A 72089-nucleotide genomic window follows, 5' to 3' on the forward strand; every position below is an offset into this window, starting at 1 on the left:
TCTTTGCAAATTATGGTGGAAAATAAGTATTTGGTCAATAACAAAAGCCATCGCTGACTGAATTACCCTCCACACTCCAAACATCCATGTTATGTCATATTGTGTCTGTGTGTTTTTAAAATGACAATGAATAATATTTCATGTAACTGGTTGTGTGTCTAGGTAACGGACATTTTTTATTACCTTTATTTACCTAGGCAAGTCAGTTAAGAACAAATCTTATTTTCAATGACGGTCTAGGAACAGTGAGTTAACTGCCTTGTCAGGGGTAGAACATTATATTTTAATCTTGTCAGTTCAGGGATTTGATCTTTCAACCTCTCGGTTACTAGTCCAACGCTCTAACCACTAGGCTACCTGCCACCTATTGCTCCTTCTGAAAGTGTCTGTGTATATTTTGTGCTTTCATGATGATGGTGATGAAGGTGGATTAACCACTATTTCTATGCAAACCAATGTACATTTCATATTTGTAGTTACTGTATGTACTGTACAGTAGAAGAAATGTGATTTTGAAAGCTTTCCATTTTGTCTCCATTGAAGATACTGTTATAACAAGGTGAAAACAATGACGAAGTCTGAAGTTTATTCTTTAAAAAAGTCACACTTCACACACTAGCTTACAAAAAAAAAATTTGATAAAAGCAATAAGAAACCTTGCATCAAGCAGAACTCTTTCCTGGACATAAAAACTAAAAATATACCAAACTTCTACTACGTGTATCATCTAACAGTACAATATGAAGTAATACAATATAATAGAAGCAGATAGAATTACTTTCTTGTTCTTAGCCTTCATACAGCATATAGTCTCACAAGTCTGATGATTGTTTCAGACATATAACATAACAACATATATAGCTGTAAAATATAACTGGACCTTGAGGTTGCCTACTTCAGAAATACAACATTTTGGGAAAAGATATTGTAATCAGAAATGTTTACAATTTTACTTAAAAAAAAAAATGTTAAGGTCCTTCTTATTCATCATAGTTTAAAAGGCATAACTGACCCTAGATCAGCACTCCTACTCTGAGTGTGAATACAGTAGTCCTGTGTGACTCAGTTGGTAGAGCATGGTGCATGGGTTCTATTCCTGCTTGTCTTGCCCTGACCATAGAGAGCCCTTGGTTCTCTATGGTGTTGTAGGTCAGGGCATGACTAGGGGGTGTTCTAGTCTTTTCATTTCTATGTTGGTGCTCTTAGTATGGTTCCAAATTAGAGGCAGCTGATGTTCGTTGTCTCTAATTTGGGATCATACTTAAGGGTTCCCTGTTTCCACCTGCTTTGTGGGATATTGTTTTGTGTGAGTGCATTCAGCACCACGTAGTTCATGTATGTTTATTGTTTTTGGTTTAAGTTTCACTGCAAATAAATATGTGGAACCCAACTCACACTGCGCCTTGGTCAGTCCATTTTAATGAGCGTGACACTGCTGGGATAGGACCCATACGAGAAATGTATTCGAACATGACTGTAATGACTGAGTGAATTTGGATAAAAGTGTCTGTTGGATGGAAAATATTATTATATACAATTATAAACTGGGTGGTTTGGGTCCTGGATGCTGATTGGCTGAAAAAGCATTTCAGAAGTGTATACTGTATATCAGACAATATACCACGGGTATGACGCAAAAATACTTGTTTACAGTTCCATTTATGTTGGTAACCAGTTTCTAATAGCAAAAGCTACCTCAGGGGTTTGCAGTATATGGTCAATATACCACGGCATATTCACTCAAGAACAGCCCTTAGCCGTGGTACAGTATATTGTCCATATACCACAAACCCCTGAAGTTTGTTATTGCTATTATAAACTTAAGAAATAAGGCCTGAGGAGGTGTGGTATATGGCCAATATACCATGGCTAAGGGCTGTTCTTATGCACAATGCAACACTGAGTACTTGGATACAGCCCTTAGCCGTGGTATATTGGCCACATACCACAAACCCCGATGTGCCATATTGCTACTAGAAACTGGTGACCAACATAAATAGACCAGTAAATAGTAATTTTATGTCATACTGATAAACCACACCTTTCAGCAAATCAGCATTCAGGCCTCGAACCTACTGGTTTACATTGGCCAATATTCCACACCCCCTCAGGACTTATGTCACTTAGTTTGAATATACAGGTCCAGATATACAAGGTTTTTGTAAAACTTGTTCTGTTAATGTCTTCTTGTTTCTGAGTTTGTTGTGTTCAGGTCTTCCTGGTTCTGGTTTTGTTGTGTTCAGGTCTTCTTGGTTCTGGGTTTGTTATATTCAAGTCTTCTTGGTTCTGGGTTTGTTGACTGTACTGTAGATCTCAGAGGGATCCACCTCAGCTGCTTGTGCTGCTGCTGGTCTGAGGAGAGAGAAACAGAAATGAAACAAAGATTGAGTCCCAAATGGAACCCTATACCCTTTATAGTGCACTACGTTTGACCAGGGCCTATAGGATTCGGTCAAAAGTAGTGCACTAAATAGGGAATAGAGTGCCATTTGGAACCCATTACTCATTATAGTCATGTCATGGTAATTGTCTTGAGATGTCCATTGTTGGGTTGGTAGATTAAGGAAATGACATCACTAGTAGTCACCAGGGGTCAACTGTTTTGCATATTGATGACATCTCCTACAATAAGCAGCGGCATATGAATGACCTTATTGCAGAATATGGTCACTGGGGGGCAGCAGTGAGGCGGTTACATTTCACAGCAGCTTATTGCACATCCTCGTCCTGTTTCTGATGTTGAGGCATGAATTACCTTAATTCAGAATATGCATTATTGATGACATCATCATTTTCTACTCCTCCAATGAGCACATGGCTCTAACTACATATGAGGACAACGAATGTCTATTTTGAAAATAATAATAATAGCCTAATACAAATACTGTACACAATAAAGAAAATGAATTATGCATCAACATCTAAATATTGCTCCCAGCGTTGTTCAAAGCTTATTTTCTTGATCTGACTAATCGCTCCTGCCTCTTTGCGAACGATTGGAATCATGAACTGTGATTTGTTCGTTATGTTTGCCTGTTTGCCTGCTAATGTTTGCCTGCTTTGAAAATTGCTTTTCAGCAGCACATTCACCATTCTCTCAAACGGCTAATTCCCCTTCTCGCTGAACAGGCTGAGGGCGACGTGAAACGAAATACCCCAACTAGTAGATAGCTCTGCTGACAATCTGTTTGCGAGATGCCGAACAAAAGGCATTTTTAAAATCTATCTCGCATTCCTGCCGCATCTACAGACATCCACCAAACAAAATAAATCACTCTGAGAATGAGTGCACAACTGGTAAGTAGTCGCTCATAGACATGTCAGTCAGGTCGGGGGCATAGCTGCCAGCAGACATTTCTATTGCAGTAACATTGAAGGGGTCTGGTTAATATTACTTCACGGTACCCAAACCGGCTGCGCACGTGCGCCATCGTGCGCTATCGTGCATAAATAGATTTTCTCCCCCTACACCAAACGCGATCACGACACGCAGGTTAAAATAAAATAAAAACTCTGAACCAATGACATTAATTTAGGGACAGGTCGAAAAGCATTAAACATGTATGGCAATTTAGCTAGCTCGCTTGCTGTTGCTAGCTAATTTGTCCTGGGATATAAACATTGAGTTGTTATTTTACCTGAAATGCACAAGGTCCTCTACTCTGACAATTAATCCACACAAAAACGGCCAACCGAATCGTTTCTAGTCATCTCTCCTCCTTCCACGCTTTTTCATCTTTGAACTTATATAGTGATCGCATCTCACGTTCATAGTATTACCACGACGACCGGCTAAACAGTTCGTCTTTCAATCACCCACGTGGGTATAACCAATGAGAATATGGCACGTGTGTACCTGCTTCTATAAACCAATGAGGAGATGGGAGAGGCAGGACTTTCAGCGCGATCTGCGTCAGAAATAGAAAGGAGTTCTATTTTAGCCCTTGGCATGGCAGACGCTCGTTGGCGCACGCGAGCAGTGTGGGTGCAATAATTGAATAACATGGATTTCTACATTTATTTTGCGACGCTCGCGCACACGACGTGTCCGGTCTGTTCAGCATAATAGCCAGCTAGAAGGATGAAGTAAGAAGCTAACGTTAAACGGAGCCTACCTCAGCAGGAGCAACAAATACACTACTAAGTCCTTTACAGAGAGTAGGCTACTGAGACAGACAGTTATGTGGGGCTCAGTGGAGAGGCTGAGGCAGGCTGCAATGCAGGTAGAAGTAGAGGAGACCGAGAGAGAGAGGAAGCAAGCAGAGAGAGAGATTTTTACAGTGGTTCCCAAACTTGGGGTCGGGGCCGCATGTGGGGTCCCCTGAGAAAATCTGTACTAATCTAATCAAACACTTTAGGAACATAAAAAGTAAATCTTTCAATATGAACATCTCCACAGGACCTATCTTCCCCATATACTGTAGCTATATATATATAAAGATATGTTTAAATATGAACACCTCCACAGCACCTATCTTCCCTGTAGTCCTACATTATAATATTATCAACATGCAAACAATAAAGTTCTAAACATGTCACATGTTTTTGTTTCTTCTCTGATTAGTGTGTCAGTGTGAATCATTTCCCATATTTCCTCCCTTTCAGATGTATAACATTACAACTGTACAGCTAATAGGTTATGTGTTTGTAGATGGACTGAGGTGAATTAACCTACAGCAGCCAAGGTGATAATGGACTGAGGTGAATTAACCTACAGCAGCCAAGGTGAAAATGGCCGGGGACATTTTTGCTTGACTTGCTGTTTTCCAAATACTAATTTTAATTGTGTAGAAATACAGTAAATGAGATTCAACTTTCCAACCCCCACCCCACCCCCACATCCAGATTTGGTTGTAAACAAACAAACTTCTCCTTTAATGCTGTGTGTTCACAATGTTCTAGTATTGACTCTATGTTGCTGTATTGAGAGAAAATGCTCACTGGGTGGCAGAACTGGGGAGGTTGAATTTCACAGCAGCGTATTGGACATCTTGGTCATGTTTCTGTGGTTGATTCAGCTGGACGGTGGAGTACAGAGGCACTTCCTGGTTTTTGGAGCGAGAGAAGTAGACGCTGGCGTAGTGAACATCATCCTGGTCGTCTGTGGCTGCTGTCTGTGCTGCAGTAGGGGTCATGGCCATGACTGAGATGTTGTCATACACTGGACTAGAGTCTCCCTGATGGAGAGAGAGGACAGACAACATGAGGAATGGAAATGTTCCACAAAGCAATACACATTAATTACAGTCATCTTCTGATTCCAACAGACTCACCTGTCCATCTTCTGCTGTGTCTCTTGTGTTGGAGGTGGATGTGGAGACCTTCTTCCTGTTTTGTACATTAATGAATGTATGAAGATATCAATCAATTAATAAATTAAGTAACTTTTATTTTTTTAACTTTTATTTAACTAGGCAAGTCAGTTATGAACAAATTCAAAATTACAATGACTAAAGTGAAATTATGTAAAAAATATGCAATCTCACTCACCTGGACCACATGAGTCCAGAGAGACAGAGGATGAGAACCAGAACAACCACTATGATTCCTACAGCTGCAGTCACAACTGATGTTTGTTTCCCTATAATAAAATATGGATGATATGAGTACATGGCATGTTCTTATAATCTAAAATCTAACACATTATAGAATATCAACACAATACATGTTAATAATTTTGGGATCTTATAAGACTTGTGACATCATAAACCAACACATAATTATAAACCAAAGTGTAATCAGTCAAAACACAATGATTAAGATCAGCTTGAAACCTGTCATTTTGTATTGAAGTATTGAAGATGTAACTTTACCTGCTACAATGATCATCAGAGCTGTAGAGTTCATAGATCCTCTTCCATTCTGGGCCTCACAGTAATATTCTCCTCTGTCCTCAGAGATGATGTTAGTGATGCTGTAACTCTGTCCTGATGCTTTTGGTGAGGCTACATTCTTCTTGTACCAGGTGTATTTGTCCACAGGTGGGTTGGCATCACTGCTGCAGGTCAGAGTCACTGAACTGCCCTCCACTATTTCACCAGAGGGACTGACTGACACTGAGGTGTTCCTTGGACCATCTGGTGTTGAAGATGACAGAAAAATAACAACTCATATAACATGTAAGACACCAAGAGATGATGTATATTAGTATAGATTAGTATATTACACTGACAAGTAGAACCATTTATTACAGAGATGATGTAAACTAGTATATATTAGTATATTACACTGACATGTAGAACCATGTATTACAGAGATGATGTAAATTAGTATAGATTAGTATATAATACTGACATGTAGAACCATGTATTACAGAGATGATGTAAATTAGTATAGATTAGTATATTACACTGACATGTAGAACCATGTATTACAGAGATGATGTAAATTAGTATAGATTAGTATATTACACTGACATGTAGAACCATGTATTACAGAGATGATGTAAATTAGTATAGATTAGTATATTACACTGACATGTAGAACCATGTATTACAGAGATGATGTAAATTAGTATAGATTAGTATATTACACTGACATGTAGAACCATGTATTACAGAGATGATATCAATGACTTTCACTGTACATATATCAACACCCCATGTACTCACATCTGACAGTGAGAGTCTCTTCTGGAGAGAGGATTCTCTCTAAGCCTTCGACAGCACAGGAGTAGTTCCCTGCATCCTTACTGCTGACTGGGTCTAGGATCAGACTTATAACTGGTGACTAGGTCTAGGATCAGACTGTTATAACTAGTGTTTGGGATGTTCAGATGTTGTCTGTTCTTGTACCAGATGTAGGTGGGGTTGAGACCGACTGTACATTGGGTTCTACATCTCAGTGTGACTCTCTCCCCCTCTGACACAGACGTAGGATCCATCTCCAACAGGATATCTAAGAGGAAACATCAGTCATATTTGACTCCAGACAGGCTTGTCATGTGATTAGACTTGTCCTATTACAGTACTAAGTGTAGGTGGACTATTACCTGTGACAGTCAACATCACACCAGGAAGGCCAGAAAATCTCCCTGTATTTGTTGTTAGTAATCTGAATTTGTATTCAGCCGAGTCCTTCTCTGTCAGGTGTGTTATTGTCATGGTGTGGTGGTTCTCTGTGTTTCTATTGTACTCCACACGATCTGTATACTCTGGATATGAACTGACATCTACAGGGTGTTTCTGTGTAAACCAGAATGAACCTTGTTCTATATAACTAGTGGGATGAGTGTAAGAGCAGGATATGTCCACTGTGGAGCCCTTCAAGACACAGATTCTCCTCTTGGTGTAAGTCACTCTCCAGCAGTTTGAACTATGAGCACCTGAAACATGATGAAGATATCTGTTAGTTTTGAACTATTTCTGTTTACTTCTGTTGTAGTAAACTACTTGACCATTTTCAGTGTTTTGTAAATCAATAACAATTTTAGCTGTTATTTGATATTGTGAAATTATAACTAAATTAATCTACACTCACACACTGCAGGAGAGTGGAGATCCTCATGGCCTTTTACAGCACAGGAGTAGCTGCCTTCATCCTCACTGTAGACATATTTAGAGTACATAGAGGAAGTCCTCTGCTCTATATATTGTCCGTTCTTGTACCAGATGTAGTTGGGGTTGAGACCGACTGTACATTTGGTTCTACATCTCAGTGTGACTCTCTCCCCTTCTGACACAGACGTAGGATCCATCTCCAACAGGATATCTAAGAGGAAACATCAGTCATATTTGACTCCAGACAGGCTTGTCATGTGATTAGACTTGTCCTATTACAGTACTAAGTGTAGGTGGACTATTACCTGTGACAGTCAACATCACACCATGAAGGCCAGAAAATCTCCCTGTAATTGTTGTTAGTAATCTGAATTTGTATTCAGCCGAGTCCTTCTCTGTCAGGTGTGTTATTGTCATGATGTGGTGGTTCTCTGCGTTCCTATTGTATTTCACACGACCTGCATACTCTGGATATGACCTGAGATCTACAGGGTGTTTCTGTGTAAACCAGAAAGAACCTTGTTCTTTATAACTAGTGGGATGAGTGTAAGAGCAGGATATGTTCACTGTGGAGCCCTTCAAGGCACAGATTCTCCTCTCGGTGTAAGTCACACTCCAGCAGTTGTGACCCTGAGCACCTGAAACATAAAGAGGCTCTCAGTTAATAGTTATAACTTTTCATGTCTTGTTTCTTTAGGTGCAAAGTAAAGAAGTAAACTGGTCATTTCAAGTCGTTTCAGTATAAATCATAACCATTTGAGGTGTTGGTTTTGCTAGAGTGAAACACTGTTTGAATCAACACTTTTTTCCCCCACTCACACACTGCAGGAGAGCGGAGAACCTCATGGCCTTTTACAGCACAGGAGTAACTGTCTTCATAGTTACTGGAGACTGGGTCTTTGTACTGGGGGGAGGTGCTCTCATCTAGATGTTGTCCATTCTTGTACCAGATGTATGTGGGGTTACCAGGGTTACACTGACTTGTAGAACCATGTATTAGAGAGATGATATCAATGACTTTCACTGTAGACATATCAACACCCCATGTACTCACATCTGACAGTGAGAGTCTCTTCTGGAGAGAGGATTCTCTCTAAGCCTTTTACAGCACAGGAGTAGTTCCCTGCATCCTCACTGCTGACTGGGTCTAGGATCAGGCTGTTATAACTGATGACTGGGTCTAGGATCAGACTGTTATAACTGGTGACTGGGTCTAGGATCAGGCTGTTATAACTGGTGACTGGGTCTAGGATCAGGCTGTTATAACTGGTGACTGGGTCTAGGATCAGGCTGTTATAACTGGTGACTGGGTCTAGGATCAGGCTGTTATAACTGGTGACTGGGTCTAGGATCAGACTGTTATAACTGGTGATTGGGTTGTTCAGACGTTGTCCGTTCTTGTACCAGATGTAGGTGGGGTTGAGAGCGACTGTACAATGGGTTCTACATCTCAGTGTGACTCTCTCCCCCTCAGACACAGACGTAGGATCCATCTCCAACAGGATATCTAAGAGGAAACATCAGTCATATTTGACTCCAGACAGACTTGTCATGTGATTAGACTTGTCCTATTACAGTACTAACTGTAGGTGGACTATTACCTGTGACAGTCAACATCACACCAGGAAGGCCAGAAAATCTCCCCTCATCTGTTGTTGTTAATCTGAATTTGTATTCAGCAGAGTCCTTCTCTGTCAGGTGTGTTATTGTCATGGTGTGGTGGTTCTCTGTGTTTCTATTGTACTCCACACGACCTGCATACTCTGGATATGAACTGAGATCTACAGGGTGTTTCTGTGTAAACCAGAATGAACCTTGTTCTATGTAACTAGTGGGATGAGTGTAAGAGCAGGATATGTCCACTTTGGAGCCCTTCAAGACACAGATTCTCCTCTTGGTGTAAGTCACTCTCCAGCAGTTGTGACCCTGAGCACCTGAAACATAAAGAGGCTCTCTGTTAATAGTTTTAACTTTTCATGTCTTGTTTCTTTAGGTGCAAAGTAAAGAAGTAAACTGTTCATTTCAAGTCGTTTCAGTAAAAATCATAACCATTTGAGCTGTTGGTTTTGCTAGAGTGAAACACTGAGTTTTAATCAACACTTTTTCTCCCACTTACACACTGCAGGAGAGCGGAGATCCTCATGGCCTTTTACAGCACAGGAGAAGCTGTCTACATAGTTACTGGAGACTGGGTCTTTGTACTGGGGGGAGGTGCTCTCATCTAGATGTTGTCCATTCTTGTACCAGATGTATGTGGGGTTACCAGTCAGAGTACAGGTGGTTTTACATGTCAGTTTGTTGTCATATATCCTCTCCACCTTTAGATCTGAAGGGAGAGGATATGAAACAATAATGGAGGAAGTCTGTCAGTCACCACCATTTCACTGTTCTCATAGAACATGTAATAAATGACTTGTACTCTACTATTTATTCAGTACCTGTGAGACTGAGAGGGAATCCATATGAATATTTCCATTCTGAATACTGGTTTGTTTTATATCTGAAGTAATATGTTGTTATGTCTCTCTGTCTCAGGTCTGTGATTCTCAGGATGCAGTCCTTCTCTGTAGTTCCATGGTACTCCACACGACCTTCATAATTAGGGTCCCTTCTCAGATCATAAGTCTTACCATTCGACCATTCGTTATACCAGACCATCTCTGTGACTTGGGTCAAACTGGGAATAGGACAGCGCAGGTCCACTGATGACCCCTTTAAGGCACAGACACTCATCACAGTATATTGCCTCAGAACACCTGAAACACAGTGTCACAGGACTCAACCATGAGAGAACTTCATTTGTGACGTCAAGACTATAAAGAAACAGACATTACAATATTACATCAAAATGCATGTAAACATGTGTAGCTGTACTATACTATACTGTACTACTATACTGTAGGACCCATCTACTCAAATGTACATTCCCTTATATCATTCTAGTATTCATTTCAATATACATCATGGAAGTAAAAAGCACTGGTGGCCAGGGTAGGGGTCAATCCCATTTAAATTCCAGTCAATTCAGAAAGTAAAACAAATTCCAATTCCACATTTTCTAAATGTTCCTAATTGAAAAGCATTGGATATAATTGGAATTTCAGTCTACTTCCTGAATTGAGTGGAATTGAGATGGAATTGACTCCAACTCTGCTGGTGGTTGACAACATTCTTATTCTGCTACTGCTGCTGATGTGCAGAAGTGTGAATGGAAACCACAGATAAGCATCACTCAGTGAGGTGTGAAGTATGACTATTTAATGGTGGAGACACCTAACAGAACACACAAGCTTAACATTACAATTGTTATGCTTTTAGAAATGTATTTAGATTGATATACAGGTCAACTAAAAGATAAGAATGAGACCATACCTGCTACAGACCAGAGAAATACCACCAACACACTTCCTGCTGTTCTCAAGGTCATTGTTGCATCTCCCACCCTGCAGTCTTAGAAACATAAACAACAACTCACTCTATAGCTGGTGAATAACTCCACCTGATACATTGAAGTATAAACTGTAAATGGGGTACAGGGCCTCATTACTGAAAATGAACCAGGCTCATATTGTGTTGTGTTGTATTGTGCTATATGGTTGTCTATGTGAATGCTGTCTGTCTGTAAGTCTATTGCACTATGTATGTAATGTGTGTTGCATGTCTGTCTACGTCTGTCTATTTATGATGACATGTAGTATGATGCAATAATACATTTCTTATGTATACAATAGTCATCATCAACAACAACCACTTATTGAACAGATCTGTAGTACTGTAAACACATATTTGTATATCGATTGTTCTGAAGCTGTTTTATTCTCAGAACCCCAAATATAGGAGGATAAATGTTCGATCCTCTACGGTCCGTCAAGCTGTACAGCAGCCTAAAGACTGACCACCAGGTTCAATGATAGCTCCTATCCTCAAGCTGTGAGGCTAAACAGCAAGTGAATCACACACACAGACATACGCACTCACGAACACACGCACACACACACACACACACACACACACACACACACACACACACACACACACACACACACACACACACACACACACACACACACACACACACACACACACACACACACACACACACACACACACACACACACACACACACACACACACACACACACACACACACACACACACACACACACACTACAGCGTTACACTGAGCATGTCGTGTTCCACCTGGTTCATCATGTCATCCTGATGTAACTCTATTTCTTGAATTGCATTGTTGGTTAAGGACTTGTAAGTAAGCATTTCACAGTAAGGTCTACACCTGTTGTATTTGGCGCATGTGACAAACACCATTTGATTTGATTTGATTAGAGTACCCAAAAGTTGGACAAGGGGTCGATTTCATTAAGAACTAATGGATCTATCATTTCCTATACAACATGTATTTTTTTGTTATGTTTATGAATAGCTATTTGGTCAGAATATGTGTGTCAGAAAAAGTGTCAGAAAAATATCTGGACGTTGTGGAAAAAGTAGCTAAGTTAGCACACTGTATAACCATTGATTTCAGCTCTAAATATGCACATTTTCGAACAAAACATAAGTGTATGTTATAGGACTGTCATCTGATGAAGAATATCAAGGTTAGTCAAAAATTATATATCTTTTCCTGGTTTGTTGCGATCGCTAACTTTTGCTGCTGGGAAATGGCTTGTGTTTCTGGCTATTGTGGTAAGCTAATATAACGCTATATTGTGTTTTCGCTGTAAAACACTTAATAAATCGGAAATATTGGCTGGAATCACAAGATGTCTGTCTTTCATTTGCTGTACACTGTATTTTTCAGAAATGTTTTATGATGAGTAATTAGGTATTTGACGTTGGTGTCTGTAATTATTCTGGCTGCTTTCGGTGCAATTTCTGATTGTAGCTGCAATGTAAACTATGATTTATACCTGAAATATGCACATTTTTCGAACAAAACATAGATTTATTGTATAACATGTTATAAGACTGTCATCTGATGAAGTTGTTTCTTGGTTAGTTTGGTTGGTTCTTGGTTAGTTAGGTTGGCTTTGTGCATGCTACCTGTGCTGTGAAAAATGTCTGTCCTTTTTTGTATTTGGTGGTGAGCTAACATAAATATACGTGCTGTTTTCGCTGTAAAACATTTTAAAAATCGGACATGTTGGCTGGATTCACAAGATGTGTACCTTTCATTTGCTGTATTGGACTTGTTAATGTGTGAAAGTTAAATCAAGAAATAATCTGAACTTGTTAACTGTGAGATGTAATATTATCAATCATGGAACGTTCCGGTATGTTCCATCTTTCTGTGTTCCAGCCCTCGCTGGTGGAACTACCTTCAACTCTCCAAACATCCATGATGTCATATTGTATCTGCATGATGTGTTTTAAAATGGCAAAAAATAATATTTCATGTAACAGGACATTGCTCCTTCTGAAAGTGTCTGTGTTTATTTTGTACTGGTGATGATGATGATGAAGGTGAATAAACGACTATTGCTATACAACCCACTGTAAATGTATTATTTGTAGTTACTATTAAGTACTGTAAAGAACAAGAGGTGAGATTTTGAAAGCTTTCCATTTTCTCTCCACTGAAGATACTGTTATAACAAGGTGAAAACAATGACAATTAAGTTTATTCTGAAAAGTTGATTACAAAAAATATCACTCTTCACACATGATTTGTTAAAAACGTCTTATGGCTCGGGTCAGTATTAAGTAGCTTGGATGAATAAGGTGCCCAGAGGTGCCCAGAGTATAAAGCCTGCTAGTCAGTCCCAGTTGCTAATATATGCATATTATTAGTATATTTGGATAAAACACACTCTGACGTTTCTAAAACTGTTTGAATGATGTCTGTGACTATAACAGAACTCATATGGCAGGCAAAAACCTGAGAAAAAATCCAACCAGGAAGTGGGACATTTGAGGTTGGTCGTTTTTCAACTCATTCCCTATTGAAGATACAGTGGGATATTGGTCATCTTACACTTCCTAAGGCTTCCACTAGATGTCAACAGTATTTAGAACCTTGTTTGATGCTTCTACTATGAAGGAGGGGGGAATGAGTCAGAGGTCTGGCAGAGAGCCACGAGCTGGCCACGCTCGTTCACGTGAGAGCGAGCTCTGTTCCATTGCAATTCTACAGAAAAAATGAATTCTCCGGTTGGAAAATTATTGAAGATTTATGTTAAAAACAGCATTAAGATTGATTCTGTACTTCATTTTGACATGTTTCTACGGACTGTAACGGAACTTTTTGAGTTTTCGTCTGCTCCTGCTCCTAGCGTTTCGTGAGTTTGGATTTGTTTACCAAACGCGCTAACAAAAGGAGCTATTTGGACATAAATTATGGAGATTTTCGAAAAAAACTAACATTTATTGTGGAACTGGGATTCTGGGAGTGCATTCTGATGAAGATCATCAAAGGTAAGTGAATATTTGTAATGTTATTTCTGACTTCTGTTGACTGCACAATATGGCGGATATCTTTTTGGCTTGTTTGTGTTCTGAGCGCCGTACTCAGATTATTGCATGGTCTGCTTTTTCCGTAAAGCTTTTTTGAAATCTGACACAGCGGTTGCATTAAGGAGAAGTGTATCTAAAGTTCCATGTATAACACTTGTATTTTCATCAACATTTATAATGAGTATTTCTGTAAATTGATGTGGCTCTCTGCAAAATCCCCAGATGTTTTTGGAACTACTGAACATAACGCGCCAATGTATACTGAGATTTTTTTTATATAAATATGAACTTTATCGAACAAAACATACATGTATTGTGTAACATGAAGTCCTAAGAGTGTCATCTGATGAAGATCATCAAAGGTTAGTGATTAATTCTATCTCTATTTCTGATTTTTGTGACTCCTCTCTGGCTGGAAAAATGGCTGTGTTTTTCTGTGACTTGGCTCTGACCTAACATAATCGTTTGTGGTGCTTTCGCCGTAAAGCCTATTTGAAATCGGACACTGTGGTGGGATTAACAAGAAGTGTATCTTTAAAATGGTGTGAAATACTTGTATGTCTGAGAAATTTTAATTATGGGATTTCTGTTGTTTTGAATTTGCCGCCCTGCACTTTCACTGGCTGTTGTCATATCGATCCCGTTAGCGGGATCTCAGCCCAAAGAAGATTTATTAAGTGATAAGAAATGTTGCATCAAGCAGAACTCTTTCCTGGACATTGAGGCAAAATTGTTTCTTAACTTTGTCATAAAAACTATTTAAAAAATCACCCAAACTTATATTATGTGTATCATGTTACAGTACCATATGAAGTAATACATTCATTCATATTTAGTCTCAAAAGTCTGATGATTATTTCAGACAGTTAACATATAACAAAATAATAGTTATGTAAAATATAACTGAACTTCGAGGCTGCCTAATTCAGATATATAACGTTTGGTCAAAAGTTCTTGTAATCAGATTCCGAGTTTGCTGTATCTTTAAAAATATTAGAAAAAAATTGTTACTTAATAAATATTTACATTTCTTATTCATCATAGTTTAAAAGGCAGAACTGACCCTAGATCAGCACTCCTACTCTAAGTGTGAACACAGTAGTCCTGTCTGACTCAGTTGGTACAGCATGACTCACAGGTTCTATTCCTGCTGGGACTTCCCATATGAAGGATTGATGCACCCATGACTGTAATGACTGAGTGAATGACTTTGGATTAAAGTGTCTGCTAGATGCGTATATGAGGTTTATGGAGTCTGTATCAAAGTCTAGAGAGCTGGTTGTTATGGATGTAGAAAGTTAAAACACACCTCCTACACAGTATAGATGTCAACACTTCTCCCTACCCTGGTTAACAGGAAGGTGATGCTGAGTCAGTTCATCTAAACCAACAACACTTACTGGCAGTGCAGAGAAACAGGAAGTATCCTACTGTAAGTGAGAGTTCTGGGGTTGACACATTTTAAAAGTAGCCTAGTCAGGATGTTAATAAGACATTAACGTGCATAAACAACATGTCAGAAAATCGTTGCATTTGTATATTTGAGGAGTAGGCCTACATTTTATAAAGAGGATAAATATGACCCGTTCCCATCACTCCTCATCAGCTGCATCAAAGTGGTACTGAAGGTTCAGTGTTCTAGACTAGAGCTCCACCTACTGGCATCTCAACACTGCAGCCTCTAGTCCTCATTAAGTCCTCATTCCTTTGGCAGTAATAGGAATAAAATTAATGGATAGTGTTCCATTCATTCCAGCCATTACAATGAGTCCATCCTCCTATATCTCCGCCCACCAGCCTCCTCTGCTGTACAGTACTTTTAGTAGCTTTAGCTAGCAGATAATCCAGTGAACATCACCATAGCCTCCTGTATTTACCGTGAAGTCTACTGTAGTAGTCTGCTGTCCATAAATTATGCAGTTTAGTCGACTCAACAATCAAAAATCAATATACAGTCCTGTGTCAATATATTTTACATATGGGTGATCCTGATAACCAAACCCATTACTTTGCAGGTGCCATGTTCTACCAACTGAGTTACAGAGGAACATGTTCTGTATAGTCTAATGTTTCTCACTGTGTCTCTCACTGTGTCTCATGTTAATACTACTCCTAAACACAACCCACCATCACTGTATCTCATGTTAATACTACTCCTATACACAACCCACCATCACTGTCTCATGTTAATACTACTCCTAAACACAACCCACCATCACTGTGTCTCATGTTAATACTACTCCTAAGCTCTTTCGAAGCATCCACTCAATCTCTCTCACTCTTACTTTAGGGCCATTTTCAAAATGTCTCCACAACAATCTATTGCACTCAGAGCTCTTAAAATAGCATGCACAAGTCTTACATGTGAAACCACATGTACAACGTACATCCTGTCTTTTGTAGCACACAATATAGCTCAGTATTTGTCAAGGGTGACAATATTTTGGTCGTGACTGTATATCTAATAATCAGATTAAGATGTAAAAATACATTTACCCTCACACACACACACAAACAGACACATAACACACACACACACACACACACACACAGTTATACTTGACCCTGTTATACTTTGACAGTGAACATGTTCCTATTGAATGGAGATCTGGGTATTACTGGCAAACTCTACTGACCATATTTTAAACATGTAAATGAATAAACTGAACAAAACTAAACACATGAAACCACACTCAAGGGTCAGTATTCACAAAGTGTTTTAGAGTAGGAGAGCTGATCTGGGATCAGTTTAGCCTTTTAGATCATAATTATACGGACCATCTGAGACACTTTATGAAAACAGGCCCTGATGTAACAACCAAAACACATTTCAAAATGAACCAACAAGTACAAAGATACAGTAAGTCATGTGATGTTTGGCTAAAAACTTTAAAACTAAAACTATATTCCAGGATATCGTCCAGTGTACTTACAGAGTGAAGTGAAGGGGAGAGGTCTTGTACAGTGAGTCAACGTACTGTCACTGCGTGGAAACAAGAAGTAGTCTACTTTAAGTATTAGTAGAAGCAGGCAAAGCCTAAGTGTGAGTTCTGTGGTTGACACGTTTTAAAAGTAGCCTAGTCAGGGCATTAACATGCAGCAACAGCATGTCACATAAAGGATGTTACTGTATCTAAATAGAAAATGGTCTAAAGTCAGCATACTGTAGTTACATTTCTTTATTTGAGGAGTGGACCTACATGTTTTACAAGAGGCAAAATGTGACCGATTCCCATCACTCCTCATCAGCTGGTACTGAAGGTTCCAGAACAGATGAAATGGGAGTATCATTGGTACCAGTGTTCTAGACTAGAGCTCTCCCTACTGACATCTCAACATTACTGCAGCTTCCAGGCTTCACATGTCCCTACTAGTCCGATGAAAATATACAAAATTTAAGGAAGAAAATGTAAAAAATGTATATAGAGTAAACCAGGCACGCACGTAAAAATACTGTTATTCAGAATTATGTTGAACTGGCGTTTGAATTGAGCAAATTAGTGATTACATTTACATTTACATTTAAGTCATTTAGCAGACGCTCTTATCCAGAGCGACTTACAAATTGGTGCATTCACCTTATGACATCCAGTGGAACAGCCACTTTACAATAGTGCATCTAGATCTTTTAAGGGGGGGGGGGGGGGGGGGGGCAGAAGGATTGCTTTATCCTAGGTATTCCTTGAAGAGGTGGGGTTTCAGGTGTCTCCGGAAGGTGGTGATTGACTCCGCTGTCCTGGCGTCGTGAGGGAGTTTGTTCCACCATTGGGGTGCCAGAGCAGCGAACAGTTTTGACTGGGCTGAGCGGGAACTGTACTTCCTCAGTGGTAGGGAGGCGAGCAGGCCAGAGGTGGATGAACGCAGTGCCCTTGTTTGGGTGTAGGGCCTGATCAGAGCCTGAAGGTACTGAGGTGCCGTTCCCCTCACAGCTCCGTAGGCAAGCACCATGGTCTTGTAGCGGATGCGAGCTTCAACTGGAAGCCAGTGGAGAGAGCGGAGGAGCGGGGTGACGTGAGAGAACTTGGGAAGGTTGAACACCAGCCGGGCTGCGGCGTTCTGGATGAGTTGTAGGGGTTTAATGGCACAGGCAGGGAGCCCAGCCAACAGCGAGTTGCAGTAATCCAGACGGGAGATGACAAGTGCCTGGATTAGGACCTGCGCCGCTTCCTGTGTGAGGCAGGGTCGTACTCTGCGGATGTTGTAGAGCATGAACCTACAGGAACGGGCCACCGCCTTGATGTTGGTGGAGAACGACAGGGTGTTGTCCAGGATCACGCCAAGGTTCTTAGCGCTCTGGGAGGAGGACACAATGGAGTTGTCAACCGTGATGGCGAGATCATGGAACGGACAGTCCTTCCCCGGGAGGAAGAGCAGCTCCGTCTTGCCGAGGTTCAGCTTGAGGTGGTGATCCGTCATCCACACTGATATGTCTGCCAGACATGCAGAGATGCGATTCGCCACCTGGTCATCAGAAGGGGGAAAGGAGAAGATTAATTGTGTGTCGTCTGCATAGCAATGATAGGAGAGACCATGTGAGGTTATGACAGAGCCAAGTGACTTGGTGTATAGCGAGAATAGGAGAGGGCCTAGAACAGAGCCCTGGGGGACACCAGTGGTGAGAGCGCGTGGTGAGGAGACAGATTCTCGCCACGCCACCTGGTAGGAGCGACCTGTCAGGTAGGACGCAATCCAAGCGTGGGCCGCGCCGGAGATGCCCAACTCGGAGAGGGTGGAGAGGAGGATCTGATGGTTCACAGTATCGAAGGCAGCCGATAGGTCTAGAAGGATGAGAGCAGAGGAGAGAGAGTTAGCTTTAGCAGTGCGGAGCGCCTCCGTGATACAGAGAAGAGCAGTCTCAGTTGAGTGACTAGTCTTGAAACCTGACTGATTTGGATCAAGAAGGTCATTCTGAGAGAGATAGCAGGAGAGCTGGCCAAGGACGGCACGTTCAAGAGTTTTGGAGAGAAAAGAAAGAAGGGATACTGGTCTGTAGTTGTTGACATCGGAGGGATCGAGTGTAGGTTTTTTCAGAAGGGGTGCAACTCTCGCTCTCTTGAAGACGGAAGGGACGTAGCCAGCGGTCAAGGATGAGTTGATGAGCGAGGTGAGGTAAGGTAGAAGGTCTCCGGAAATGGTCTGGAGGAGAGAGGAGGGGATAGGGTCAAGCGGGCAGGTTGTTGGGCGGCCGGCCGTCACAAGACGCGAGATTTCATCTGGAGAGAGAGGGGAGAAAGAGGTCAAAGCACAGGGTTGGGCAGTGTGAGCAGAACCAGCGGTGTCGTTTGACTTAGCAAACGAGGATCGGATGTCGTCGACCTTCTTTTCAAAATGGTTGACGAAGTCGTCTGCAGAGAGGGAGGAGGGGGGGGGAGGGGGAGGAGGATTCAGGAGGGAGGAGAAGGTGGCAAAGAGCTTCCTAGGGTTAGAGGCAGATGCTTGGAATTTAGAGTGGTAGAAAGTGGCTTTAGCAGCAGAGACAGAAGAGGAAAATGTAGAGAGGAGGGAGTGAAAGGATGCCAGGTCCGCAGGGAGGCGAGTTTTCCTCCATTTCCGCTCGGCTGCCCGGAGCCCTGTTCTGTGAGCTCGCAATGAGTCGTCGAGCCACGGAGCGGGAGGGGAGGACCGAGCCGGCCTGGAGGATAGGGGACATAGAGAGTCAAAGGATGCAGAAAGGGAGGAGAGGAGGGTTGAGGAGGCAGAATCAGGAGATAGGTTGGAGAAGGTTTGGGCAGAGGGAAGAGATGATAGGATGGAAGAGGAGAGAGTAGCGGGGGAGAGAGAGCGGAGGTTGGGACGGCGCGATACCATCCGAGTAGGGGCAGTGTGGGAAGTGTTGGATGAGAGCGAGAGGGAAAAGGATACAAGGTAGTGGTCGGAGACTTGGAGGGGAGTTGCAATGAGGTTAGTGGAAGAACAGCATCTAGTAAAGATGAGGTCAAGCGTATTGCCAGCCTTGTGAGTAGGGGGGGAAGGTGAGAGGGTGAGGTCAAAAGAGGAGAGGAGTGGGAAGAAGGAGGCAGAGAGGAATGAGTCAAAGGTAGACATGGGGAGGTTAAAGTCACCCAGAACTGTGAGAGGTGAGCCGTCCTCAGGAAAGGAGCTTATCAAGGCATCAAGCTCATTGATGAACTCTCCAAGGGAACCTGGAGGGCGATAAATGATAAGGATGTTAAGCTTGAAAGGGCTGGTAACTGTGACAGCATGGAATTCAAAGGAGGCGATAGACAGATGGGTAAGGGGAGAAAGAGAGAATGACCACTTGGGAGAGATGAGGATCCCGGTGCCACCACCCCGCTGACCAGAAGGTCTCGGGGTGTGCGAGAACACATGGGCAGACGAAGAGAGAGCAGTAGGAGTAGCAGTGTTATCTGTGGTGAGCCATGTTTCCGTCAGTGCCAGGAAGTCGAGGGACTGGAGGGACGCATAGGCTGAGATGAGCTCTGCCTTGTTGGCCGCAGATCGGCAGTTCCAGAGGCCACCGGAGACCTGGAACTCCACGTGGGTCGTGCGGGCTGGGACCACCAGGTTAGGGTGGGCGCGGCCACGCGGTGTGAAGCGTTTGTATGGTCTGTGCAGAGAGGAGAGAACAGGGATAGACAGACACATGGTTGACAGGCTACAGAAGAGGCTACGCTAATGCAATGGAGATTAGAATGACAAGTGGGCTACACGTCTCGAATGTTCAGAAAGTTAAGCTTACGTTGCAAAAAGATAAAAATAAAATACAAGATCTTATTGACTAAAATGATATAGTACTGCTGGCTGGTGAAGTAGCCTGGCTAGCAGTGGCTACGTTGTTGAAAGTGAAGCTGGCTAGGTAACCTCGACAATTTCACTAAATTTCTCTAAACTACACAATTATCATGGATACAAGGACAGCAAAGACAACTAGCTAACACTACGCTAATCAAGTCGTCCCGTTGTAGTGTAAGTTTCTACAGTGCTGCTATTCGGTAGAAGTTGGCTAGCTAGCAGTGTTGGCTAGGTAGGAGGACGGCAGCGCGGCAGGCGAAAAATAGCTGGCTAGCTAACCGATAATTACTCAAAGCTACACAATTATCTTAGATAAAAAGATAGCAAAGAAAACTATGTAGCTAGCTAACACTACACAAGTCAAGTCGTTCCGTTGTAATGTAATCGTTTCTACCGTGCTGCTAATCGGTGGCTAGCTGGCTAGTTAGCAGGGTTGACTACGTTACGTTACGTTAGGGCGAGAATACCTGGCTAGCGAACCTCAGCGAACCTTGATAACTACACAAGTATCACCGATACAAAGACGGCTATGGAGCCAGCTAAGTAGCTAGCTAAGATCGAACAAATACAAATCAAAGATAGCAAAGACAACTGTGTAGTCAGCCAACACTACACTGATCAAGTCGTTCCGTTGTAATGCACTCGTTTCTACAATGCTGCTATTCGGTGGCAAGCTGGCTAGCTAGCAGTGTTTGCTACGTTGCGTTACGTTAGGGCGAAAATAGCTGGCTGGCGAACCTCAATAACTACACAATTATGTTTGATGCAAAGACGGCTATGTAGCTAGCTAAGATCAAACAAATCAAACCGTTGTACTGTAGTGAAAATGAAAATCAGACCGTTGTACTATAATGAAATGTAATGAAAAGTTTATACTACTATTCGGTGGACGTTTGCTAGCTGCTGGGCAGATAAGTGTGGACTACGATAGACGACGGAATACGATAATTACGCAATTATCTTTTATACACAGACGGCTAAGTAGCTAGCTAAGAAGAAATTGCTAAGGTTAGACAAATTAAACCGTTGTACTATAATGAAATGTAATGAAATGTAATGAAAATGAAATGAAAAGTTATACTACCTGCAGAGCGAATGCAAATGCGACCGCTCGCTCCAAACCGGATGCCGTGAGTGATCTCAGCTAGCGTGTTAGCGTGTTAGCTACATGAAGCTGCTGTTATTCAGCGATAAGCAAGCAATTTTGTGCATCACACAGCTACTCTGAATGGACTGGATTGTGAACAATACGATGCGCTGCCACTGAATTACAGCAAGACCCCATACTTAGCTTGTGAGCTAACTAGTAAGCTAACATTTAGCTATCAACATTAGCTAACTAGAAACAACAGACAACAGTGAGCTGTCATTATGCCAAGGCCAAGGCAAGCTGCTCTGAGTTTCCAGTGTGTGCTTGTGTGAAAGAGATGTCTTCAGCTCACTGATCTTCAGAGCAATGGACCCAAAGTGAACCCTGACATGCATATAACTAAGTCTGTCTGTCTGTCTGGGATTATTGTCCTATTGTGTCTGCATGATGCGTGTTTTTTTAAATGACAATGAATAATCTTTTATGTAATTGGTTATTACTGCTTCGATATTGTTATTTTATTGTGTGATCTTTTTTTTGTAGCAATTTTATAATATTTTTTATTTATTATTTTCTTACATAAAAACAACTGCATTGTTAGTTAAGGGCTTGTCAGTAACTATTTCACAGTAAGGTCTACACCTGTTGTACTTGGAGCATGTGACTAATACAATTGGATGTGATTTGTGTGTTTAGGTGCTGGACATTGCTCCCTCTGACACTGGGTTTCTGAACATCTAAAAGTCTGAGCCGTTTGGGGGGTTCTACTAGCTGACATATGGAATTGTTTTAAGGTGGTCATACCATGGATCATTTAGCTATTTGATTTTGAATTATAGTACCCCTTTAGGTTAAAAAGTGTAATACTTAAAAATTATTTGATAAAATATTGAATTTGTCCTTTACTGCTATAGCCCATATAAACACATTGAATAACACATTCATAAATGGCAAAGAAAGACAGTGAAAAAATTTATATTAAGAACTAAGGTTTTGTAGTGACTGTCCTCTATCTAGGAGATATAACAAAGTTCAGGACAATATATATTCAAAAGTATGTGAACACACCTTCAGATTAGTGGAATAGTCTATAACACACCCGTTGCTGACAGATGTAGAAAATTGAGCAATCTCCATAAACAAACATTGGCAGTAGAATTGCCTTACTGAAGATCTCAGTGACTGTAATGATTTTCTTCGGTGGAAGAAGGAGAGGACCAAAGCGCAGCGTGGTTAGTGTTCATCTTATTTTAATAAATCCAAAACTGAACACTACAAATACAAAAACAACAAACGTGAAAAACAACAAACGTGAAAAACGAAACAGTTCTATCTGGTGCAGACACACAAAGACTGAAGACAACCACCCACAAAACACAATAGAACACAGGCTACCTAAATATGGTTCCCAATCAGAGACAATGACTAACACCTGCCTCTGATTGAGAACCATATCAGGCCAAATGAGAAACCCCACATAGAAACAGAAAACATAGATCATACCCACCCAACTCACGCCCTGACCACACTAAAACAAAGAAAATACAAAATAACTATCTGGTCAGAACGTGTTAGTAACCCCCCCCCCCCCCCCCCCCCCCCCCCAAGGTGCGGACTCCGGCCGCAAAACCTGAACCTATAGGGGAGGGTCTGGGTGGGCACCTGTCCGCGGTGGCGGATGACTGATAAGTCATCTGATAAGTCAGAGGAGTAGTTCTCCAAACACCTGTAGAGCGAGAGAGAGACAGAGAGAGAGAGACAGAGAGAGAGAGCGAAAAGGAAGAGAGAGAGAGAGGGGAGAGATGGAAAGAGAGGGAGCGAGAGAGTGACAGAGAGCGAAAGAGAGAGAGTGTTTGATGGGAGTATAGTGGTAGTTTATGTTGTGTACCTGTTGTGTGTGGGGTCATAGGTTAGAGGTCAAGCTTTAAGGTGTTGTGTATCTGTGGTCTTTGGGGTTACAGTGGATTGTCTCAGAGAACATGTCCACAGCCTGAGAGTACTGGCTGCTTAAACAGCTGAATACCCTTCTCTGGAGGAGAACACACACATACAGTGTTAAACTGGGGTCATTTCAGTGAATAGATATAATCATTCTGAGACAATTGTGTTAAAGTCACCTGTTAGTGAGACTCTCTTCCTCATTACAGGGTCTGAACTCTCCACCTGAAATGAGACAACTCAGTTAACACTGCCTCTGTTAACAACTACACCATTACTCAAATCAAATGTTCTGTCTTTTACGGTGTAAACAAAACACAGGTATTACAATCACTGGCTGCCATGGCAACATGGTGAAGAATGATCAAAGTACTACTCCTTTCTTAGTTACAATCACAACCTTACAATCAGAGGCTGCGTCCCAATTCTCCACCCAATGATGGAAACTCTGGTGCAAGGCAAGTCCGCACTCGGGGATAAAGGTGGAGGATTGTGGACCATAATTCGGCTCTGGCAGGCTCACCTTTTCTATCTTCTCTCATAAACCTGCTTCCTGATTGGCTGTGAGGTGGCTGAGCGGGCGTGTCTTTATGTACAGACCATCGAACAGTCTGCAGACGATATACATCTGAGAGAGGAGGAACATACGGACAGTTAGACACTGTCTGTGTGTGTGTGTGTGTGTGTGTGTGTGTGTGTGTGTGTGTGTGTGTGTGTGTGTGTGTGTGTGTGTGTGTGTGTGTGTGTGTGTGTGTGGGTGTGGGTGGTAATGAACAGTGCTTGGTGTTGATCTATGACAGTTTGTCTCCTGACAGTAATGTAGTAGGTCTGACTAGCCTTTAGCCTAGACACTCATTGGCTACGTATTTCAATGGCGCCATCATGTGTCCAATAGGCAGAAATACAAGAAATAATATCAAATTGGAAATAGCCATGAATCAATGTATTAATAATTCATTAATGTATGTATTGTCCATTTTTTTTATTATTTACAAATGATGCTGATATGATGTTTATCCTGTATTGACACTGAGCCACACTGTAAAAACTGCAAATGTAAAAATCTTTAATGTATCTAAATATGTAATAATGATTTTTTAAATAATCTAACAAGCAATATCATGACACTGAACAATACGGTATTACGTAATATAAAATGTGGAATAATGTCTGACAGCAATACAAAGTAAATCATCATTAAACACATCAGGAGCAACGTGGTCCGGGACTCCTGAGTGGCGCTGTGGTCTAAGGCACTGCATCACAGTTACTAGCTGTGCCACTAGAGATCCTTCGCCTCTCCCGAGTCCGTACGGGAGTTGCAGCGATGAGACAAGATTGTAACTACCAATTGGAAAGCATGAAATTGGGGGGTAAAAGTATTTTTTTTTTTGTCTGTGCATGGATAACAGGCTACATTAGACGATATATGGATAACAGGTTACATTAGACAATATATGTATAACAGGCTACATTAGACTATATATGGATAACAGGCTACATTAGACTATATATAGATAACAGGCTACATTAGACTATATATGGATAACATGCTACATTAGACTATATTTTGACAACAGGATATTTTATTGTGTGTATACATACAGTATATAGTGTATAATATGTACTTTAATATCAGGTTTTAAAAGTGAGATGTTCATTGGACAGTTACTTTAAGGACCTGCTTCTGTTATTCTATTAAACCTTCTCTCCAACTGCTTCTTATCCTTTGTGCTTTTTGTCCCTTCCTGCCTCCCGTCCAGGACTAGAACATCATGTAGTCCATGCATCTGTTCAACAACGTCATTTACTGACACTCCCTGTGGGTGTGGCCTAACAGAAGGGACACACATATTTACCCCCACTGCCCCTACCCCTAGCTCTATCCCAAAACACTGCTGTTGCTGTCAGGGACGTAAAAGGTATCTCTCCATGGGATCTCCACTCTCCCCTCCACCCCTAGGCCCTCTCTGTTCCCAAAGAGAGAGAACCTACCTGGGAAGGTTGGTCAACAGTTAGGGGGTCAAGAGCCATGTTGGAGACCATAGCACTCATTCTATGTGACATCACATTCTCACTTAACAATGATGTAATGTATTCTCTAACTACTATTTGGACAAAATGGTGGACTGTTGTTCTTCTATCAGGCAATAATCTCACTGCCTGGTCTGAACTTGTTAACTGTGAGATGTATTATTATCAATCATCAACATTCCAGAATGTTCCATCTCTCAGTGTTCTGGAATGGAATGCCCTTGCTGACTGAATTACCCTCCACACTCCAAACATCCATGTTATGTCATATTGTGTCTGTGTGTTTTAAAAATGACAATAAGTAATATTTGATGTAACTGGTTGTGTGTCTAGGTGCTGGACATTTCTCCTTCTGAAAGTGTCTGTGTATATTTTGTACAGACATGATGATGATGATGATGATGATAAAGGTGAATAAACCACTATTGCTATACAAACTAATGTAAATGTCTTATTTGTAATTACTGTATGTACTGTAAAGTACAAGAGTTGTGATTTTGAAAGCGTTCCATTTTCTCTCCACTGTTATAACAAGGTAAAAACAATGACAATGAAGTTAATTTTTAAAAGTTTATTTAAAAGAATGTCACAACACAGTTTACAAAAACAAACATTTGATAAAAGCATTAAGAAACGGTGCATCAAGCAGAACTCTTTCCTGGACGTTGAAGCAAAAGTCTCCCAAGTTTGATGATTGTTTCAGAAACACATAAAATATATATAATTATATACAATGCATTGGGAAAGTATTCAGACCCCTTGACTTTAAAAAAAATGTAGTTACGTTACAGCCTTATTTTAAAATAGATTAAATACAAATATACCATTCTATTCCCATAATGACAAAACAAAAACAGGTTTTTAGAAAGGTCTGCAGACATTTTGCTTTGAGACTCGATATTGAAATCAGCTGCATCCTGTTTCAATGAATCATCCTTTAGATGCTTCTACAACTTGATTGGAGTTCACCTGTGGTAAATTCAATTGATTGGACATGATTTGGAAAGGAACACACCCATCTATATAGGGTCCCACAGTTGACAGTGCACGTCAGAGCAAAAATCATGAGGTCGAAGGATTTGTCTCTAGAACTCCGAGACAGGATTGTGATGAGGCACTGATCTGGGGAAGGGTACCAAAACATTTCTGCATTTTTGAAGGTCCAAGAACACAGTGGCCTCCATCAATCTTAAATAGAAGAAGTTTGGAACCACCAAGACTCTTCCTAGAGCTGGCCCCAGAAGAGCCTTGGTCAGCGAGGTGACCAAGAACCCGATGGTCACTCTGACAGAGCTCCAGAGTTCCTCTTTGGAGATGGGAGAGCCTTCGAAAAGGACAGCCATCTCTGCAGCACTCCACCAATCAGGCCTTTATGATAGAGTGGCCAGACGGAAGCCACTCCTCAGTAAATGGCACATGAAAGCCTGCTTGGAGTTTGCCAAAAGGCACCTAAAGACTCTCAGACCATGAGAAACAAGATTATCTGGTCTGATGAAACCAAGATTGAACTCTTTGGCCTGAATGCCAAGCATCACGTCTGGAGGAAACCTGGCACCATCCCAAAGGTGAAGCATGGCAGTGGCAGCATCATGCTGTGGGGATGTTTTTCAGCGGCAGGGACTGGGAGACTAGCCAGGATCGAGGGAAAGATGAACGGAGCAGATGAACCGAGATCATTGATAAAAACCAGCTCCAAAGGGCTCAGGACCTCAGACTGGGGCGAAGGTTCAACCTTCCAATAGGACAAGGACCCTAAGCACACAGCCAAGACAACGCAGGAGTGGCTTCGGGAGAAATCTCGATGTCCTTGAGTGGCCCAGCCAGAGCCCGGACATGAACATGATCGGACATCTCTGGAGAGACCTGAAAATATGTGTGCAGCGACTCTCCCCATCCAACGTGACCAAGCTTGAGAGAATCTGCAGATAAGAATGGGAGAAACTCCCCAAATACTGGTGTGTCAAGCTTGTAGCGTCACACCCAAGAAGACTCGAGGCTGTAATCGCTACCAAAGGTGCTTCGACAAAGTACTGATTAAAGGGTCTGAATATTTATGTAAATTTGATATTGCAGTTTTTTGTTTTTATACATTCGCAAAATTTCTAAAACCCTTTTTTGCTTTATCATTATTGGGTTTTGTGTGGAGATTGATGAGGAAAGAAAACAATTTCATCAAATTTCATCAATCAAGTTTGAAACATCACCAATTGTGGAAAAAGTCAAGAGGTCTGAATACCTTCCGAATGCACTGTAACAACTGCAACTCAAGGTTGCCTAGGTCAGAAATACAATATTTTTCAACTTAAAAATATATTTTCAAAATGTTAAGGTCCTTTTCTTATTCATCATTGTTTCAAAGTCATAACTGACCCTAGATCAGAACTCCTACTCTAAGTGTGAATACAGTAGTCCTGTGGCTCCATTGGTACAGCATGACGCATTGGTTCAATTCCTGCTGGGACTTCACATACAACAAATGTATTCAAACATGACTGTAATGACAGTGAATTTGGATAAAAGTGTCTACTAGATGGCATATATTACTATATACTATTATAAACTGGGTAGTTTGGGTCCTGGATGCTGATTGGCTGAAACAGAATTTCAGAAGTCTATACTGTATATCAGACAATATACCACGGGTATGACGTAAAAATAATTGTTTACTGTTCTATTTATGTTGTTAACCAATTTAAATGCCATGATAAACTCAAGCAATAAGGCCAGAGGAGGTGTGGTATATGGCCAATATACTACCGTTAAGGGATGTTCTTATGCACAACGCGGAGTGCTTTGATGCAGCCGTGGTATATTGGCCACATACCACAAACCCCGAGGTGCATTATTTTAAACTGGTTACCAATGTACTTAGACCAGTAAATACAAATTTAAATACCCATGGTATACGGTCTGGTATACCACGCCTTTCAGCTAATCAGCATTCAAGGCTCAAACCACCCAGTTTATTATGGTCAATATTCCACACCTCCACAGGCCTTCTGTCACTTAGTTTAAATATACAGGTCAAGATATACAAGGTTTTTGTCAAACTTGTTGTGTTCAGGTCTTCTTCTTTCTGGGTTTGTTGTGTTCAGGTCTTCTTCTTTCTGGGGATGTTGTGTTCAGGTCTTCTTGGTTCTGGGTTTGTTGTGTTCAGGTCTTCTTGGTTCTGGGTTTGTTGTGTTCAGGTCTTCTTGGTTCTGGGTTTGTTGACTGTACTGTAGAGAACAGAGGAGTCCTCCTCAGCTGCTTGTGCTGCTGAAGAGAGAGAAACAGAAATGAAACAAAGACAGCATCCCAAATGGTGGGACGCTATAGGGCTCTGTCTAAAGTAGTGCACTAAATAGGGAATAGGGTGCCATTTGGAACATGTGATGATGGTTCCTCAAAACCATCATCACATCACTCCCTCATTATAGACATGTTATAGTAACTGTCCTGAGATGTCCATTGTTGGGTTCATAGTTTGGGTTCATAGTGGTCACTAAGGGTCAACTGGTTTGCTTATTGATGACATCTCCTACAATAAACTGCAGCATATGAATGACCTTAATGCAGAATATTCTCTCCGGGTGGCAGCACTGGGAGGTTGAATTTCAGAGCAGCGTACTGGACATCCTCATCCTCTTTCTGGGGCTGAGGCAGCTGGACGGTGGAGTACAGAGGCACTTCCTGGTTTTTGGAGCGAGAGAAGTGGACGCTGGCGTAGTGAACATCATCCTGGTCGTCTGTGGCCGCTGTCTGTGCTGCAGTAGGGATCATGGCCATGTCTGAGATGTTGTCATTACCTGGACTAGAGTCTCCCTGATGGAGAGAGAGGACAGACAAATGAGGAGTGGAGTGTCCCACTAAGCATAGACAGTCATCACAGTCATCTTCTGATTCCAACAGACTCACCTGTCCATGGTCTGCTATGACTCTTGTGACAGAGGGGGATTTGGAGGCCTTCTTCCTGTTTTATGAATGAATGAATGAATGAGTGAATGGATTAATTAATTCATTCATCTTAAGTGAAATACTAAACAACAGAAAAACTCACCTGAAACACATGAGTCCAGAGAGACAGAGGATGAGAACCAGAACAACCACTGTGATTCGTACAGCTGCAGGAACAGCTGAGGTCTGTTTCCCTAAAATAAAGTATAGAATTTGAGTACACAGCATGTTCTAATGAACTGAATATTATTATAATAATGAAATAGAATATCAGTATAATATTTGTTAATACTTGAGGATTTTATAACCCTACCTGTAGTTATAAACAAAAGTGTAATAATCCAAAGTATAATTATTAAGATATATCTTGAAAAGTAATTTTCTATTGAGGTATTAAAGATGAAACTTTACCTGCTACAATGATCATCAGAGCTGTAGAGTTCATAGATCCTCTTCCATTCTGGGCCTCACAGTAATATTCTCCTCTGTCCTCAGAGATGATGTTAGTGATGCTGTAACTCTGTCCTGATGCTTTTGCTGAGGTTACGTTCTTCTTGTACCAGGTGTATTTGTCCACAGGTGGGTTGGCATCACTGCTGCAGGTCAGAGTCACTGAACTGCCCTCCACTATTTCACCAGAGGGACTGACTGATACTGAGGTGTTCTTTGGACCATCTGGTGGACAATATGTAACAACAGTGTATTAAATAGTGTTTTTCTTGTGATTGAAATATGAATTTAAATGTGATCCTCTGATCAAAAGACAAGTTTAGGTGTATTTACACTGAACGTCCACAGACGCAGAAGAAGAGTTGAGACGTCCATATTTATTCTCTGCCTCACAGTAGTATTCTCCTCTGTCCTCAGAGATGATGTTAGTGATGCTGTAACTCTGTCCTGATGCTTTTGCTGAGGTTACGTTCTTCTTGTACCAGGTGTATTTGTCCACAGGTGGGTTGGCATCACTGCTGCAGGTCAGAGTCACTGAACTGCCCTCCACTATTTCACCAGAGGGACTGACTGACACTGAGGTGTTCCTTGGAGCGTCTGGTAAAGGAGAATTCGTCAGAGGATTATAAAGGTGCAATTACAACCTCACATGACATATATCAAAATATGTGAAGCCAGACTATCAAAAATAAGAATCCACTTACACAAAACATGAACAGGAACACATGTGACACTGAGCTGTACTTTACTCACATTTCACATCAATGTTGATTGACTCAGACCTCTCTGTTTTAATCCCAGTCCAGGCCTCACAGTAGTACTCTCCAGTGTCAGATGACTGGATATGGTTGAAGACAAGATGTGGTCCTGTGTTCACATAGTATAACTGATAGTGACCTCCATTCTTCTTGTACCAGGTGTATTTGTCCACAGGTGGGTTGGCATCACTGCTGCAGGTCAGAGTCACTGAACTGCCCTCCACTATTTCACCAGAGGGACTGACTGACACTGAGGTGTTCCTTGGACCATCTGGTGTTGAAGATGACAGAAAAAATAACAACTCATATAACATGTAAGACACCAAGAGATTATGTAAATTAGTATAGATTAGTATATTATACTGACATGTAGGACCATGTATTACAGAGATGATGTAAATTAGTATAGATTAGTATATTACACTGACATGTAGAACCATGTATTACAGAGATGATGTAAATTAGTATAGATTAGTATATTACACTGACATGTAGAACCATGTATTACAGAGATGATGTAAATTAGTATAGATTACTATATTACACTGACATGTAGAACCATGTAATACAGAGATGATGTAAATTAGTATAGATTAGTATGTTACACTGACATGTAGAACCATGTAATACAGAGATGATGTAAATTAGTATAGATTAGTATATTACACTGACATGTAGAACCATTTATTACAGGGATGATGTAAATTAGTATAGATTAGTGTGTTACACTGACTTGTAGAACCATGTAATACAGAGATGATGTAAATTAGTATAGATTAGTATGTTACACTGACATGTAGAACCATGTATTACAGAGATGATGTAAATTAGTATAGATTAGTATATTACACTGACATGTAGAACCATGTATTACAGAGATGATGTAAATTAGTATAGATTAGTATATTACACTGACATGTAGAACCATGTATTACAGAGATGATGTAAATTAATATAGATTAGTATATTACACTGACTTGTAGAACCATGTATTAGAGAGATGATATCAATGACTTTCACTGTAGACATATCAACACCCCATGTACTCACATCTGACAGTGAGAGTCTCTTCTGGAGAGAGGATTCTCTCTAAGCCTTTTACAGCACAGGAGTAGTTCCCTGCATCCTCACTGCTGACTGGGTCTAGGATCAGGCTGTTATAACTGATGACTGGGTCTAGGATCAGACTGTTATAACTGGTGACTGGGTCTAGGATCAGGCTGTTATAACTGGTGACTGGGTCTAGGATCAGGCTGTTATAACTGGTGACTGGGTCTAGGATCAGGCTGTTATAACTGGTGACTGGGTCTAGGATCAGGCTGTTATAACTGGTGACTGGGTCTAGGATCAGACTGTTATAACTGGTGATTGGGTTGTTTAGACGTTGTCCGTTCTTGTACCAGATGTAGGTGGGGTTGAGAGCGACTGTACAATGGGTTCTACATCTCAGTGTGACTCTCTCCCCCTCAGACACAGACGTAGGATCCATCTCCAACAGGATATCTAAGAGGAAACATCAGTCATATTTGACTCCAGACAGACTTGTCATGTGATTAGACTTGTCCTATTACAGTACTAACTGTAGGTGGACTATTATCTGTGACAGTCAACATCACACCAGGAAGGCCAGAAAATCTCCCCTCATCTGTTGTTGTTAATCTGAATTTGTATTCAGCAGAGTCCTTCTCTGTCAGGTGTGTTATTGTCATGGTGTGGTGGTTCTCTGTGTTTCTATTGTACTCCACACGACCTGCATACTCTGGATATGAACTGAGATCTACAGGGTGTTTCTGTGTAAACCAGAATGAACCTTGTTCTATGTAACTAGTGGGATGAGTGTAAGAGCAGGATATGTCCACTTTGGAGCCCTTCAAGACACAGATTCTCCTCTTGGTGTAAGTCACTCTCCAGCAGTTGTGACCCTGAGCACCTGAAACATAAAGAGGCTCTCTGTTAATAGTTTTAACTTTTCATGTCTTGTTTCTTTAGGTGCAAAGTAAAGAAGTAAACTGTTCATTTCAAGTCGTTTCAGTAAAAATCATAACCATTTGAGCTGTTGGTTTTGCTAGAGTGAAACACTGAGTTTTAATCAACACTTTTTCTCCCACTCACACACTGCAGGAGAGCGGAGATCCTCATGGCCTTTTACAGCACAGGAGAAGCTGTCTACATAGTTACTGGAGACTGGGTCTTTGTATTGGGGGGAGGTGCTCTCATCTAGATGTTGTCCATTCTTGTACCAGATGTATGTGGGGTTACCAGTCAGAGTACAGGTGGTTTTACATGTCAGTTTGTTGTCATATATCCTCTCCACCTTTAGATCTGAAGGGAGAGGATATGAAACAATAATGGAGGAAGTCTGTCAGTCACCACCATTTCACTGTTCTCATAGAACATGTAATAAATGACTTGTACTCTACTATTTATTCAGTACCTGTGAGACTGAGAGGGAATCCATATGAATATGTCCATTCTGAATACTGGTTTGTTTTATATCTGAAGTAATATGTTGTTATGTCTCTCTGTCTCAGGTCTGTGATTTTCTGGATGCAGTCCTTCTCTGTAGTTCCATGGTACTCCACACGACCTTCATAATTAGGGTCCCTTCTCAGATCATAAGGCTTACCATTCAACCGTTTGTTATACCAGACTATCTCTGTGACTTGGGTCACACTGGGAATAGGACAGCGCATGTCCACTGATGACCCCTTTAAGGTACAGACACTCATCACAGTATTTTGTCCCAGAACACCTGAAACACAGTGTCACAGGACTCAACCATGAGAGAACTTCATTTGTGACGTCAAGACTATAAAAAAACAGAAAATACAATATTACATTAAAATGCATGTAAACATGTGTAGCTGTACTATACTATACTGTACTACTATACTGTAGGACCCATCTACTCAAATGTACATTCCCTTATATCATTCTAGTATTCATTTCAATATACATCATGGAAGTAAAAAGCACTGGTTGCCAGGGTTGGGGTCAATCCCATTTAAATTCCAGTCAATTCAGAAAATAAACCAAATTCCAATTCCACATTTTCTAAATGTTCCTAATTGAAAAGCATTGGAAATAATTGGAATTGGAATTTCAGTCTACTTCCTGAATTGAGTGGAATTGAGATGGAATTGACCCCAACTCTGCTGGTGGTTGACAACATTCTTATTCTGCTACTGCTGCTGATGTGCAGAAGTGTGAATGGAAACCAGAGATAAGCATCACTCAGTGAGGTGTGAAGTATGACTATTTAATGGTGGAGACACCTAACAGAACACACAAGCTTAACATTGCAATAGTTATGCTTTTAGAAATGTCTTTAGATTGATATACAGGTCAACTAAAACATTATGAATGAGATCATACCTGCTACAGACCAGAGAAAGACCACCAACACACTTCCTGCTGTTCTCAAGGCCATTGTTGCATCTCCCACCCTGCAGTCTTAGAAACACAAACAACAACTCACTCTATAGCTGGTGAATAACTCCACCTGATACATTGAAATAGAAACTGTAAATGGGGTACAGGGCCTCATTACTGAAAATGAACCAGGCTCATATTGTGTTGTGTTGTATTGTGCTGTATGGTTGTCTATGTGAATACTGTGTGGTGAAATCCTGCACGGAGCCTTCACCGTGCGCTGCCACTTTAAGAGCGCATGAGCAGTAAGGAAGGAGAAAATAAAAGAGAGCTCGTTCAGCTCTTGGGTGGCGCGACAGTTTGATTGTGTGTGCTATGCTGCAGAGGTTTTGTTTGTTTTCAGCGTATGTAGTTTATAACGTATTTAACGCAATCATCGGTGTGATGGCTCTACTGCTTGGTTGTTTTCGTTTGGGACCGCGCTGGTTATGGATCGCATGGATTAGTAGCAACATTGTTGCGAAACTTTAACCTACAAACCAACAAACCATCGGACAGTCAGACAGTAACGCCTGAAGACCACAGCTAAGATCTCTCTTGTTCCCTTTCTCTCTTTCTCTTCCCTCCATCATTCCAGTGCTTTACCCTGAAACAGACTCTATTTTCCTAATGCACTTCCCAGTGAAGTTCATTGGAGCTGGACTATTATTGCCCTGCCAGAAGTATTTGGGTGGACATTTTAGTTAAAAGGTAGATTGCTTTAAAGTGTGTGTAATTATTATTATTTGAACTGTGTTGATGTGGGGTGTACTAAGGATATGTGGCCGAGAAGATTGTGGACATTTTTAAGGCCTTTGTGTATATGAACACCCCACATTCATACCCTCTGCACTCCTCCACTGGAAGAGAATACAAATTACTGCAAATCCTCTGTTGATGACTGGGTTCTTTCTTGTATGAAGGTGCTGTTTATTTGCTCTGCCATTATTTTTATTGTATGAGGTATGCTTGGTGGGGTTACCAAGAATTGTGGAAGGACTGTGCTGTGGGTTTTATAGGGTGTATATTCTCTTTTCTCTCAGAAGAGGCAGTCTCTTCTGCTGATGTGTGTGGGTCTGGTAGTGGTACTCTCTCTGTTCTACTCTTTTCCTTTCGGCATGGTTAATACCTGCCTGGCGCCCGAACAAAATCTTTTTTTACCCCTCTCTAATAAATACCACTACAACTGTCTGTAAGTCTACTGCACTATGTATGTAATGTGTGTGATGTGTTGCATGTCTGTCTACATCTGTCTATTTAAGATGACATGTTGTATGATTCAATAATAAATTCCTAATGGATACAATAAAGTAATCACCATCATCATTATAAACAACAACACTAACTTATTGAACAGATGTGTAGAACTGTAAACACATATTTCTACATTGATTGTTCTGAAGCTGTTTCATTCTCAGAACCCCAAATATAGGAGGATAAATGTTCAATCCTCTACGGTCCGTCAAGCTGTACAGCAGCCTAAAGACTGACCACCAGGTTCAATGATAGCTCCTATCCCAAGCTGTGAGGATAAACAGCAAGTCACACACACACACACCATCTGTAGGGACGGCCCATAAGTCCCATGGAGTCTGTATCAAAGTCTAGAGAGCTGGTTGTTATGGATGTAGAAAAGTTAAAACACACATCCTACACAGTGGACTAGTACATGTCTGTTCAGTGGACTAGTACATGTCTGTTCAGTGGACTAGTACATGTCTGTTCAGTGGACTAGTACATGTCTGTTCAACCCTTCAGTCTGGTCCTGAAGGGCCGTCAGCTAAATCAACTGTTTCACTCACATCAGAAGTGTGTAAAAGTGGTACTGAAGGTTCCAGTGTTCTAGACTAGAGTTCTCCCTACTGGCATCAACATTACTGCAGTGTTCTGGACTAGAGTTCTCCCTACTGGCATCTCAACATTACTGCACCATCCTAATAATAATGTCCTCAATGTTGGACTAATAACATTACAAACTGACAATACATCAGATATAATGGTGAAACACAACACTGTCTACTTGACTAAGTCACATTTAATCACACAAACACTGATGTCTGTAGTATTACAACATGTCACTATCATATTATGTTACACTGTTGACCCTTGTGTACAGTACTGGTAGTAGCATTAGTTAGCAGAGACATCACCATCATCACCACGGCCTGCTGTATTGACTGCTGCTGTCCATATACTGTATAGTCTAATGTAGCCTGTTATTAATATATAGTCTAATGTAGCCTGTTATCCATATATAGTCTAATGTAGCCTGTTATTAATTTATAGTCTAATGTAGCCTGTTATCCATATAGTCTAGTGTAGCCTGTTATCCATATATAGTCTAATGTAGCCTGTTATCCATATAGTCTAGTGTAGCCTGTTATCCATATGTAGTGTAATGTGGCGTGCTATCCATATGTAATGTAGCGTGCTATCCATATGTAGTCTAATGTAGCCTGATATCATATATAGTCTATTGTAGACTTATCCATTTCTAGTCTAATATAGCCTGTTGTCCATATATAGTCTAATGTAGCATGTTATCCATATATAGTCTAATATAGCCTGTTATCCATATATAGTCTAATGTAGCCTGTTATCCATATATAGTCTAATGTAGCCTGTTATCCATATATAGTCTAATGTAGCCTGTTATCCATATATAGTCTAATGTAGCATGTTATCCATATATAGTCTAATGTAGCCTGTTATCCATATATAGTCTAATGTAGCATGTTATCCATATATAGTCTAATGTAGCCTGTTATCCATATATAGTCTAATGTAGCATGTTATCCATATATAGTCTAATGTAGCCTGTTATCCATATATAGTCTAATGTAGCATGTTGTCCATATATAGTCTAATGTAGCATGTTGTTCATATACTATTCTGTGAATATAAAGTGTTAATGAAGTACATACAGTATAATGTTCATATAAAGAACTCTGATATGGTTCAGGCTGTAGAGGTCTATGGATGACAGGAAGGTGATGCTGAGTCAGTTGATCTAAACCAACAACACTTACTGGCAGTGCAGAGAAACAGGAACAGGCCCGACCCCCGTGATCTGCATGAAGAGGAGGCGGAGAAGGAGAGGCCAGCGAGCGGGCTGCCTTCTGAGGATTCGTAGGCAATCGAATAAACCTCCACTTCCCTCAATTCTGCTAGCAAACATGCAATCGTTGGACAATGAAATGGACGAGTTACGGGGAAGATTAAACTACCAACTGGATATTTAAAACTGTAACATCTTATGCTTCACGGAGTCGTGGCTGAATGACGACAATATCAACATACAGCTGGCTGGTTATACGATGTACCGGCAGGATAAAACAGGAGCATCAGTGAAGAAAAGGGGCGGCGGACTATGTATTTTTGTAAATAACAGCTGGTGCACTTTATCTAAGGAATTCTCGGGCTATTCTTCGCCTGAGTTTGAGTATATCATGATAAGATGTAGGCCACACTACCTACCAAGAGAGTTCTCATCTGTATTCTTCATAACTGTTTACATACCACCTCAGACAGAGGTTGGCACTAAGACAGCATTGAATGAGCTGTATTCCACCATAAGCAAACAAGAAAACGCTCCTAGGCGGCACTCCTCGTAGTTGGGGACTTTAACAAAAGGAAACTTAAATCAGTTTTACCAAATTTCTATCAGCATGTTAAATGTGCAACCAGAGGGAAAATAACTCTGGACCACATATACTCCACACACAGAGACGCATACAAAGCTCTCCCTCGCCCTCCATTTGGCAAATCGGACCATAATTCCATCCTCCTGATTCCTGCTTACAAGGAAAAATTAAATCAGGAACGACCAGTGACTAGATCAATAAAAAAGTTGTCAGATGAAGCAGATGCTAAGCTACAGGACTGTTTTGCTAGCACAGACTGGATTATGTTCCGGGATTCCTCCAATGGCATTGAGGAGTACACCACATCTGCCATTGGCTTCATCAATTAGTGTATCGATGACGTCGTCCCCACAGTGACCGTACGTACCCCAACCAGAAGCCATGGATTACAGGCAGCATACACTCTGAGCTAAAGGCTAAAGCTGCCGCTTTTAGGGAATGGGACTCTATCCCGGAAGCTTATAAGAACTCCCGCTATGCCATCCGACGAACCATCAAACAGGCAAAGCTTCAATACAGGACTTAGATCGAGTCGTACTACACCGGCTCCGACACTCGCAGCATGTGGCAGGGCTTGCAAACCATTACAGAATGCAAAGGGAAGCACAGCTGAGAGCTGCTCAGTTACACAAGCCTACCAGAGAGCTAAATAACTTCTATGCTCGCTTCGAGGCAAGTAATACTGAAACATGCATGAAAGCATCAGCTGTTCCGGACGATTGTGTGATCACGCTCTCCGTAGCCGATGTGAGAAAAACCTTTAAACAGGTCAACATTCACAAGGCCCCAGGGCCAGACGGATTACCAGGACGTGTACTCCGAGCATGCGCTGACCAACTGGCAAGTGTCTTCACTGACAATTTCAACCTCTCCCTGTCCGAGTCTAATACCAACATGTTTTAAGCAGACCACCATGTGCCTGTGCCCAAGAACACTAAGGTAACCTGCCTAAATGACTACCGACCCGTAACACTCACGTCTGTAGCCATTAAGTGCTTTGAAAGTCTGGTCATGGCTCACATCAATACCATCATCCCAGGAACACCTATGTGAGAATGCTATTAGTTGACTACAGCTCAGCTTTCAACACCATAGTGCCCTCAAAGATCATCAATAAGCTAAGGACCCTGGGACTTAACACCTCCCTCTGCAACTGGATCCTGGACTTTCTGACGGGCCGCCCCCCAGGTGGTAAGGGTGGGTAACAACACATCCGCCACGCTGATCCTCATCAAAGGGGCCCCTCGGGTGCAATCTGAGCCCCCTCCTGTACTCCCTGTTCACTTATGACTGCACGGCCAGGTACGACTCCAACACCATCATTCAATTTGCCGATGACACAACAATGGTAGGCCTGATTACCGACAACAACGAGACAGCGTATAGGGAGGAGGTCAGATACCTGGCAGTGTGGTGCCAGGACAACAACCCCTCCCTCAACGTGATTAAGACAATTGAGATGATTGTGGACTACAGGAAAAAGAGGACCGAGCACACCCCCATTCTCATCGACAGGGCTCCAGTGGAACAGGTTGAGAGCTGCAAGTTCCTTGGTGTCCACATCATCAACAAACTAACATGGTCCAAACACACCAAGACAGTCGTGAAGCGGGCACGACAAAACCTATTCCCCCTCAGGAGACTGAAAAGATTTGGCATGGGTCCTCAGATTCTCAAAAGGTTCTACAGCTGCATCACAGAGAGCATCCTGACTGGTTGCATCACTGCCTGGTATGGCAACTATTCGGCCTCCGAACGCAAGGCACTACAGATTGTAGTGCGAACAACCCAGTACATCACTGGGACCAAGCTTCCTGCCATCCAGGACCTCTATACCAGGTAGTGGCAGAGGAAGGCCCTAGAAATTGTCAACGACTCCAGCCACCCTAGTCATAGACTGTTCTCTCTGCTACCGCACGGCAAGCGGTACTGGAGCGCCAAGTCTAGGTCCAAGAGGCTTCTTAACAGCTTCTACCCCCAAGCCATAAGACTCCTGAACATCAAGTCAAATGGCTACCCAGACTATTTGCATTACCCCCCCCCCCCTCCCCCTCTCCACACCACTGCCACTCTCTGTTGTCATCTAAGCATAGTCACTTTAATAACTCTACCTACATGTTCATACTAACTCAGCTAACCAGTGCCCCCGCACATTGACTGTGTACCGGCACCCCCCTGTATATATTGTTATTTTTTACTGTTGCTCTTTAATTACTTGTTACTTTTATCTCATTCTTATCTGTACTTTTTTGAAACTGAACTGTTGGTTAGGGGCTTGTAAGTAAGAATTTCACTGTAAGGTCTACTACACCTGTTGTATTCGGCGCATGTGACTAATAACGTTTGATTTGATTTGTAAGTGAGTACTGTGGTTGAAGAATTTAAAAGTAGCCTAGTCAGGATGTTAAGACATTGACATGCATTAACAGTATGTCAGAAAAGGGTTGTATTTCTTATTATTCTAAGGAGTGGGCCCATATTTTTTTAATAATTAAAATCTGACCCGTTACCATCACTCCTCGTCATCTGCATCAAAGTGCTGATGAAGGTTCCAGTGTTCTAGACTAGAACTCTCCAGCTACTGGCATCTCAACATTACTGCAGTGTTCTAGACTAGAGCTCTCCCTACTGGCATCTCAACATTACTGCAGTGTTCTAGACTAGAGTTCTCCCTACTGGCATCTCAACATTACTGCAGTGTTCTAGACTAGAGTTCTCCCTACTGGCATCTCAACATTACTGCAGTGTTCTAGACTAGAGTTCTCCCAACTGGCATCTCAACATTACTGCAGTGTTCTACACTAGAGCTCCAGCTACTGGCATCTCAACATTACTGCAGTGTTCTAGACTAGAGCTCTCTCTACTGGCATCTCAACATTACTGCAGTGTTCTAGACTAGAGTTCTCCCAACTGGCATCTCAACATTACTGCAGTGTTCTAGACTAGAGCTCTCCCTACTGGCATCTCAACATTACTGCAGTGTTCTAGACTAGAGGTCTCCCTACTGGCATCTCAACATTACTGCAGTGTTCTAGACTAGAGTTCTCCCTACTGGCATCTCAACATTACTGCAGTCTTCTAGACTAGAGCTCTCTCTACTGGCATCTCAACATTACTGCAGCCTCCAGTCCTCATATGATGTCCTCATTCATTTGGGCTATAAAATTATTAAAATGAATGGTTAGTGTTCCTTCATTCCAGCCATTGCAATGAGTACATCCTCCTATGTATCCACTCACCAGCCTCCTCTGTTGTACAGTACTGGTAGTAGCTTTATCTAGCAGAGGCATCAATGAACATCACCATAGCCTGCTGTATTGACTGTGTAGTCTATTGTAGCCTGCCGACCATAAATAATGCAATTTATAAGACTCAATTTACAGTTGTGTGCATATATGTTACATACGGGTGGTCCCACGAACAAAACCTATTACGTTGCTGGTGCCATGTTCTACCAACTGAGCTACAGAGGACAATTTTCTGTATACCCAAATGTGTATATACAGATTTCTGATATGATTCAGGAGGCCTGTTAGAGGACAGACAGGAAAGCAGAACAGGATATTGACAGCCAGTGTGTGCATCTAAACCAACAAAACCACAACCCGCCATCACCATGTCTCATGTTAATACTACTCCTAAACACAACCCACCATCACTGTCTCATGTTAATACTACTCCTAAACACAACCCACCATCACTGTGTCTCATGTTAATACTACTCCTAAACACAACCTATCATCACTGTCTCATGTTAATACTACTCCTAAACACAACCTATCATCACTGTCTCATGTTAATACTACTCCTAAACACAACCCATCATCACTGTGTCTCATGTTAATACTACTCCTAAACACAACCCACCATCACTGTGTCTCATGTTAATACTACTCCTAAACACAACCCATCATCACTGTGTCTCATGTTAATACTACTCCTAAACACAACCCACCATCACTGTGTCTCATGTTAATACTACTCCTAAACACAACCCACCATCACTGTGTCTCATGTTAATACTACTCCTAAACACAACCCACCATAACTGTGTCTCATGTTAATACTACTCCTAAACACAACCCACCATCACTGTGTCTCATGTTAATACTACTCCTAAACACAACCCACCATCACTGTGTCTCATGTTAATACTACTCCTAAACACAACCCGCCATCACTGTGTCTCATGTTAATACTACTCCTAAACACATCCCACCATCACTGTGTCTCATGTTAATACTACTCCTAAACACAACCCGCCATCACTGTGTCTCATGTTAATACTACTCCTAAACACAACCCACCATCACTGTGTCTCATGTTAATACTACTCCTAAAGCTCTTATGAAGCATCCATTCAATGACTCTTACTCACTGTCACTCTTACTTTAAGGCCATTTTCAAAATGTCTACTCCTAAACACAACCCACCATCACTGTGTCTAATGTTAATACTACTCCTAGAGCTCTTAGGAAGCATCCACTCAATCACTCTTTCTCCTACTTTCACACTTACTTTAGGCCATTTTCAAGTCTCCCCAACAATCTATTGGTTTCAGAGCCTCAAAATAGCATGTATAGTCTTATACTTGAAACCACGTCATTGAACTCATGTAAGTTTAAGAGGAAACTAGCTACTTTAAAATGGAGACAGCCCTCAATATCGCTGCCCATGCAGTCACAGAAGTCAGCATTTTTCTGCACTTAAGAATAGATTTAAAATATTAACCCAAAGTACATGAAACACCATCCAGATATCTTACAAAGAGATTCACATGCAATGCGTAATTCATTCACACTCTAATTCTGTATGTAGGTCTACATTATGTATGTCTAGGTTAACAGACAAACAAACTCTATGTAGGTCTACATTATGTATGTCTAGGTTAACAGACAAACAAACTCTATGTAGGTCTACATTATATACGTCTAGGCTAACAGACAAACAAAACAGCAATATAAAAACATTGTCATGCCCAACAAAAGTTTGAATTGTCATGCCAGGCAGAAGTTTGAATTGTCATGCCAGGCAGAAGTTTGAATTGTCATGCCAGGCAGAAATTTGAATTGTCATGCCAGGCAGAAGTTTGAATTGTCATGCCAGGCAGAAGTTTGAATTGTCATGCCAGGCAGAAGTTTGAATTGTCATGCCAGGCAGAAGTTTGAATTGTCATGCCAGGCAGAAGTTTGAATTGTCATGCCAGGCAGAGGTTTGAATTGTCAGGCCAGGCAGAGGTTTGAATTGTCATGCCAGACAGAAGTTTTATGACTAGAAACAGATAATAATGAAAAGATAGACATCATCAAGCGTACTTACAGCGTGAGGAAAGCGAGGAGAGAGAGGGGAGGTGAGCTTACTGTCCAAGCAGAGAATGAAACAGAAGGATATGAGTTCTGTGGTTGACAACAACTAGATGTACTGAGGGGCTGAAAGGTGCTGCTGAGCTGGCTTCCTGTCTTCATGATGCCTCTTCCTGGCAACCAGCATGTCGGTGAAGGGCTTTAAGAAAGGTGTGAACATCTTCATGAGGAGAGAGAGGGACTTTACAAGAAATGTCTGTCTTATATGTCATAAACTACTTGTATTTCTTCTTTGGTGGCTACAATATGGAGCGTGGATAGATGGTTCATTCCCCAAAGATGTTGCTAAATCTGTATTTGGTTTGTCTAAGACTGTCATACATAGCCTTTCTGAATAATGACACTACATTTAATAATGATACTCTATCTGTTAAACTGTATTTTATTATGAATTAATACAACTGACTGACATAATAAAACAGTAAGTCATTTGTACACTCAGCTCCCCCACATGCTGAGAGGATACAGACAGATTATCATTTTACATTGATGCTCTCAAACAGTCATTCTGTGCTCCTCATATTGTCACTTTAGTCAACTTCAATTGTATTAGTCCACTGAACATACATGTATTAGTCCACTGAACATACATGTATTAGTCCACTGAACATACATGTATTGGTCCACTGAACATACATGTATTAGTCCACTGAACATACATGTATTAGTCCACTGAACATACATGTATTAGTCCACTGAACATACATGTATTGGTCCACTGAACATACATGTATTGGTCCACTGAACATACATGTATTAGTCCACTGAACATACATGTATTAGTCCACTGAACATACATGTATTAGTCCACTGAACAGACATGTATTAGTCCACTGAACATACATGTATTAGTCCACTGAACAGACATGTATTAGTCCACTGAACAGACATGTACTAGTCCACTGAACAGACATGTATTAGTCCACTGAACAGACATGTACTAGTCCACTGAACAGACATGCATTAGTCCACTGAACAGACATGTATTAGTCCACTGAACATACATGTATTAGTCCACTGAACAGACATGTACTAGTCCACTGAGCAGACATGTATTAGTCCACTGAACAGACATGTATTAGTCCACTGAACAGACATGTATTAGTCCACTGAACAGACATGTATTAGTCCACTGAACAGACATGTATTAGTCCACTGAGCAGACATGTATTAGTCCACTGAACAGACATGTATTAGTCCACTGAGCAGACATGTACTAGTCCACTGAACATACATGTACTAGTCCACTGAACATACATGTATTGGTCCACTGAACATACATGTATTAGTCCACTGAACATACATGTATTAGTCCACTGAGCAGACATGTATTAGTCCACTGAGCAGACATGTACTAGTCCACTGAACAGACATGTACTAGTCCACTGAACATACATGTACTAGTCCACTGAACATACATGTATTAGTCCACTGAACATACATGTACTAGTCCACTGAACATACATGTATTGGTCCACTGAACATACGTGTACATCATACATTCACTGAACTGAATGTATGGGCCTTGTTCCAATATCCACAGCAGCACACTACTTGTTTCTTTTAAGGTGGTCTGGTGTGGACGTTAGAACACCCCATTGACACTGGGGGCGTTCCAGGCTTACTACATTACGGTCAAAATGTGTGCAGCAACCAATGGTTATGTGCCACATCATCGATTGCGCAGTCGGGAATCACAGTTTAACCTATATCTTAAACACAAATACTTTTCCAGGCATTGTGAGATCTAGCAGGTGACTGTAAAATAGTCTGCCTGGAACAGGCCCTGTATTCAAATGCAATTAAATTCTAAAACAGCTCAGGCCGAGGGAGAGGGGGAAGGAAATCAGAGGTGCACTCCTCTTCACTTTGATTGACACTTCACACACTCTTTCTATATGTCCAGTGTTCTGTCTGGGATCTGTGGTCTGTGCCAGAGGACTACAAATGGGGTGACACACCCCCAAGCATCCTGTTCCCTTTTAAAGTAGGGACACAGTCCCTCATCCTCTTCCTTAATCTTCATCATTCTCCTCCCTCTCTACTATCCAGTCACTGCGTGGTGGTCAGGGTTGCCATGGTTTCCTGTCTCTTCCTCTCTGGTCAGGCTTGTGTTTGAAGCGACACTTGTCACCATAGAAACAGGCGGTGGTCCTCCAGAAGAAACACTCGTCACCATTGATGGGAGCCATCCTCCTGGTCCTGGGAGAGAGAGAGACAAACAGTATGAAAACACAAACACCTGCATTCTAATGATGATGTAATTTCCATGTTTCACAGCTCAGGCCGAGGGAGATGGGGAAGGAAATCAGAGGTGCACTCCTCTTCACTTTGATTGACACCTCACACACTCATACTGTGTGTCCAGTATTCTGTCTGTGCTGTGTGTCAGAGGACTACAAAAGTGGTGACACCACCCAACACCCCCATTCCATCCAAGCTTCCTGTTCCCTTTTAACTTCTCTAGGGTAGGGGGCAGCATTTTCACCTTTGGATGAAAAGCATACCCAAATTCAACTGCCAGCTACTCATCCCCAGAAGATAAGATATGCATATTATTAGTAGAGTTGGATAGAAAACACTGAAGTTTCTAAAAATGTTTGAATCATGTCTGTGAGTTTAACAGAACTCATTCAACAGGCGAAACCCCGTGGACAAACCATTCAGATGTATTTTATTTTTGGGGGTCACTCTCTTTTCAATTAGCTTTCATTGGGAAACCAGATTTCTAAGCAAACTGCTTGCAGTTCCTACGGCTTCCACTGGATGTCAACAGTCCTGAGAAATTGGTTGAGTTCATTCCTTTGTGTAATGAAGAAATACGGCCATCTTGAAGTCGAGTCACTCCAGGTGTCCTGGACATGCGCTTCAATCAAACAGAAGGCATGCTACATTTGGTTTTAATCCTGTATTGAACACAGATCATCACCTCTTCAATTTTATCGATTATTAACGTTAAAAAATACCTAATGTTGTGTTACAAAAGTAGTTTGACATTTTTTGGCAAAGTATCTTTCATGTGTGATTAAATGAAAGTTTGATTTTATAGTAATTTTCATAGTAAATCATTTGAATATGGCGCTCTGCATTTTCTCAGGCTTTTTGCCAAGTGAGACAGTAGCGTCTTGCCTAAACTCATATTCTTGGATATAAATATGAACTTGACCTAACAAAACATACATGTATTGTATAACATGAAGTCCTATGAGTGTCATCTGATGAAGATCATCAAAGGTTAGTGATAAATTTTATCTCTATTTCTGCTTTTTGTTACTGCTCTCTTTGGCTGGAAAAATGGATGTCTTTTTCTGTGACTTGGCTCATACCTAACATAATCGTTTGGTGTGCTTTCGTCGTAAAACCTTTTTGAAATCGGACACTTTGCCTGGATTTACAACAAGTGTAGCTTTAAAATGGTGTAAAATACTTGTATGTTTGAGGAATTTAAATTATGGGATTTCTGTTTTGAATTTGGCGCCCTGCAGTTTCACTGGCTGTTGACGAGGTGGGACGCTACCGCCCCACATACCCTAGAGAAGTTAAGGTAGGTTCTGGGTGTTCAGTGTGGTCAGGGTTGCTATGGTTTCCTGTCTCTTCCTCTATGGTCAGGCTTGTGTTTGATGCGACATTTGTCACCATAGAGACAGCCAGTGGTCCTCCAGAAGAAACACTCATCACCATTGATGGGAGCCATCCTCCTGGGTCTGGGAGAGAGACACACACACAAACAGTATGAAAACACAAGCACCTGCACGCAAGTGCTCCCGTCCCCACCTTCTTTCTGTTGTCTGTAATTTTGTAAATTCATGGCCAATAGATTAGTAACAATTTAGAATAAAACATTATAAATGCTTATCCTCTTCGGGCTAGGGGGCAGTATTTTCACGTCCGGATGAAAAGTGTGCCCAAAGTAAACTGCCTGCTACTCAGGCCAAGAAGCTAGGATATGCATATTGGTAGGTTTTGGGATATGCATAATCTTTAGATAGAAAACACTCTAAAGTTTCTAAAACTGTTAAAATAATATCTGTGAGTATAACAGAACTGATATGGCAGGCGAAAACCTGAGAAGAATCCATCCAGGAAAAAAATATTTCAGGTCACTCTCTCTTCAATGGGTTTTCTATGTAGATCTAGATTTCTGTGGCACTTGCTTGTAGTTCCTATCGCTTCCACTTGATGTCAACAGTGTTTAGGAATTGTTTGATGTTTTTCCTTTGTGTAATGAAGAAGTAGGGCTGTTCAGAACGAGGGTCGAGTCTAGTGTACTGTTGTGGTGGGGCGCGCAACCTGAAAGCACGCTCCACTTTGTTTTTGTCCAGTATTGAACACAGTTTATCGCGTCTTAAATTGTATCGATTATTTACGTAAAGAAATCCCTGAAGTGGTATTAGGAAAGTTGTTTGAAATGTTTGGAACAAGTTTACAGGTAACTTACTAGATATTTTGTAGTCATGTTGCGCGAGTTGGAACCGGTGTATTCAGGATCAAACGCGCCAAATAAATGGACATTTTGGAGATATAACGACGGAATTTATCGAACAAAAGGACCGTTTGTGATGTTTATGGGACATTTTGGAGTGCCAACAAAAGAAGATCTTCAAAGGTAAGGCATGAATTATATCGTAATTTCTGAGTTTTGTGTCTCGCCCGGCGGGTTGAAATATGAATGTCATGTATTTGTTTGGTGGGGTGCTATCCTCAGATAATTCGCCGTTAAGCTTTTTTGAAATCTGACACATTGGCTGGATTAACAACAAGTGTAGCTTTAATTTGGTGTATTGCATGTGTGATTTCATGAAAGTTTAATATTTATAGTAATTTTATTTGAATTTGGCACTCTGCCATTTCACCTGATGTTGTCGAGGGGTTCCGCTAGCGGAACGTCTAGCAGTAACTTAAATATGGTTATAAATGATAGTTGACACTTTGACAAACAGATGGATGTCCTTACCCTGTGGCGGCCTACTGGGGGGCTGAAGAGGTGTTGAGGCCTATAGAGTTGGTCCTCTGAGGAGAGGGAGGGGTTCTCTGCATCTAGTGGTCTGGGTACCTGATCACCAGCCTGGTGATCTCCAGCTCCACCCCCTGGACATGAGGACAAACAGCAGCCACAGTCAAAATGCATACAACATCAGCTACAGTCAAAATGCATAAAATGGAACCAATAGCATGGCCCCAAAAGTTCAATGGAACCAATAGCATAGTCCCAAATGTACAATTGAACTAATGGCATAGTTCCAATAGTACAATGGAACCAATAGCATATTCCCAAAAGTACAATATCCTACAGTTAAAGCTAAAAAAATGAAAGCACATCCCAAATAGTTAAATGCATATGACAGCATTATGTTTCATCCCACCACTCACCTGGAGCCTCTCCAAGGCGCGAGCGGCCATGTTGGTATTCTTGATGTTTACAAAGGCACATCATCTCTCATGTAGAACTCTGATACTCTCTATCTCACCACACATATAACCACAACTAGGGAGAGACAGAACATAGAGAGTATTCGAGTTCTACATTCTAATTCTACGTTCCTTGCTGTAGGTGAGGGGATAGAGGGTATCAGAGTTCTACATTCTAATTCTATGTTCTGCGCTGTACTGTGGGTGTGGTGAGAGAAGGTATCAGAGTTCTACATTCTAATTATATGTTCTGCACTGTAGGTGTGGTGAGAGAGTATCAGAGTTCTACATTCTAATTATATGTTCTGCACTGTAGGTGTGGTGAGAGAAGGTATCAGAGTTCTACATTCTAATTATATGTTCTGCACTGTAGGTGTGGTGAGAGAGAGTATCAGAGTTCTACATTCTAATTATATGTTCTGCACTGTAGGTGTGGTGAGAGAGTATCAGAGTTCTACATTCTAATTATATGTTCTGCACTGTAGGTGTGGTGAGAGAAGGTATCAGAGTTCTACATTCTAATTATATGTTCTGTACTGTAGGTGTGGTAAGAGAGTATCAGAGTTCTACATTCTAATTATATGTGCTGTACTGTAGGTGTGGTGAGAGAGTATCAGAGTTCTACATTCTAATTATATGTTCTGCACTGTAGGTGTGGTGAGAGAGTATCAGAGTTCTACATTCTAATTATATGTTCTGCACTGAAGGTGTGGTGAGAGGGTATCAGAGTTCTACATTCTAATTATATGTTCTGCACTGTAGGTGTGGTGAGAGAAGGTATCAGAGTTCTACATTCTAATTATATGTTCTGTACTGTAGGTGTGGTGAGAGAGTATCAGAGTTCTACATTCTAATTATATGTTCTGCACTGTAGGTGTGGTGAGAGAAGGTATCAGAGTTCTACATTCTAATTATATGTGCTGTACTGTAGGTGTGGTGAGAGAGTATCAGAGTTCTACATTCTAATTATATGTTCTGCACTGAAGGTGTGGTGAGAGGGTATCAGAGTTCTACATTCTAATTATATGTTCTGCACTGTAGGTGTGGTGAGAGAGAGAGTATCAGAGTTCTACATTCTAATTATATGTTCTGCACTGTAGGTATGGTGAGAGAGTATCAGAGTTCTACATTCTAATTATATGTTCTGCACTGTAGGTGTGGTGAGAGAAGGTATCAGAGTTCTACATTCTAATTATATGTTCTGTACTGTAGGTGTGGTGAGAGAGAGTATCAGAGTTCTACATTCTAATTATATGTTCTGCACTGTAGGTGTGGTGAGAGAGTATCAGAGTTCTACATTCTAATTATATGTTCTGCACTGTAGGTGTGGTGAGAGGGTATCAGAGTTCTACATTCTAATTCTATGTTCTGCACTTTTGGTGTGGTGAGAGGGTATCAGAGTTCTACATTCTAATTATATGTTCTGCACTGTAGGTGTGGTGAGAGGGTATCAGAGTTCTACATTCTAATTCTACGTTCCTTGCTGTAGGTGAGGGGATAGAGGGTATCAGAGTTCTACATTCTAATTATATCTCACCACACCTACAGTGCAGAACATAGAGGGTATCAGAGTTCTATATTCTAATTCTATGTTCTGCGCTGTACTGTGGGTGTGGTGAGAGAGAGTATCAGAGTTCTACATTCTAATTATATGTTCTGCACTGTAGGTGTGGTGAGAGGGTATCAGAGTTCTACATTCTAATTATATGTTCTGCACTGTAGGTGTGGTGAGAGAAGGTATCAGAGTTCTACATTCTAATTATATGTTCTGTACTGTAGGTGTGGTGAGAGAGTATCAGAGTTCTACATTCTAATTATATGTTCTGTACTGTAGGTGTGGTGAGAGAGTATCAGAGTTCTACATTCTAATTATATGTTCTGCACTGTAGGTGTGGTGAGAGGGTATCAGAGTTCTACATTCTAATTATATGTTCTGCACTGTAGGTGTGGTGAGAGAGTATCAGAGTTCTACATTCTAATTATATGTTCTGCACTGTAGGTGTGGTGAGAGGGTATCAGAGTTCTACATTCTAATTCTACGTTCCTTGCTGTAGGTGAGGGGATAGAGGGTATCAGAGTTCTACATTCTAATTCTATCTCACCACACCTACAGTGCAGAACATAGAGGGTATCAGAGTTCTATATTCTAATTCTATGTTCTGCGCTGTACTGTGGGTGTGGTGAGAGAGAGTATCAGAGTTCTACATTCTAATTCTATCTCCCCACACCTACAGTACAGAACATAGAATTTGAATGTAAAAGAATGATGATTCTCCTTCCAACTCAGCAGACAGAGATACATGTCATAGTATTAGAATGGTGCACCAGCAGCCATTTTGAGTGAAACATTTAAAGTGTTAATGTTATGTTACTTGATGATTATCACACCATGTAAGAAACAAAGAAAGTCACAGCAAGAGAAGCCTAAGCAATGGATATGCAGGTAGTCTAGTGGTTATGAGTGTTGGGCCAGTAACAGAAAGGTTTGCTGGTTCAAATCCCTGAGCCAAATAGGTGAAACATCTGTCAATGCACTTCATCCTAATTGGTCCTGTAAGTCTGTTAAATGACTAACATGCAGATAGAGAACTAAAATAGATAGAAATGGGGCATGGTGGTTGTATGTTTTGAGGAGGTCCCAAATGTGTTTCTCACTGAGGTCACACCCAGAGAGAGGCACAGGGGGACCTGAGGAGGAGAGGAAGGGAGGGGATAAGCAACCTTATAACAACACAAAGTTATGGTTCTAAATGGCCCATAGGGCTCTGGTCAAAAGTAGTGCACTATGTAGGAATAGGGTGCTATTTGGGACAGTCTATAGAACCTATGATTGTAGAGATGTATACACACATTACATGATGTATAATTTAGATGTGGAACAACTAAACAACAGACTGGGTGTGATTACAGTGAACTAAGCTGGTCTGTAATGATGAGATAACCTTGTCTTAGACCTGGAGATTCATGTCAGCTAATTGGAACTTATGTTTAGACTCTAGCTCAGTGGACTAGCATGGTCTAGAGTCACACTAACAGCCCAGGTATGATACCCAGAGTTAAACATACACACCCAGTAGAGTCCAGAGGGGAGGAGAGGTCCACCACTGGAGTGCTGGGGGGAGGAGAGGTCCACCACTGGAGTCCAGAGGGGAGGAGGGTTCCACCACTGGAGTCCAGAGGGGAGGAGGGTTCCACCACTGGAGTCCTGGGGGGAGGAGAGGTCCACCACTGGAGTCCAGAGGGTAGGAGGGTTCCACCACTGGAGTCCAGAGGGGAGGAGAGGACCACCACTGGAGTCCTGAGGGAAGGAGAGGTCCACCACTGGAGTCCAGAGGGGAGGAGAGGTCCACCACTGGAGTCCAGAGGGGAGGAGAGGTCCACCACTGGAGTCCAGAGGGGAGGAGAGGTCCACCACTGGAGTCCTGAGGGGAGGAGAGGTCCACCACTGGAGTCCAGAGGGGAGGAGAGGTCCACCACTGGAGTCCAGAGGGGAGGAGAGGTCCACCACTGGAGTCCTGAGGGGAGGAGAGGTCCACCACTGGAGTCCTGAGGGGAGGAGAGGTCCACCACTGGAGTCCTGAGGGGAGGAGAGGTCCACCACTGGAGTCCTGAGGGGAGGAGAGGTCCACCACTGGAGTCCTGAGGGGAGGAGAGGTCCACCACTGGAGTCCTGAGGGGAGGAGAGGTCCACCACTGGAGTCCTGAGGGGAGGAGAGGTCCACCACTGGAGTCCTGAGGGGAGGAGAGGTCCACCACTGGAGTCCTGAGGGGAGGAGAGGTCCACCACTGGAGTCCTGAGGGGAGGAGAGGTCCACCACTGGAGTCCTGAGAGGGGAGGAGAGGTCCACCACTGGAGTCCTGAGGGGAGGAGAGGTCCACCACTGGAGTCCTGAGGGGAGGAGAGGTCCACCACTGGAGTCCAGAGGGGAGGAGAGGTCCACCACTGGAGTCCTGAGCTGAGGAGAGGTCCACCACTGGAGTACTGAGAGGGAGGAGAGATCCACCACTGGAGTCCTGAGGGGAGGAGAGGTCCACCACTGGAGTCCTGAGGGGAGGAGAGGTCCACCACTGGAGTCCTGAGAGGGGAGGAGAGGTCCACCACTGGAGTCCTGAGGGGAGGAGAGGTCCACCACTGGAGTCCTGAGGGGAGGAGAGGTCCACCACTGGAGTCCAGAGGGGAGGAGAGGTCCACCACTGGAGTCCTGAGCTGAGGAGAGGTCCACCACTGGAGTACTGAGAGGGAGGAGAGATCCACCACTGGAGTCCTGAGAGGAGGAGAGGTCCACCACTGGAGTCCTGAGAGGGGAGGAGAGGTCAACAACTGGAGTCCAGAGGGGAGGAGAGGTCCACCACTGGAATTCCAGAGGGGAGGAGCGGTCCACCACTGGAGTCCTGAGCTGAGGAGAGGTTCACCACTGGAGTCCTGAGGGGAGGAGACGTCCACCACTGGAGTCCTGAGGGGAGGAGAGGTCCATCACTGGAGTCCTGAGGGGAGGAGAGGTCCACCACTGGAGTCCTGAGAGGGGAGCCGAGAGCAGCCTGCACTGTGGTAAACTTCTCCAGCAGCAACAACCTCTGCACCTCCTCAACTCAGATCCTACAGGAAAAAGTGAGAGAGTGAGAGAGTGAGTGAGAGAGTGAGAGAACACAAAACACACACCCAACCTCAGCTTCGGACACATTGAGTTATCCAACTCTACTAGCACCAACTCCATTACGCTGGACCCTGACCCCTGTCTCCCCTCACCATGATCTGCAGGACCTTGCAGTTGGAGACCTCAGTGGAGGACTCATCTCAGTCCTGATCTAGCTTTAACACCTGACCAATGGCCCTTTCTGCCTCACCATACAGTTGGAGAGAGAAGAGGGGGGGATAGGGTGAGAGGAGGTAGGGGGGAGGGAGAGAGAGGATGGGGGAGAGACATGAGATGAAGTGAGAGAGAGCAGGGGGGAAGATAGAGTTGAGATAAGATGAGTGGGGAGGGGGAGAAGAGATTGAGAGTCAGATTTCACTGAGAGACACACACACACTGTCAGTAATGTCCACGTTGACAGTAGAAAGCTCAGACACTGACCTTTAACCCCAACAGTGCACTCCCCTTGAGGAAGTATCCCTTTGGCCAATCAGGGTTGAGCTGGATGGTATTCTGAGTGTCTGATAGGACAGAGGGGTAGAGCTCCAGACACCAGTAGCAGTATGAACCACATTCCCACTTACATTAGATTACTCCTGCAATTGTCTAGGGATCAACATACACCCCCCCCCCCCCCACCACCACCACACACATACAATGTCTGTACTACTGGGAAAGAATCTGGCAAGGTCTAGATATGTGTGTGTATGTGTGTGCCTCGCCACTCATGGTTATGTGGTTCAATGGCACCATCATGTGTCCAATAGGCAGAAATACAAGAAACGAGCAGAATGGAAATAGTTATGAATCAATGTAAATTAACAAAATAATCAATTTATTTGTTGTCTTTTTATTGTCTACCTTTGAGCTTATTTATAACATGATGCTTATACAGTATTCAATGTATCTAAAATATGTAATTATTAATAATTTGATAATAAAACAAGCAATATCATGATGCTGAACAATATGGTACTACATAATATAAAATATAAAATGACCAATAATGACTGACAGCAATACAAAGTAAAACATATTTTAACACATCAGGAGCAACTCGAGAGAAAAAAATATTTAAAAGCTTGTCAATATAATTCCTTTTTGTGTCACTAAGACAAGTGAATAATTTATGTTTTAAAAATCTGGAAATGGAAAAAAACAATAAAAAAAGATAAGCAATAAAAATCTATAGATAGTAAACAGATAAATTGACATTTTGAGCCTGTAATCAAACCCTCAAATGCTGATGCTCCAGATACTCAACTAGTCTAAAGAAGGCCAGTTTCATTGCTTCTTTAATCTGCGAGCACAACAGTTTTCAGCTGTGCTAATATAATTGCAATGTGGTTTTCTAATGATCAATTAGCCTTTAAAAATGATAAACTTGGATTAGCTAACACAACGTGCCATTGGAACAGAGGAGTGATGGTTGCTGATAATTGGCCTCTGTACGCCTTTGTAGATATTCCATAAAAAATCTGCCATTTCCAGGTACAATAGTAATTTACAACATTAACAATGTCTACACTGCATTTCTGATCAACTAGATGCTATTTTAAGGGACAATTTCTTTTTGCTTTTCTTTCAAAAACAAGGACATTTTAAGTGACCCCAAACTTTTGAACGGAAGTGCACAACCGTATTTATCGTTAGGAGAACAATCTAAATTCCAGCATTTACTCAACAGTTAAAGCTCATTGTCTCAAACCTTCTAGATTAGAAAGCATTATGCTAGTAAGAGAATAGCATTGTGAGGCCTAGCTTTGGTTTGATGCTGTAGCTCTTCAGTCCAGGTTCTGTGGTGGTTCTCTTCAGTCCAGGTTCTGTGGTGGTTCTCTTAAATTCTCATAATCTGAGGGCTCAGCATCTATCTGAGGGTCTGTCTGTGTCACTGGGGAAGTCCCTCACATTCTGAAAGGAGACACATTGAATGAGCACTTTACAAACCATTCCCTCTAAGACTTTTATGTACACGGACACACAGACTGCGTTATAAGAGACTTACTGCCAGGGTGTCATACTCTGGTGACCTGGTCTTCATGTTCAGAGCTGTGTAAGTGTCACTGTTAGGATCAGGATGGACACTCTGTAGAGAGAGACACAGAAACACAAACACTAAATACTGCATAAAACACAAATACATGAATCCATTCACTTACTGTCTATGCCTGTGGTATTGGGATTGAAATAACTTTGGTTGTTGACATTATTACCTGTGTGTCTGCTGTGGCATCACTTCCTCCTGTGGATCTCCTGTAATGAGGGAAAGAGTGAGTTCTGCTCTCTACTGACCTCTAGTGGAAGTTGATATGTTACTAATACAGTAGATGTAAATGGCTGTCTCACCTCTTCATATAGCAGTAGATGGCGAGTAGAAGAGCTCCAGCAGTCAGGACAACCGCCACCCCCACCACAGGAACCCAGGGAAACACTGCTGTAGTATCTTGAGATTATAAATGCATGGTGGAGATATGACATAGAGGAAACCAGGGAAACACTGCTCTAGTATCATGAGGTTATAAATGCATGGTGGAGATATGACATAGAGGAAACCAGGGAAACACTGCTCTAGTATCATGAGGTTATAAATGCATGGTGGAGATATGACATAGAGGAAACCAGGGAAACACTGCTCTAGTATCATGAGGTTATAAATGCACGGTGGAGATATGACATAGAGAAAACCAGGGAAACACTGCTGTAGTATCATGAGGTTATCAATGCATGGTGGACATATGACATAGAGGAAACCAGGGAAACACTGCTGTAGTATCATGAGGTTATCAATGCATGGTGGACATATGACATAGAGGAAACCAGGGAAACACTGCTGTAGTATCATGAGGTTATAAATGCATGGTGGAGATATGACAGAGGAAACCAGGGAAGAACAAAATGAAACAATATTTATTTATTTCTATGTCATACGGTATGATAAGTGTCTCACATTGCTAACTATTATTTATGGTTGTTGACCTGTGTGATTATCAATGAATAGAGGAAGAGAAGGTGTACTTACACTGAATGTCCAAAAACAAAGAAGAAGAGTTCAGACGTCCATATTTATTCTCAGCCTCACAGTAGTATTCTCCTCTGTCCTCAGAGCTGATGGTCATGAAATTGTATGTCTTTTCTGATCCTGTCAGTGAAGCTCCATTCTTCTTGTACCAGTTGTATTTGTCCACAGGTGGGTTGGCATCACTGCTGCAGGTCAGAGTCACTGAACTGCCCTCCACTATTCCACCAGAGGGACTGACTGACACTGAGGTGTTCCTTGGTTTATCTGATAGAAAAGTGCGTCACAATACTTGCCTTTTTATTTCAGAAAATATATCTGTCGAATCACAATTAAAGTAAAATAGAGTAGAAAATGGAGATGAAATGCAAGACTTACATAAAATATTTACAGTAACAAGCTTGGAAATTTTGGCTCCAACTTCATTCTCAGCCTCACAGTAGTATTCTCCTCTGTCCTCAGAGCTGATGTTAGTGATGCTGTAACTCTGTCCTGATGCTTTTAGTGAGGTTACATTCTTCTTGTACCAGGTGTATTTGTCCACAGGTGGGTTGGCATCACTGCTGCAGGTCAGAGTCACTGAACTGCCCTCCACTATTTCACCAGAGGGACTGACTGACACTGAGGTGTTCTTTGGGCCATCTGGTAAAGAGGATGACAAAGGTAAGAGTACACATAGTATAATGCAACAATGTGTACTCTTACCTTGCTCAGAAAACTTGCGGGGGGCCAAATAAAACCACCCGCAGGTCAAATTCAGCCCGCGGACCGCCAGTTGTGGAACCCTGGTCTATGTCATGGAAAAGCAGGTGTTCTTAATGTTTTGTATACTCAGTGTGTAGTACTAGAATTATATCCCACATACTCACATGTGACAGTGAGAGTCTCTTCAAGAGAGGGGTGATCCTCATGGTTTTCTACAGCACAGGAGTATCTGCCTGTATCCTCACTGCTGACTGGCTTTAGGTACAGGTACTTGGTCTCATGTCTGATCAGACGTTGTCCGTTCTTGTACCAGATGTAAGAGGGGTTGTCCTGCAGAAAGCATATGGACTCACAGAACAGACAAAGACACTTTCCCTCTATGATGTTGGTTGGACCCTTAGTCCGCACCTGAAGACCTGGAATAAAAAACATAATTAAACCCGGATTCACCTGATCTCTATTACAATAAACAACGACTTTCCTACACAGATGGTTCCCATTTTTAAAATGTATTTTATATTTCACCTTTATTTAACCAGGTAGACTAGTTGAGAACAAGTTCTCATTTACAACTGCGACCTGGCCAAGATAAAGCAAAGCAGCGCGACACAAACAACACAGAGTTACACATGGAATAAACAAACATACAGTCAATAACACAATAGAAAAATATATATACAGTGTATGCAAATAAGGTAAGATAAGAGAGGTAAGGCAATAAATAGGCCATAGTTGCGAAATAATTACAATATAGCAATTAAACACTGGAGTGATAGATGTGCAGAAGATGAATGTGCAAGTAGAGATACTGGGGGGCAAAGGAGTAAAATAAATAAATAACAGTATAGGGATGAGGTAGTTGGATGGGCTACAGGTGGGCTATGTACAGGTGCAGTGATGTGTGAGCTGCTCTGACATCTGGTGCTTAAGGTTAGTGCGGGACATACAGTGGAAAAAAGTATTTAGTCAGCCACCACTTGTGCAAGTTCTCCCACTTAAAAAGATGAGAGAGGCCTGTAATTTTTCATCATTGGTACACTTCAACTATGATAGACAAAATGAGAAAAATATCCAGAAAATCACATTGTAGTGTTTTTAATGATTTTATTTGCAAATTATGGTGGAAAATAAGTATTTGGTCACCTACAAACAAGCAAGATTTCTGGCTCTCACAGACCTGTAACTTCTTCTTTAAGAGGCTCCTCTGTCCTCCTCTCGTTACCTGTATTAATGGCACCTGTTTGAACTTGTTATCAGTATAAAAGACACCTGTCCACAACCTCAAACAGTCACACTCCAAACTCCACTATGGCCAAGACCAAAGAGCTGTCAAAGGACACCAGAAACAAAATTGTAGACCTGCACCAGGCTGGGAAGACTGAATCTGCAATAGGTAAGCAGCTTGGTTTGAAGAAATCAACTGTGGGAGCAATTATTAGGAAATGGAAGACATACAAGACCACTGATAATCTCCCTCGATCTGGGGCTCCACGCAAGATCTCACCCCGTGGGGTCAAAATGATCACAAGAACGGTGAGCAAAAACTCCAGAACCACACGGGGGGACCTAGTGAATGACCTGCAGAGAGCTGGGACCTAAGTAACAAAGCCTACCATCAGTAACACACTACGCCGCAAGGGACTCAAATCCTGCAGTGCCAGACGTGTCCCCCTGGTTTAGCCAGTACATGTCCAGGCCCGTCTGAAGTTTGCTAGAGAGCATTTGGATGATCCAGAAGAAGATTGGGGAAATGTCATATGGTCAGATGAAACCAAAATAGAACTTTTTGGTAAAAACTCAACTCGTCATGTTTGGAGGACAAAGAATGCTGAGTTGCATCCAAAGAACACCATACCTACTGTGAAGCATGGCGGTGGAAACATCATGTTTTGGGGCTGTTTTTCTGCAAAGGGACCAGGACGACTGATCCGTGTAAAGGAAAGAATGAATGGGGCCATGTATCGTGAGATTTTGAGTGAAAACCTCCTTCCATCAGCAAGGGCATTGAAGATGAAACGTGGCTGGGTCTTTCAGCATGACAATGATCCCAAACACACCGCCCGGGCAACGAAGGAGTGGCTTCGTAAGAAGCATTTCAAGGTCCTGGAGTGGCCTAGCCAGTCTCCAGATCTCAACCCCATAGAAAATCTTTGGAGGGAGTTGAAAGTCCGTGTTGCCCAGCAAGAGCCCCAAAACATCACTGCTCTAGAGGAGATCTGCATGGAGGAATGGGCCAAAATACCAGCAACAGTGTGTGAAAACCTTGTGAAGACTTACAGAAAACGTTTGACCTCTGTCATTGCCAACAAAGGGTATATAACAAAGTATTGAGAAACTTTTGTTATTGACCAAATACTTATTTTCCACCATAATTTGCAAAGAAATTCATTAAAAATCCTACAATGTTATTTTCTGGATTTTTTTTCTTCTCATTTTGTCTGTCATAGTTGAAGTGTACCTATGATGAAAATTACAGGCCTCTCTCATCTTTTTAAGTGGGATAACTTGCACAATTGGTGGCTGACTAAATACTTTTTTGCACCAATGTATGAGTCTCCAGCTTCAGTGATTTTTACAATTCGTTCCAGTCATTGGCATTAGAGAACTGGAAGGAAAGGCGGCCAAAGTAGGAATTGGCTTTGGGGGTGACCAGTGAAAGATACCTGCTGGAACGTGTGCTACGGGTGGGTGCTGCTATGGTGACCAGTGAGCTGAGATAATCCCGGGCTTTACCTAGCAAAGACCTATAGATGACCTTGTGCCAGTGGGTTTGGCGATGAATATGAAGCGAGGGCCAGACAACGAGAGCATACAGGTCGCAGTGGTGGGTAGTATATGGGGCTTTGGTGACAAAACGGATTGCACTGTGATCGACTGCATCCAATTTGCTGAGTAGAGTGTTGGAGGCAATTTTGTAAATGACATCGCCGAAGTCGCCATTGTATCAATATTAAATAATACATTGACACTGTCGCAGGAACAGAGTTGCAAAACTCTGGTAACTCTCCCAAAATCCCCATGTTTTCCAGAATAATCCCAGAATCAGAAGGAATTAATCCTCCAACCAGGATTTCTGGAAAAGCTGGGAACTTTGGGAAAGTTACCAACATGTTACAACACCAGGCAGGAGTCACATTCACCTGAAGATTGTGAGTGCAGTGTTACCTGTGACAGTCAATGTTGTTCCAGGGAAGCTGTACCCCCATCCTGAGGGTTCTGTGTTGAATATGAACTTGTACTCAGCAGAGTCCTCCTCTCTCAGATCTGTGATTCTCAGGGTGGAGCGACCTCTCTCCTTCTCTCCAGCATACTCCACACGACCTGCATACCCTGGGTCTGTGGTTAGGTCCTCAGGGATCAACTCATCCTTCCAGCTGGCACTCCTTTTAGGACTAAACCAGAGTGATGATGTGATCGTAGCATCACCACTGTTATACGTGGAGGATATGTCCACTGATGACCCCTTCAAGGCACAGACTCCCTGATGGGGGTAAGTCACACTCCAACAGTTCTGACCACGGACACCTTAAACAATAACATGACAATATAGTGTTTTCTGTATTCTGTTCTCAGATCGTTCTGTGTGATGAGTGTTTCAGATGTGTATTTCACCAACATGAATGAATATAGCCTACTGAGGAATACTGTAGTTGAATCTACACTCACACACTGCAGTAGAGTGGAGATCCTCATGGTATTTTACAGCACAGGAGTAACTGTCTGCATCACTAATGTAGTCTGAGTACAGGCTCGAAGTGTCCTCCTTTACTTTGTGTCCGTTCTTGTACCAGATGTAGGTGGGGTTACCAGTCAGAATACAGGTGGTGCTGCAGGTCAGAGTCACCCAGCTTGAAAACAGTGAAGTTGTAATCTTTACCTGAAGATCTGGAGAGAAATACAACACATGAAATACTGTATGAATTTACTGAGTTCTCTTCTGAAGAAATGATACAAGCCATTCTGATTACAGTCTGCACAGACTATCATCCTGACCCTTATACTGAATAAACACAAATCAAGATATGTGTTGAACAAACCGACAATAACTAGACCATTCATTTTGTTTGAATACAAATGATGTTAGTCTGTAGAATGATGAGGCACATTTGTATCGAATCTTGATCTAGTATTTAGCACGGTATTACCTGTGACAGACAGAGTAACTCTGTGTTATACTGCCCTCCTAAATCTGAATAAACTATTTTAGAGACAATAATGACAGTCATTCTCTCTCAGGTCTCTGTTTCAACTACACTGAACAAAAACATAAATGCAACATGTAAAGTGTTGGTCCATATTTCATGAGCTGAAATAATAACACATCTTCTTCACAGAGAGTTGATCAGGCTGTTGATTTTGGCCATACACGTGGTCTGCGGTTGTGAGGCCAGTTGGACGTACTGCCAAATTCTCTAAAACGACGTTGGAGGTGGCTTATGGTAGAGAAATGAACATTAATTTCTCGGATAACAGCTCTGGTTGACATTGCTGCAGTCAGCATTGCCAATTGCACACTCACTCAAAACTTGATCATCTGTGCCATTGTCTTGTGTGACAAAACTTCACAATTTAGAGTGGCCTTTTGTTGGCCCCAGCACAAGATGCACCTGTGTAATGGTAACGCTGTTTAACCAGCCTCATTATATGCCACACCTGTCAAGTGGATGGGTTATCATGGCCAAGGAGAAAAGCTCACAAACAGGGATGTTATCAAGTTTGTGCACAATATTTGAGAGCTGTAAGTCTTTTGTGCAATTGGAACATTTCTGGGATCTTTTATTTCAGCTCATGAAACAAACACATTACATGTTGCATTTATATTTTATTCAGTGTCCGGTATGTCCTCTTATGTGTAAAATAATACATTTGTTTTTTCCTGTCACATTCCACCACGGTGTCTGTATGACTGCCCTTAATAAGGTAATTACAGTAATAGATGCGAGATTAGTGACAGATCACCTGTGACAGTCAGGGAGACAGGTGAGCCATGAAACTTTTCTCCAGATGTTATGAATCTGAACTTGTACCCAGCAGAGTCACTCAATCTCAGGTCTGTGATTCTCAGGGTACAGTCACTCTTCTTATCCCCAAGGTACTCTATATGACCCTCATACCCTGGCACTGAGCTCAGATCTTCAGTGTCCATACCAGACCATTTAGTAAACCAGAAAGCATTTTTGATCTCATGATAACTGGGATATGTGTAAGAGCAGGATATGTTCACTGTTGACCCCTTCAAGGCACAGATACTCTGATGGATGTAAGTCACACTCCAACACTTCTTACCTGAAAGACAAGAAGACAATAGAACACCTTTATATTACCAATACACTTACGCTGTTACGTTCACCTGCAAGAAAACCAAAAGTCACTAAAACGAAAGGGGGAAATAACAGAATCACTGACAAAGACCAAAATGAGACCGGTATCCAGGAAGTGCTCTGAAAGACACTCATGGGGGTGTCCATTGAAAGATGACTAACAACAACAACTGGAACCAAAAAGACATGAGCACCCACAAAATGTGCCCAATAAGAAGAAAACAAAATAAAAACACACAACAAATGTGAAGACAGGAAGCAAACCAAAAAGTGTAGCAAGACAAAAACAGGGAAGACAAAGAATGTTTTTTCTATAACTCAAATAGGGAGAACCAAATAATGTGTTGACCCTCCACATCTCTTAAATAAACTTCATCATCTGCCCAGCCACTCTTAAATATCACCTGGGCCAGCACAGGTGAAACACCTTCCCACTAACCAGATGGACAAGTGAGCACAGGTGTAACACATACTGACTAACGAGGTGATGCCTCATCTCGAAATATAAATTAAAAAAAGTCAACACTGTTGATTAAGTAGGAAAACAAGTTTTCACCAGTTGAAATCGTATGCTTTGAAAGTAACAAGGAAGTAACTGCTCCCTCAGCTTTGCAGTTTTTAAACTTTGGTAGTTATTTTTTCATGGGTCTTCAGTGCTCAAAAAAGTAGTGTACAAGTGCAAAAACGTAATGAAAGGTATTTGGTAGAAGTACATTTGATTATATATCTTTAAGCCCAATCAACACTGCCTGGCAAAGCATACGGACCTAAAGCAGAAGTGGACGTCACATTCACAGCAAATTAAATAATGATTGTCTGACAACCTGAAACAAATGTTGTATGTAAAAGTCCACACTTACACACTGCAGGAGAGTGGAGATCCTCATGGTCTTTTACAGCACAGGAGTAACTGTCTGCATCACTAAAGTAGTCTGAGTTCAGGCTGGAAGTGTCCTCCTTTACTTTGTTTCCGTTCTTGTACCAGATGTAGGTGGGGTTGTCAGTCAGAGTACAGGTGGTGCTACAGGTCAGTGACACCCTCTCTCCATTTGTCACAGTGACAGGAGTCATCTTCACCTGCAGGTCTGAATACAGGGTCAATGACAATAACATAATTAAACCAATAGTGTATTATGGATGAAATATTTATAATGAAACATCAAATAGAAATATATGTATAAACATGAACATTTCTCCTGTGTAACCTGTGACAGTCAGAGTTGTTCCAGGGAAGCTGTACCCCCATCCTGAGGTTTCTGTATTGAATATGAACTTGTACTCAGCAGAGTCCTCCTCTCTCAGATCTGTGATTCTCAGGGTGGAGTGACCTCTCCCCTTCTCTCCAACATACTCCACACGACCTGCATACCCTGGGTCTGTGGTTAGGTCCTCAGGGATCAACTCATCCCTCCAGCTGTCACTCTGTTTAGGACTAAACCAGAGTGATGATGTGATATTATAAAGACTAAAATAAGTACAGGATATGTTCACTGATGACCCCTTCAAGGCACAGATTGTCCTCTTGGTGTAAGTCACTATGTTGCAGCCCTGACCCTGGAGACCTGCGATATAATGGAATCACATTAGTACATTATACTGTATTTTAAGTTATTTTCATGAATGGTAATACCTATCAAATTACAGAGTGAGAACAAAAGGACGTAGTACAAACATTCTGTATACATGCTGTATTAGATTCCATATTAGATTCCCACTCACACACTGCAGGAGAGCGGAGAACCTCATGGCCTTTTACAGCACAGGAGTAACTGTCCTCATAGTTACTGGAGACGGGGTCTTTGTACTGGGGGGAGGTGCTCTCATCTAGATGTTGTCCGTTCTTGTTCCAGATGTAGGTGGGGTTGTCAGTCAGAGTACAGGTGGTGATACAGGTCAGTGTCTTATCCTGATGTTCACCAGTCACCTTCACCTGAAGACCTGGAGAATAAACAATATCACTGTAAATCCCTTTATCACTGACTTATCACTCTAATACAAAGATGGAAGAAATCCTATGTTATACAGACATAAATACAAACCAAGACATGTATCCTGATCTAAATGGAATTCAACAGTTTAACTATATTGAATGTAACTGTACCTGTGACAGACAGAGTGACTCCAGGTTTGCCAGTATATCTCCATCCTCCAGTCTGATCTGTAAATCTGAATTTGTAAGTAGCTGAGTCACTCTCTCTCAGGTCTGTGATTGTCAGGGTGTGGCCATTCTCTTTATCCGTACGGTATGTGACACGTCCTTTGTAGTCTGGGTCATCACTCAGACTCACAGGACCAACAGCATCATATTTTGTGAACCAGAGGGTTGTTGTGACTGTACCACTGGGATATGTGTAAGAGCAGGACATCTCCACTGTTGACCCCTTCAAGGTACAGATACTCTGAGTGGTGTAAGTAACACTCCAGCCATCCTGACCCAGTACCACTGAAACACAGTCACAAAACACAATGGTGTCAGAATGATGACAAGGTCTATTGGCTCACACTGACTGGAAGGTTTGTCCACACTTTGATGCCATAGTTGCTAAGTTGAGTGTCAATGGAAACCATAGAAAAGCATCACTCAGTGAGTTGTGAAAGATAACTATTTAAAGTGAAGTGGAGACGACTAACAGAACACACCAGAATAACATTATGATTGTTACCCTTTTAGAAATGTATATAGATTGACAAACAGAGCAACTAAAATATAATAATTAGACCATACCTGCTACAGACCAGAGAAAGACCACCAACACACTTCCTGCTGTTCTCAAGGACATTGTTGCATCTCCCACCCTGCAGTCTTAGAAACATAAACAACAACTCACTCTATAGCTGGTGATTAACTTCACCTGATACATTGAAGTAGAAACTGTAAATGGGGTACAGGGCCTCATTACTGAAAATGAACCAGGCTCATATTGTGTTGTGTTGTATTGTGCTATATGGTTGTCTATGTGAATACTGTTTGTCTATAATGTGTCTGTTTATTTAAGATGACATCACCGTCAACCCCGTCGCCTATGGTCACAAACCCACCGTCACCTGACCGTCACTGGGGCAAAATGTGCTCTTCACTGACGACTCGCGGTTTTGTCTCACCAGGGGTGATGGTCGGATTCGCGTTCGAAGGAATGGGCGTTATCGACGAAGGAATGAGCGTTACACCAAGGCCTGTACTCTGGAGCAGGATCGATTGGGAGGTGGAGGGTCCGTCATGGTCTGTGGCGGTGTGTCACAGCATCATCAGACTGAGCTTGTTGTTATTGCAGGCAATCTCAACGCTGTGTGTTACAGGGAAGACATCCTCCTCCCTCATGTGGTACCCTTCCTGCAGGCTCATCCTGACATGACCCTCCAGCATGACAATGCCACCAGCCATATTGCTCTTTCTGTGCATGAGTTCCTGCAAGACAGGAATGTCAGTGTTCTGCCATGGCCAGTGAAGAGCCCGGATCTGTCCCATTGAGCACATCTGGGACCTGTTGGATCGGAGGGGGGGGGCTAGGGCCATTCCCCCCAGAAATGTCAGGGAACTTTCAGGTGCCTTGGTGGAAGAGTGGGGTAACATCTCACAGCAAGAACTGGCAAATCTGGTGCAGTCCATGAGGAGGAGATGCACTGCAGTACTTAATGCAGCTGGTGGCCTCACCAGATACTGACTGTTACTTTTGATTTTGAACCCCGTTTGTTCACGGACACATTATACAATTTCTGTTAGTCACATGTCTGGGGATCTTGTTCAGTTTATCTCAGTTTTTGAATCTTGTTATCTTCATACAAATATTTACACATGTTAAGTTTGCTGAAAATAAACGCAGTTGACAGTGAGAGGACGTTTCTTTTTATGCTGAGTTTATATATATATATTTTGTAAATATATTTTCCACTCAATGATCATGCTGCTGCTCCCCCTATGGTCATTCCACCCCACCCCCTCTACAGTCTTTACCTTGCCTCTGTGAAAGGTTAAAGGAAATACTAATAGCCTGTTATACATTAAAAAGTATTAGTAAATTCAAAGTATGTGAGGATCTTAAAACATCTAAGGTTAAGAAGATCATGCATTCAGTATTAGTTGATAGATTGATAACATTTATATAATTGTGTTAAAAACCATCAAGCATACAAAGGTTACGAATTGTGAGAGGAATGTGTAAACGTTATGTTGATTACTTTCGTGGGTAAAAGTGTTCATCTGTGATCTACTAAATGCTCTTAATCTATGAGCCTGAGATCGATTGCTCTGGTCTCCACTCAAGTTCACGGAGAATTCGCGGTCTTTTTCTCATTGCACTAAAAGTTCAATGAGTAAACATTCCGTATCACAATTGTGATTCTTTCTCCCCTTTTTCAGGGGTGTAACACCTCCACCCCAATGGTCATTATTCATTACTGACAGAGTTATTATCTATATAGTGCTAGTTCTGTTTCTATTGTTTTTATGACTAAGATGTTCACTGTACCCTGCAATCACACCTGCAACCCTGTGCATGTGACTATTAAACAGTCACCAGTCTTTTCCTTGTTTTACTGTCCTTGTGAGTACTTCTGGTCCACACAAGGATAGTAAAACCATACACACACACACACACACACACACACACATACACACACACACATACACACACACACACACACACACACATACACACACACACACATACACACACACACACACACACACACACACACACACACACACACACACACACACACACACACACACACACACACACACACACACACACACACACACACACACACACACACACACACACACACTGGCTATACATTAACTGTGCTTTAGGACTGCATTATTCTATGTATGGTGAGGTCTCTTGTGTGTAGGTACCATTTCAGTGTAAAGTGAAAATGGATGAAAGCCAGCACAGTTATATTTCTTCTTTTGAGGGTTGGACCTACATTTTTAAAACATGCAAAATGTGACTATATCCCATCACTCCTCATCAGCTGCATCAAAGTGGTACTGAAGGTTCCAGTGTTCTAGACTAGAGCTCTCCCTACTGGCATCTCAACATTACTGCAGTGTTCTAGACTAGAGCTCTCCCTACTGGCATCTCAACATTACTGCAGCCTCCTCTCTTCAAACAATGTCCTTATACATTTGGGCAGTAATATAATGCCACTGTGATATTCTGTTACACTGGATGCGTCCCAAATGGCACCCTATGTGCCCTGGTTAAAAGTAGTACACTATTTAGGGAATAGGGTGCCATTTGGGACACAGCCACTGTTAGCCATTGTGTTTAGTACTGGTACCTAATAATAATGTCCTGAATTATGTTGGGTCAATAACAACATAATAAACTAATGAAACACAACACTGGCTAGTACTTGACCAAGTCACATTTAAGCACACAAACACTGATGTCTATAGTAGTATAAGCCACTATCATATTCTGTTACACTGTTGGCCCTTATGTACAGCAGAGGAGGCTTGTGATAGAAGGAGATGGTGCAGCAGTGGACTATTTTGTGTTTTTCATGCTGGTCTTAACTGTTTTAGTTCTTAATGTCTCTGCCATCATTTCCTATGTCTGAAACAGCTTCTAAACATCAGAACAGTGATCACTAAACTTGATTTGGATGAACATTTCTACTTCAACGAGTCTGCAACGTTGGACATTCTGCTTACTCCGGACCAGACCCTGATCCCCGGCAACAGAGAGTCAAGCGAGCAGGCATCCTGACGAGATTACGTTGGTGATCAAATAGACCAACAAATAGACCAACAAATAGACCAACAAACTGGATGAGCTCGAGACTATCCTGTCAACGGGACCTGAATAACTGTAATGTATGTTTCTTAGAGTCGTGGCTGAACGAGGACATGGATTTACAACACAACTCTAGTTCATCTATACTCTACGCATGCATAAAAAGCCCTCCTGTCACGACTTCTTCCGAAGTCGTTGCCTCTCCTTGTTCGGACGGTGTTCGGCGGTCGACGTCACCGGTCTTCTAGCCATCATTGATCCATTTTTCATTTTTCCATTGGTTTTGTCTTGTCTTCTCACACAACTGTTTCCAATCCCATCCATTACATGTTGTGTATTTAACCCTCTGTTTCTCCTCATGTCTTTGTCAGAGATTGTTTCTTGTTAGTGTTGTTTTTTATGTGTATAGGTGCGCGACGGGTCTTCGTACCCATATTTGTTTATGTTCGTTTCTTATTAGTGGTATGGAGCAAATACTTGGACAGTCATTAAAAGACTCCATTTTACACTCCGTTTGACTCTACTGTGCCTGACTTCCCTGCCACCTATACACACGACTCTGACACCTCCCTTTGGCAAATCAGACCATATCTTTATCCTCCTGCTTCCTGCCTACAAGCAAAAACTCAAACAGGACGTACCAGAGACGTGCTCAATACAGAAGTGATCCGATCAAGTGGATGCTCAGCTACAGGACTGTTTCACTAGCACAGACTGGAATATGTTCCGGGATTCATCCAATAAGAGGAATTGACCACGTCATTCACCGCTTCATTAATAAGTGCATCGCCGTACCCCAACCAGAAGCCATGGATTACAGGCAACATCTGCACAGAGCTAAAGGCCAGAGCTTCCGCTTTCAAGGAACGGGACACCAATCCGGGCGCTTAAACAAATTCTGCTACGACCTCCAATGAGCAATCAAACCGGCAAAGTGTCAATACAGGACTAAGGCCGAATCCTACTATGCTGTCTCTGAAGCGAGAAGGATGTGGCAGGGCTTGCAAACTATCATGGATTACAAAGGGAAATCCAGCCGCGAGCTGCCCAGTGACACAAGTCCACCAGACGAGCTACAGTAAATTACATCTATGCTCACTTAGTCTATTATCTATCCTGATGCCTAGTCACTTTACCCCTACCTATGGGGCAGCAGGTAGCCTAGCGGTTAAGAGCGCTGGGCCAGTAAAGGTTGCTGTTTTGACTTCCTGAACAGGCAAAAGTAGTAAATTCTGCAGTTCTGCCCCTGAGCAAGGCAGTTAACCCACGACAACAACTGCCCCCGGGCATCGATTACGTCCTTTAATACAGCCCCACGCATCTCTCTGATTCAGAGGGGTTAAATGTAGAAGACACATTTCAGTTGTGTTATGCTGATGAAGGAGGACCCAAAAGCGACGTAATAGAAACAGAGTCTTTATTCCATTCTTAAACAAACAATGATTCTCCTGGATCTTCTCAAAGGTAATTCCAACACAGGAAACTGAAAACCTCTTGTCAGTAGAGAGGAACGACTGGAGACGCGACCACAGACTGCAGGTCGCTTCAGGAGGACACAGACCGTAGCTGACATAGACACCTGCTCACACGCAGCATCTGACAAAGGCAAAAAAACACGACAGGGCGCAACAAGGACACAGAACAGCAAACCTCAAACAAGAATCCGACAAAGACAGAAGCGGAAAACAGAGGGAGAAATAGGGACTCTAATCAGAGGGCAAAATAGAGGACAGGTGTGAAAGACTAAATGAGGTCGTTAGGAGAATGAGAAACAGCTGGGAGCAAGAACGGAACGATAGAGAGAGAGAGCGGGAGAGGGAAAGAGGGAGGAGGAAAGAGAGGAATAGAAAGAGGGAAAGAACCTAATAAGACCAGCAGAGGGAAGCACAGGGACAAGACAAGATGATCAAAGACAAAACATGACAAGTTGAATGCATTCAGTTGTGCAACTGACTAGGTATCCCCCTTTCCCTTATATGTATGTACATAAAGACCTCAATTACCTCATACCCCTGCACATCGACCCGGTACTGTGAAACAGACATGTTATTTTTACTCGTTATTGATATTCGTTATTCACTCTTTATTTATTCCTTGTGTCACTATTTCCCCCAAAACATTTATACAGTGTAAGTATTCAGACCCCTTTAGTTTTTTTGACATTTTGTTACATGCAGCCTTATTCTAAAATGGAATAAATAAACAATTTCCCTCATCATTCTACACACGATACCCCATAAAGACAAAGCAAAAACAGTTTTTTGAATTTACATAAGTATTCATAACCTTTGTTATGAGATTCGAAATTGAGCTCAGGTGCATCCTTTTTCCATTCATCATCCTTCAAATGTGATTGGAGTCCACCTGTGGTAAATTCAATTGATTGGACATGATTTGGAAAGTCACACACTTGTCTATATAAGGTCCCACAGTTGACAGTGCATGTCAGAAAACCAAGCCATGACGTCGAAGAAATTGTCCGTAGAGCTCCGAGACAGTATTGGGTTTAACCTGTTTGGGCTGCAGGGGCAGTATTGAGTAGCCGGATAAAAGGTGCCCATTTCAAACGGCCTCGTACTCAATTCTTGCTCGTACAATATGCATATTATTATTACTATTGTATAGAAAACACTCTCTAGTTTCTAAACCCGTTTGAATTATATCTGTGAGTAAAACAGAACTCATGTTGCAGCAAACTTCCTGACAGGAAGTGGAAAATCTGAAATCGATGCTCTGTACTAGGGCCTGCCTATAAATGTCCTTGATATTTATTAGAATACATGCACTTCATACGTCTTCCACTAGATGTCGACAGGCAGTGAGAGAAGAAATGGAGTGTTTAACTTGATCTGGGGTCGAATAAAAGCTCTCGGCATGACGTGTCACCAGTTTCCTGTTTTCTGGAGAGCGCGTGAAGGGACCTGGTTTTGCCTTCTGATAAGCTGTCGTTATAGACGACTAATATCTCCGGCTTTGATTTTATTTGATACATGTGACAATATCATCGTAAAGTATGTTTTTTCAATATAGTTTTATTAGATTATTGAAATTTATTCAGGACGTTAGGCGTGTTGCGTTGTGTGCCTTTGTTCAGGAAGGAGAGCTTCGCGCTACTTTGCTAGCTTTCCGTGCTAATTGACTGGAGAAGAGGACATTCTAAATCCAAACAACGATTGTTCCCGACAAAGGACCCCTTGTACAACATTCTGATGAAAGATCATCAAAAGTAGGACCCATTTTATGATGCTATTTCATATATCTGTCGAACATGTGAAATAGTCGTTTGCGCCCAGATTTTGGGTACTCTCTCGCTATACCTAAGCTGGATGTCGTAATGAAGTTATTTTTAGAATTCTAACACGGCAATTGCGTTAAGAACTAGTGTATCTATCATTTCCTATACAACATGTATTTTTTAGTAACGTTTATGTATAGTTATTTGGTCAGAATAGTTGAGTGCCATAAAAATATCTGCACATTCTGGGAAAAAGTAGTTACGTTAGCACAATGTATAACCACTGCTTTCAGCTCTAAATATGCACATTTTCGAACAAAACATAAGTGTATGTATAACCTGATGCTATAGGACTGTCATCTGATGAAGCTTATCAAGGTTATTCAAAAAGTATATATCTTTTGCTGGTTTATTCGCTATCGCTAACGTTCCTATTGCTATCGATATTGTGCCTTGATGAATGAATGCGGTAGTGTGGTAGGCTATTGTAGTAAGCTAATATAATGCTATATTGTGTTTTCGCTGTAAAACACTTAAAAAATCTGAAATATTGGCTGGATTCACAAGATGTTTGTCTTTAATTTGCTATACACCATCGATTTTTCAGAAATGTTTTATGATGAGTATTTAGGTATTTGACGTTGGTGTCTGTAATTACTCTGGCTGCTTCGGTCCTATTTG

General features: G+C 41.9%; 2 protein-coding genes and 1 long non-coding RNA gene across 3 annotated transcripts; all 3 read right to left on the reverse strand.

Moving 5' to 3' along the window:
- Window positions 1-963: 963 nt before the first annotated feature.
- On the reverse strand, window positions 964-10294 carry LOC129864214 (nectin-4-like). The gene is made up of 9 exons (XM_055936918.1): window positions 9938-10294; window positions 9616-9825; window positions 9095-9433; window positions 7480-7710; window positions 5814-6077; window positions 5491-5581; window positions 5274-5328; window positions 4942-5177; window positions 964-2352 (listed from the first exon to the last, which is right to left on the reverse strand). The coding sequence occupies exons 1-9, from the start codon at window positions 10230-10232 to the stop codon at window positions 2271-2273; spliced, it is 1803 nt and encodes a 600-aa protein (XP_055792893.1). The 5' UTR covers window positions 10233-10294; the 3' UTR covers window positions 964-2270.
- A 16082-nt stretch (window positions 10295-26376) lies between these two features.
- LOC129864213 (B-cell receptor CD22-like) lies at window positions 26377-43370 on the reverse strand. Its single transcript, XM_055936917.1, has 12 exons — window positions 43304-43370; window positions 34305-34382; window positions 33364-33681; window positions 33042-33251; window positions 31980-32859; window positions 30925-31200; window positions 30505-30768; window positions 30133-30396; window positions 29825-29915; window positions 29683-29737; window positions 29334-29589; window positions 26377-29040 (listed from the first exon to the last, which is right to left on the reverse strand). Exons 5-11 carry the CDS (start codon window positions 32416-32418, stop codon window positions 29335-29337), a joined length of 1644 nt encoding a protein of 547 aa, XP_055792892.1. The 5' UTR covers window positions 32419-32859; window positions 33042-33251; window positions 33364-33681; window positions 34305-34382; window positions 43304-43370; the 3' UTR covers window positions 26377-29040; window position 29334.
- A 10834-nt stretch (window positions 43371-54204) lies between these two features.
- On the reverse strand, window positions 54205-55646 carry LOC129864218 (uncharacterized). The gene is made up of 3 exons (XR_008761146.1): window positions 55604-55646; window positions 55396-55476; window positions 54205-55301 (listed from the first exon to the last, which is right to left on the reverse strand). It is a non-coding gene; the product is annotated as an uncharacterized LOC129864218 (long non-coding RNA).
- Window positions 55647-72089: the final 16443 nt, after the last annotated feature.

This window comes from Salvelinus fontinalis, chromosome 10 (assembly GCF_029448725.1).
Source record: "Salvelinus fontinalis isolate EN_2023a chromosome 10, ASM2944872v1, whole genome shotgun sequence".
Taxonomy (NCBI): domain Eukaryota; kingdom Metazoa; phylum Chordata; class Actinopteri; order Salmoniformes; family Salmonidae; genus Salvelinus; species Salvelinus fontinalis.

What these genes read in the sequence shown, in the direction of transcription:
- LOC129864214 (XM_055936918.1), bottom strand. Translation starts at nt 10,232, where the DNA reads ATGAGTGTCTGTGCCTTAAAGGGGTCATCAGTGGACCTGCGCTGTCCT. An exon ending in ATTCCCTCTCAGTCTCACAG is followed by an intron (nt 9,826 to 9,937) that starts GTACTGAATAAA and finishes CTCTCCCTTCAG; the next exon opens with ATCTAAAGGTGGAGAGGATA. An exon ending in TCTCCGCTCTCCTGCAGTGT is followed by an intron (nt 9,434 to 9,615) that starts GTAAGTGGGAGA and finishes TTTATGTTTCAG; the next exon opens with GTGCTCAGGGTCACAACTGC.
- LOC129864213 (XM_055936917.1), bottom strand. Translation starts at nt 32,418, where the DNA reads ATGGATCCTACGTCTGTGTCTGAGGGGGAGAGAGTCACACTGAGATGT. An exon ending in AATCAACATTGATGTGAAAT is followed by an intron (nt 30,769 to 30,924) that starts GTGAGTAAAGTA and finishes CTCCTTTACCAG; the next exon opens with ACGCTCCAAGGAACACCTCA. An exon ending in TGCGTCTGTGGACGTTCAGT is followed by an intron (nt 30,397 to 30,504) that starts GTAAATACACCT and finishes ATTGTCCACCAG; the next exon opens with ATGGTCCAAAGAACACCTCA.